Below are 72,089 nucleotides of genomic sequence, written 5' to 3' on the forward strand. Positions count from 1 at the left end.
CCTTTAGAAGGGATGGTGGACCAAAATGGCCGTGGAATTCCATTTACTGGTCCAACCACCCACAGAAAGTTTGTGAAACCAGCGATTAGATGGATTGGTTAACTGGAATTGGACGTCGAACAATAATAGCCCGTGTAGACCCGCTTATCCAAAAGGACGAAGACCCCAATCCTGCAACTAACATGTGGGATCTACGTTTGCTTTTGATCGAGAGGACAGGCGACATGTGATGTCGGTACCAACTTGTTTATTCGGTGCTACGTGCAACGATGCTGCCTTTGTGCAATTTACATCTCGATGCAAGATTTTTCTTAGCTATTACATTTGACATCCTTGTCTCTCGCATTGCAATGTACGAGTACCGGATGACAAATAGAGACGTGAGAGATGATACACGGTATCATCTAAATTCATTGAATGGAGAAGATTTTTCAGATGGTTTTTGGATCATATACCGGCAATCCCATACTCCATCATCTTTAGTAAGATCAGTGATGGATGTCAGATAGTTTGTTTTCTATTAAGGTTGTTCCCTATTAAGGTTGCACATACTTATAGAAAACTTGATGGTGCAGTTGACTGGACGGCATATTATATAGCAAACGGTATTGGATCTATATTATGAGATTATTTGATAAATATTTAGATTCAAATGTTAAATATTTTATTTTTTGATTATTACATATGCATCCGTATTTGAATGGTTTAAGGCATTCTAATAATCTCTCCCAAAAATAATCTTATTTGTTTTGGTATCTGCTTGCATCTCCAAAAAAATACTCAGAGCAGAGAAACTTGGCTATACATCGAAAAAAAATCAAAACCATTTACAATGGAGCATAAAAACAATGGTCTCTCCTCAGCGTATATGCACTCTCTTCAATTATTTATCCTTCTTCCATGGAACAAAATTTAAAGGACATTGATAGCTTAGCTAGAACACGATAAAATATTTGAAGATGACTGCCAACAAAATTGTTTTAATTTGAATAAAAGTAAAAAATATGATGTGCTTACTCAAATTATTTTTTCATTGTGTAAGAATAATATGATAGGCATCATAATGTTTCTTTTGTTTTTTGTTCTTTAATTTTTTTGAAACGGATAGCAGAGGTTGCTCTTGGTTCAGTCAATTTATTATCCTAATTTTTAATAACTATAGAAAAAAAAGTACATTAGCAAAATATAGTTCTCATCGTTATACGATAAAACATCGATCCAGTATGCATGCTCAAAATATAAAATTTAAATATTTTAATTTGATAAATAATGAATATAATAAATGATATATATATATATATATATATATATATATATATATATATATATATATATATATATATATATATATATATATATATATATATATATATATATATATATATATATATACACGCCCATGATCTAATCATCATTCGATAATAAAATTGACGAATGGCAATCTGCCACGTAGTTTTTATTAAAGAAGCCATCAATTTTTTTTAGAACTCTTTCAGACAACCCTTATAGTTTAGCCCACGAATGCATCTTCTGTGCATTTAGCAACTTGCATGATGTGTAGATGGTCGCCGAACAGTGAACATACATATCCTTCGTATTCAGTAATAAGCATTAATTTGCATGATGTATAGGTGATCGCCGAACAATTTTTTTACTGTTCTCTCAAATTTCTATTATTTTTTAAATTTTTTTTTTAATTTAAATATATAAATATTTTTTATTAGATAAAACCTGACAGCTCTCGATATTGTTTTATTTTTGCTTTCATGTTTGACTCTTAGCAAATCTCTTCATCTAAGTTCATCCGATCTTTTTAGCTCGGATTTGGTGACAACAGCAAGTATATCAAGCAATTGCTAATATATCAATGGTTCCTCTAAAAGAAATTATATATCACCCTCGTATGCAAGCTGCAACGGAATTACGGCAGTTATAAAGTTACATCGGGCATCGTTTCAAAATTCAAACCATGCCTTTTTTTTTTTCCCTCCCAACACTCAATCCGATGGGCGGTCGGCATCGATCCAGCGAGATCTCCTGATCGCCACCGCATGCCGACGTGTCGGCATCCACCGAGACAGCTCCCAGTTCGCCACCGACGCCCAAAAGTCTCCGCCCCGCGTCGCGGGATCGGAGCGGACGGTACAATGGGACCCGGCGATGGAACCATGGCCCAAAGCCCATCGTTGTTCTCGTTTTCTCCACTAGCTAGGAAAACTGGAATAAGCCACCGATGCGTCGGGGAATAGTTTAGTTTTTATTCCAGCTCTACTGGGAGTAGGTCATCGATGCCTCCAGGAATAGTTAAAAACTTTCTATTCCAACTCTAGTGGAATATATAGAACAGAGCGGAAGACTTTTTTGTCCTCCTTTTTTCTTTTTTGTCAGGTTTACTAGTCTGAACAACCTCGAAGGGTCGCAGTCGAGACACGTGGGTGACACGTCAAGAGGTCTCATTGATGCGTCGGTGCTGCGTAGGCTAACGAGGGTTGGAGAAGGACGAGTGCACGGAAGTTGCCGCCATTTCGCCATCCTTCGCGCCGCGCGTGGGAAACTTTTGTTTTGGTCGGGCGTTTTCAAGGGAACACCATAAGAAACAGGAAAAGAAGATAAAAAGGAGACGTGGACCGAGGGAGATGGGGGTGTGATTACATCAGTATGATGCTATTAAACGTCTAGGAAGAAGAAATTCGCGGGGTTTTCTCCCTGTTTATCCCGGAGATAATCCCCTCATACGATAAGCTGCTGGCGGGGATAAGCTCGTCCAGTTATCCGGTCAACGTCCTAGACTACTTAAACTAATACAATTTCTGACCCACGTGAGCCCTAATCTATCGATTAGATAAAGATTAAAATAAAAATAAAAATAAAAATAGTAGTAAAATCATGACTCAAAGCCATAATATAAAATATTTCAAAAAATAAGATATAATATTTTTTAAAAAAAAATAGAATAAAATATAATGAAATGAATGAAAAATAATTTTTTTGAATAATATGCATGATTTAAAATTTAGAAAGTAATAGAGCTAAATCTTCGTAGTAGGATATGTATGATTCTGGAATCTTGTGTAATCATCTATGATTCAAATCTTCGTAATAGAATATTTATGATTCTGTGTAATCTATTATTGATAGTAGAATCTTGTATAATCATTTATGATTCTGTGTAATCTTGTATAATTATTTATAATCAGTTTTGTATCACCTATCTTTCTATTTAAACACAGCAAACTCATCCTGATGAATAAAATGAGGTTTATAGAATTTTCTCTCTCTCAAATATTTTCATGGTATTAGAGCCAATCTGGACAATTTTTTCAAATTTTTTTCAAAATTTTTGAGTTTTTTTTTCATAGATCCTCAACACTCTAATTTTTCTTTCAATCATTGCCGATCTCTCAAACTCATCAAACACACAAATACTTTTCTCTATTATTCCCAACTTGCCTATCAAACTTGAGGGTCCAAACTACTATCTATGGAAGAATATGATGATTCCACTTCTTCGGACTTACAAGCTTCTTGAATATGTCGACGGCGCACTCAAAGCACCACCAGCAATGCTCACCGACAAGGATGGCACACCCAAACCAAATCCCAAATACGATATATGGTTAGTTCATGATCAATTTACTCTCACTATGTTCTTGCTCTCTATGGATTCCTTCATCGGATCCAATCTTATTGAACTGTCCTCTGCTCGTGCCACCTGGACTACTCTTGCCATTCTCTTTGATTCTCACACTATGGCTCAAGAGGACTTTATTGATTTGCAATGACGTAAACTGAGCAAGAATAACAAATCCATGATGGTTTATCTAAAAGAGATCGATGATGTTGCAAATCAATTTGTATAGATCGGCAAGCCTATGACGTCGATGCAGATTAATCGATGAATTACTTCGGGTCTGAACTTGGAATGGGAGCCACTTGTGCTCGCCCTTACTCCCACTCTTTCAATCATGTCCATCAATGATTTGCAGGCGCTACTTCTCTAGTAAGAGGCATGATGCAATTTTGCCACCGCATCGGAGCCATCGCCGTCCTTTACCAGTCTCTTGGGGCCAACTCCACAACCCATAGTGCACTGGGCAGATGGTCATGATGGCACTTCATATGACGGCGGTCGGAGCTCATGTGGCCGACGGGGTGGATGCGGTGGTCGTGGCCATCATGACGGAGGTAGAATTTACTTCTTCCCTTTTTTCAAGCTGATTCTTACACTGGTTCTAGGTGCAACAATAGCATGGGCTTCTCTCCGGCTAACTATTATGATCGAAGCAGGTCTGGCAATTCTTCTCAGCCTAACTTAGCTGCATCATGGTCTGGCCACTCTGGTCAGCCAATTGGGCATGCTCGTGACTTCTTTGGCCCAGCCAACCGAACTTGATCCACTTTCAATAATTCACACTATGGGCCCAACAAATTTTTCATGCCCAATAATCAAGTTATTTGTCAGATGTGCCCACAACACGGTCACATGGCCCCATTATGTTCTCCTCATATACAGATAGCCTGGGCTCATTCTTTATAACGATCAGTATCTGAGACTCATGATCTAGACTGGTATATTGACTTTGGTGTAATACATCATGTGATATCTGATCTCGCCAACCTCAGCATTAGAGATAATCAGTCAACTACAAATCATGCTTTTATCGGTAATGGTTTATGTTTGCCTGTCTTTGTCTCTGACTCTTCTACTTTACATACATCTTATTGTCTCTTACATATGAATAATATTTTATGTACACCCAAATTTTTCAGAAATTTGCTTTCTATATCCAAATTTGTTCACGATAATATATGACTTTTTTTAGCTTCATCCTGATTATTTTATTGTTAAGGACCTCCAAATGCATCAGGAGCTTCTACGAGGATCAATTAAAGATGGATTGTACTACCTTCGCACCAATGCTAGCTGTTCTTTGAACCTATAGGCTCTTCTATCTACCTCGGATTCAATTGTCTTGTGGCACCAACGTTTAGGTCATGCTTCATTTCCCATTGTTCAACGTAGTTTATCTTCTAGTGTTTCTTTAAATAAAGATCATACTACCCATGTATGTTCAGCATATCAGATGGATAAGACTGTAAACTGTTCTTTTCCATCTATCATGAATAAAAGTTTTATGTTATTTGAACTTGCGCATACAGACATTTGAGGTCTGGCACCTATTACTTCTCATTCTGATCATTTATATTATATTTATTTTTTTGATGATTATAGCAAATATTCTTGATTCTTTATCATAAAAAATCATTCTGATGTTACACGAATATTTCATGGCTTTTGCTCGTAAGTTGAGAATCTTTATTCCTATAAAATAAAGAATCTTCAATCTGATGGTGCTAAAAAAAAATTTTCCCATGATTTTCAAAATGAATTACAAAATAATGATATTTTTCATCATATATCATGTCCACACACACCTCAACAAAATGGTGCTGCTGAATGAAAAGATAGACACATTGTTGATATGGGTTTTATGCTTCTTACTTATTCTCATCTACCTCCAAAGTTTTGGGACTATGTGTTTGAAACATTTATTTTTCTTATGAGCCGTCTTCCCACTAAATCTCTCCATTTTCAGTCACCTTATCAACTTTTGTATGGACATACTCCAGATTATAATTTTCTTCATATCTTTGGATGTTTGTGTTTTCCCTATCTTCGATCCTACACATGATACAAACTTGAATCACATTTTCGACCCTATGTTTTTCTTGGATATCCTCGGCATTATCTTAGATATAAATATTTAGATCTTGTCACTAGTCGTATTTTTGTCTATCAATGATAGTGTTTAATGAATTTTCTTTTCCCTATGGATCCAAGACATTTACATCGGCCAGTTTCAGTACAACTCGTGCAGGCTCCATGAATGCTTCTGGTGCATCTTGCCCTCCCTCTGACTCTTATACCCTACCTATTCTACCATCTGGACCATCCACTGATAATTTGGTGACTGATCCTCTCTCTTCGACTGGCATAACTTCTGATGTCTCTGAGCCACCTAGTTCACCATCACGAACTCATCACATAGTGACTTGTTCTCGTGATGGCTCTCTTGCTCCACCTCGATTCATTATCTCCAGGCATCTAGTTGCTTTTTCTGTTTCTACTATTCTTCAAGAATTAAAATCTTTTACTATGGCCTAAAAAGATCTTAAGTAGATCCAGACAATGCAGAAGAAATATCAGGCTCTTATTCAAAATCACACATGGAATCTTGTTCCATTTTCTTCTATGCGAAATGTCATTGACTGTAAATGGATCTATAAGATCAAACAGCATGCTGATGGTACCATTGATCGTTATAAGACCCGTCTTGTGGCTAAAGTTTCAATCAATAGGAAGGGATTGACTATGAAGAGATGTCTAGCCATGTTTCAAATCAATTACTATTCGGAATGCCCTATCCATTGCAGTTTCTCTTAGTTGGCTTATCCGACAACTTGATGTTAAAAATATATTCTTACATAGGCACTTGAATGAAGAAGTATATATAAAACAACCGTCTGAATTCTTGGATATTTCTCATCCTCGTTTTGTTTGTCGGTTAAGGCAATCTCTATATAGTTTTAAACAGACCCCACGGGTATCGTTACAATGCCTGAGCAGCTTTCTTCAGCACTTTGACTTTTCTAGTTCTTAGACAGACTCTTCTTTATTTATACTACGATAGTCTTGTTATATGGTGCTTCTTTTGGTCTATGTTGATGATATTGTCCTCACTGACATACTTGGTGCTTCATTCACGTCTCTTCTTATTGATCTCAATAAAAAATTTATAGTGAAGGATTTGGGCCATCTTCATTATTTTCTTAGTATTGAGGCTGTTTCTAGTTTCTATGATCTTCATCTTACACAATCAAAGTATATTCATAATGTTCTAACCTGTTGTGCTATGCTTGACTGAAAATCTCTCTATACTCCTATTGCCGCGAGGTCTCATCTTTCCTTATTTGATGGTGATTTGTATGACAACCCCTCTCTCTGTCGAAGTGTAGTTGGCAGTCTCTAATATCTCACCCTCATGAGATCTGATATTGCTTATGCCGTTAATCAAGTCTGCCAATTTATGCATAGGCCTACCATGTCTTATTGAGCAACCGTTAAACGAATCCTTCGTTATTTGAAAGGTACCATTACTCATGGGCTCTTTCTTCGACATGGTTCTTTATCTTTTTTACATGATTATTTTGATGTTGATTGGGCTGGCAACCCTAACGATCGATGCTCAATTAGCGGATATGCCATTTTTTTGGGACTAAATTTCATCTTTTGATCCTTTAAGAAGCAATGAACTGTTGCTCGGTCAAGCACAAAGTCTGAATACAAAAGTTTAGCTAACACTACTGCTAAACTCATTTAGATATAGTCTTTGCTTTATGAACTTTGTCTACAACTTCGCTCTCCTCCAACTATGTGGTGGGATAATCTCTCTGCTATCTATCTCATGGCTAATCCAGTGTTTCATGCTTGCATCAAATATATTAAAATTGATTATCATTTTGTTCGGGAGCGTGTCTTTCAGAAGCAGTTATCCATTGGCTTTATTAATTCTAGTGATCAGCTTGCTGATGGGCTTACTAAGGGACTTGCTTCATCACGCTTTGTATTTCTACGGTCCAAGCTCAATGTACTTGACTCCCCATTACGCTTGTGGGGGGTAATAGAGCTAAATCTTCAGAGTAGGATATTTATGATTCTGGAATCTTGTGTAGTCATCTATGATTCAAATCTTCATTGTAGGATATTTATGATTCTGTGTAATCTTGTATTGATAGTAGAATCATGTATAATCATCTATGATTCTGTGTAATCTTGTATAATTATTTGTAACTAAATTTATATCACCTATCCCTCTATTTAAACACAGCGGACTCATCTCGATGAATAAGGTGAGATTTATATAATTTTCTCTCTCTTAAATATTTTTAGAAAAAAATAAATTGCATTGAAAAAGAAGAGGCCATAAAAAAAATATAATATTATAAATTAAAAATATAAATAATTTGTATGATAATGAATAATATTAAAAAGATATTATTTTTGAAATATCGATTATATTATATTGCTACAAGTTCAGTTTTGGAGCAAGATCGGTTACAAACTAAGCTGGATGTCGGTTTAGAGATAAGTTGGGAAGAATCGCTCCACTATTTATGATTAGAAGTCTACTTACCGAAGTTTGTTTGGCAGGTGATCTTTTGATGCTTAAGTTGTATGGAGCTTATAGAGAGAATGAAAGTAGGAGAGTTTTTTTATGCTTGGAGTAGAACTTATCTGAGGAATTATTTTTTTCTCATTATATAAAAGAGAGATAGTTGACCATTACCTAAGTTTTCATAATCCGCTCTGGGTATTCAGTAACAAAATTTAAAATGTATGCGTCCAATCATCTGGGATCGTTGGTGGTTATTATACATATGGACGAAAAAAATAGTCTAGATCTCATGGGATCCCATTTATTCATTCCCCTTTTTAAAAAAGTATGCTAATAAGGATGAAGTCATGGATATCGAATGATCTCGTCGTACTAAATCAAGGTGGCTCCTCAATTGAGGATTGAATTTGAGAAATGGAAAGACACCACAACAAATTATATAGAAACACAAATAAAATATATCAAATAAAAATAAAACTATAACATAATAAAAATAAAATGAAGAATGAAAATATAGAGAATAAGAATAAAAAAGGATTAAATGAGAAAGTATCAACTATTGCAATAACCATGAATATAGAAAGATGATACTGAGAGAGGGGAGTGAACAAGATGTGAGACAGTACTCCAACTTGTTAAGAATTTTAATTACTTTTTTTTTTTTTGTTATTTTGGTTCAAAAAATCTAATTTGCTTAAGATTGCTGGTTACTTTTTATGTGGATCTAATCTAATTAGAAAATGAAAGAGAGAGTGCACGTGTGATAGAAGCAGGAAAGTAAATAGAGACATACTTAATTTGTCAATGATATTGTTTTCCATATAATATATCTCTCTTTTGATTAAAAAATATATATAATATAATGTAATACTATATAATATCATAATATTGTCATATTACAGAATAAGAGTGATGGGAAGGGCAAATTTGTTGAATTTCATAAAAAAATATATTTTTTTTCATCCACCTATCCCCGACTAACATCCAAATAGCCTGCACATCTTTCTCCATCAGGCTCCAAAGACACACAGAATAATTGTAATTATTGCTCAATATAACGTTACGTTTCCGTAACAAAAATTAAGATTTACTACTGTTTACACCGGTATAGATTAATAGAATTTTTTTTGGTGAACTATAGACTAATAGATTCAATATAACTCTTCTCACGGTCCATCTATTTGTAATCGATGGAAAAGTGGAGTGCTCTGTGGGTGAGCAAACCACCGTATCTTCCAAGTCAAACAAACTTCCAAGGTTCTTCCATATTGCAACTGTGTAGATCACTTTAATTATTTGAGTTGGCTTGGCGGCACATACACCGCAGGTTGTGGTTGGCGGAGAGGAGTTTGGTCAGGACAAGAGCGTCTGTGCTCCTTGGACTCATCTGAATCACAAGTGTCTAAATTCATGCTACCATTGCAACGTTTAACAGCAACGTAGAAACAAAAAGAATCATGTGAGAATCTTGCATGTTACCCACATCTTCGTCGATGTCAAGATCACGGGATTTCGAGATTGGTTTGACATCTATGTATCACGCCGCCCATGATTTATGCCTTGGAGGCTTGGAATGTAGAGGAGAGGTGGATCAATTAAATCCCATGTGGCACGTGCCAATGCCATGCACCTGTCGTGCATCTTGTACGCCATGCACGTGTCGTGAGTGCACGACATGCAATTAGGATTGCATGGAGAAGAATCCGAGACATACGCCGGAGCTACGTGGCATTCAAATGATAGAAATTCTTTTCAAGTTAGAGTTTGGCAATTGTATGTTTGGAGATGGTCTTCTCGGAAGCAGAATATTTTGACCGATCGATAAGAATTCCACCCATGGATGATGAAGAGGCCATATCTTTTTCCACCTTTCCTTTCTATAGCTTGGCTTTGCATGTACCTTTTCCATTCTAGTGTCCAATATTGAATCACTCCCAGGTCCATGAAATTTTAGTAGGGTTTACATCGCTCAGTCTGAGGACTTTAAGCATGCCTAATTTCGTCCTGTTAACGCGTCATCAAGAACAACGGTCAATTGGTCATAGCAGGGTTTCCACGGTTTGCTCTGACCATGTTTTTTCCAAGAGCAAACAAAATTAGGTAGAGCACGGGGCTGCTACGTGATAGATAATGGTTGGAGTGGGGTAGTACAGTCAGTATTACGCATGCTAGTAAGAGGGTCTGCTGGAATAATATCAAAGCTATCCTTTGTCTTCATCTTCCTTTCTTACTTTCTTGTTAAAAGGGAACGTACAGTAACGTAGGAAGAATTCTAGCCCTCACTGTAGTTACATAGAATTTAGACTGATAACTTGGTATTAGTCTTCATCTTATCAGTGCATATATTTTAATATATTAGTCTTTCTGTCACATCCCAACCTCCTGGCACCAGTTGGATATGTAACAGACGGCCACACGGTCAATAGAGTTGGGACCTACAAGACATGTAAGACTTGCAAATAAATTCATATATTAAAAAAATTATTTTTTTTTCAAATAAAATTTGAGTATTGAAAAATTATTCAAACAAAATTTAAAAATTTATCTTTACATAATTTCAAATCATTAATAAAATTTATTCAAATTTTATTTAAACATAAACTGTAACCAGCCTTTAAATCTGGTCTCCAGTATGCAGCCCGGCCAAATTCTTGCTACACCTCCTAAAATAGAAAAAAAAAATGAACTAACAATCTAAAAAATTATATATACCTTTAGTTAGATTATGCAAATAAATATATAAATATTATGCGCGCACGCACACACATATATATATTTATATATATATATATATGTGTGTGTGTGTGTGTCTATATACAAACATACATAATGTTTAGATCACAACCAAATCATTATTTTGGTACTGGAATCAATTTGATAAATTTTCAAGAAAGAAATCCATTGCTGAACATAGATAATAAATAACTCAAAATTTCATCCTTTAAAGTGCTAGTATAAAATGTCCGATACAAGCTATTATAATTCGTCTTCTCTGAGCCTTGGCGGTACTATGACCCTGATTAGCTCGTAATAACTGAAAGAGAATATGTTTTGGTACTGAAATCAATTCAGTAAATTTTTTATTTATCAAAAAAAAAAAAGAGATGATGTTTTGAAAGTATGGTATATTTGAAAAGATTTTGCCTCTTGCCTTTGTAGAAAAGGGTTAGAGTTGACATGCCACCAACCAATAGTCTACTCCCACCCATCTGAATTGTTGGAAATTTCTACAGATTTCTTTTCGAGACGAATTACATCCCGGTTGAAGGGGCTTCGACAGACCTTGGGGGGCCATGACACCTGTCCCCGTGGAACATTATTCCAACTACTCCCGCTTTCAAACGAGCTGAAAGCTGGTGAATCACATATTCATTTATCCTTTGAATTATTCCAAGCTCAAAAGACAAGGACATAAGTTAATACTTGGCTTATCCCGAATCTTGCCCTATTCTATAATTTCTATTTCCATCAAAATGGATATCTTTTCTTGTGTGAAATCTCATGCTAAAATGCTTAGGTTTAAAGGATTGGTGCTTTGCAGAGCAATCTAGGGTCCACATATCACGAATTCCATTCCCAAGCGGCAGGGGCTTGATAATGATAGGCCCTTGTGGATGTCCAGCCTTATGGATCAAAATTTCACCATCAACAAGAGCTGGTGGTCATACTCCAGGTGAAGTGAACCTTAATCTCGAAATATATTGCAATCTCACGCAATCTTGGCGTATCCTTCTTTCAAGCCTTTCACCTGAGACAGCCCTAGTAACTGCCATACCTACCATCCCAAAGCATCAATGGTTGCCGTGCACTTCGCCAGCAAGACATGTGGATCGCGTTACTTTTTCTTATCCCTAACATGTCTTTGCTGGCTAGGCTACGTAGCCTACGTGTCTTGTATTCCATGAGCACGGATCACCTACTGTGTATGGTTTGCATTACAGAGTATTGTACACTGTTTTATAGTTGTCATCAGAAAATAGACGGCTATCAAACAAAATAACTTTTCAAATCATTCACGACATATAGCTATTGATCGCCATCAATATTCTGATGGCGGCTATTAAAAGATGTATAGTATTCTATGGTGCAAATCGGATATTGAAGAGGATCTAAAATCATATTCCACATGTATAAACCTAACTTACTACGTCATAGGGTTGTCAAAAAAATTGAAAGCTGAATATTTGTCTGTTGCTCTTTGCTCTACGATCTTTCAACGGATACTATAGTTTTTGGATAAGGGACGGCACCACACATAAAACATGGGCCGTTAGAGGGTCAGATTTGGAGGCTCATGTGCAGGAAGGTCTTGCATCTTCCCATCCCGGGGACCATGATATCACTAGCTTGGGATTCAAAGAGCCAAAAGGGACATACGTTTTTAATCTTAATTGGAGGCATCTAAAAAACTCAGTCACATACACCATGGACAAAGTTTGGATCGTTTTCATTACCTAAGCCAACGCAGACTAATACATTCTACTATACCAGTCTACAAATTGATATCAACAATCTGGTAGACATATTTCACTCTCTTGTCCATGTTCTAAACATGAGTTTCCGTTTCCAACTAATACAAGTCTCCTGATTCTACGATAGACTTGGGCTCAAATTCTCTTAGGCATACATTCAGAGGGCTATGAACCCACCACACCCCCCCCTACACACACACACACACACATATATATATATATATATATATATATATATATATATATATATCAAGATTCGCTGTATCGGTACCGAACAGCATACCAATATCGGATCGATATGGTACAGTACCGATACCATACCGTACCGACATACGATACGCCTAGGCATACCGATCTGGTACCGATACACAATATTTTTTTTTATTTTTAATTTTTTTTTAGATTTTTGAAGTTAATAATTGATAAATACAACCTCAATATGATATTATATTGCATATTATTGACATATTTGGGTTCAATTTGGAGTTAGATTGCGGTACAAAGACTTTTGATCCAAAATTTTAAACATATATTTATTTATTTTCTTCTATTTTTATTTTATCTCATTTTTATCCTATTTTTAACAAAAAAAAAATAAATAATTACTAACAAAATAACATATTATCTTATCTCCGACAAAAGATCAGCCTCTTCTCAAATCATTCCAATTTCACGAAATTTTGCCTTCTTTTCTAATTTTTTGGAGGTCTCAATAATTAAGTTGCCCACGGCCATGGATGTTCTCTGAGAACTCTCAAAGAACACTGAAGGCTTAGTGCTTATTAAAACACCAGGCCCTCCCCCTATGTGAAGTGGGCCATGCCCATTTCTCTCCCTCCTCCCTCCAACCACGTGAAAAAGCCCCCTCCTTCCCCCCTCCCCCCTCCCCCATGTGAATCCTTGGGCGGTACGATTCGATTCACCCCGAACCGACGGCGAATTGAGATATACCGCCCGATTTCGGGCGGTATGGGCTCGAACCGCATCGAACCGGACAGTTCGATGTGGTTCGAAATCGTTTTTCGAAAAACAGGCTCGAATCGGACCGATAAGGGACCGATCCGGTTCGGTACGCCCCGTACTGGACGGTTCGATCCGGTATGGCAAACCATGATATATATATATATATATATACTATGAAAGGGTATTGGAGTGATGCTAATTCAACTTCTCAAATAGATTTTGTTATGCCACTTAAAAAAAATATTTCTTTATATTAAATTATATTATTAATATATAATATTATTATATTTTTATAATTAAAATAGATAGTTCAGAATATGAAGTGATCATTGGACTTTGAATGAATATTATTTTATTATTTATATATATATATATATTTTAATTAAATTAAATTTTAAAAAAATTATTTTTGTATATTCGATTTCGCACAATGTGCAAATTTTTGATTAGTATTTAGATAAGATAACGAGAGCTATCCCGCTTCTCTGGTCCGTTCCCTAAATAGAAATATATTAATGTCTCACTGTTCTTATTTTGAAATATCTCATGGTTCTATATCCCAATCATTATTTATTGATGGAGATTTGGTGTATCCGAGTCATTATTTGCCGATGGAGATATTATGATATCTTGGAGGAGAAACCTCCAGCGTAGAACATAAGTGAGACAGAGAGGGGGAGAGAGAGATTCTCGTTGATGTGATGGGCCTTGTGGGCTTTCCTGCGGGAAAGGTAAGGTGCATGTGATCCCAGTGTGGCCAGATGGGTTATGCCCCCGACAGCACACGTGGCTCTGATCTGTAGTAGGACTTGATATGATATATCCTAGAGTCCCACCAAATGAACTCCTATTTTAAGCTCATGGTAAAAAAAAGCCCGGATCTCTTAACCAACCTTAAACCGTCGTGGGTGCGAGATGCGGTCAGCAAGATCTTGTAGCGTACGTACGCGACTGCATGTGTTGGGAGGTGGTGCCCCACGTTAGCAAACTTGACCATCTCTAAGTTTGTAGTGACACATGAGTTCATGAAAATAATACATAGATGGACACCAAGAGAGAAAAAAATATCGGTTGGATCATGCCCATCGATTTAATAATAAAGCAGTCCAATCATAAAACAACACATATATGTATACATTTATCGCTCTTTTTCTCATCTTCTTTTTTTTTTCTTCCATATTTGTGCTTGTTGGTTTGTAGCTGGACTGATTCATCATTGAGCTAGTGCCTGATAGATCTGATCAAACCAATAACCGAAAGAGAGAGGAGGGAGAGAGAGAGGACAATGGATATGGATTTTTTTTGTATTCTTATGCTGGGTTCAGGATTGTTGGGGGTTTGCCTACTAGCCATCCTACTAGCTAGATTTTGTCATCCACGTATATGATTGCTTCATAGGCCATTCGGAGGTATATTTGAGATCATATGTATTAAGATATCGCAAGTAATTCTTTCATAAGCCTCCTCTACGATGGTATAATATAATGTCTCATTAAGGTCAATTTGGTGGGGCATCCAAACAAGCATTTACATGTTAATTAGGAAACAATTTGTGAGGAGGTTGAGGGATGAGAAATATATGCTAGAAGAACTCCAAATCAAACAGCATGATCACCAATATAAAAGATGTTTGATGATATGATGGAGTTCCTAGCCTCAAATATAAAATGTCCTATGGATTTTCAAGCACATATGCTATTCCTGCAAAAGAGGAGGAGCATAAATCCTCTAGAGTACAAAGTTTGCACTATAGAATGTTGTACAATATTTGATAGCTACCATCGGAAGATAGACGGTATTTTATTTGATAACCATCCATTTTCTAAAAGTAACCATTGAGTGATGTACAATACTCTACAGTAGCACAAAAAGTGCACAAAGGAGCTTGGATCAAAGAGGAGGTCCCTTCGATGAGATCAACCAATGCCAGTCTATTTCATGACTCCACAATTGGATGATCACTTTGCATCTTAATTTCAAAAGCAATTGGACCTGCGTTGTAAGGTCGGTATTAACCTCAAAACAAAGATGGGCTTACTGGGCCTGATCCGATTGTTGAAGTTTGTTAGTTCCTAAGCTTTTATGTGCTTCTTCCCACTTCTGCTATTAAACCAATTCACTTCATTTATGTGCCCCAACCAAGTTTATCTCTTGGTAATTTCCAAGCCCCCTCTGTCTCTCTCTGACCCTATATTTGAATGAGAAAGAAAAGGAGTGCACCTTTTCAGAAAAAGGAGTTTTTTTGAATTAAGAGACAATACTTAAAAATTGATTAGATTAGAGAGTCACATATATACTGTCTTTCACGTACATGGCACGTGATAGATTCTAGACATAACATGCTGGTCATGTAAACTAGTACCTTGCTTGTGGGCCAAGGCAGAGTCAACGGGAAATATTTGAGTTGGGTCAAACTTAAATGCCGTTTGCTTTTGACTAGGGTGCATGTCTGGTCTCTCTCAAGCCGCTTTTATTGGTATGTGGTAGTTCGGCCTTTCAGCTGGCCTAGTTTCATCTTGGACCAATTGGACGTAAAACAGGCCTTGGACCAATTGGAGGTAAAACAGGCCTGCATTTTTTTTAACCGATGTTATTAAATCAATCTTGAGTAAATACATTCGACCTTTTCCTGTGCACACTATATCGTATTCGGCCCAGATTTACTTATCTCCGTTTTAGTGATATTTGAACCATAATTTTCTTTTCTCCGTCCCTCAATTTATGCGGGCAATTATGGTTCTAAACAATTGCTGAAGTCTAATGTTATGGCATGATCAATCAGACTCATAAGATTGGATCGGCTCTCGAAATACGTCCATAGCCACATGGGTGTAAGACGGCCCCACCCAGCATGTAAGATATTATCCACTTTGGGCGTACCCATATGATTTTATCTTTTGGGACCACGTTGTGTGAGCCAAAAAGTACCTCACAAGGGGCTGGAGCTTTTCGAAGTCTTATAAGGTAAGGTGATCTGACTGAACAATCGATGTGGTATAAGATAAGATGGTCTGACTGAACAACCGATGTTGAACTAAAATCCCGCTCTCTCCGTAACAGTGGCCCCCTCAATCAGAGGATCTTGCCTGTTGGGAGGAGACCTGCATGGGCTACTAGTGTTACGGTCCGATCAGTCAAGCTTATAAAGTCGAACCGGCTCCCGGAACACGTTCATAGCCATGTGGGCGTAAGGCGGCCCCACCCACCATGCGAGGTATTGTCCACTTGGGCGAATCCATATAGTTTTGTCCTTCGGGGCAGTATTGCATGGGCCAAAAGATGTCTCACAAAGGGCTGGAGGGTTTCGAAGCTTTATAAAATAAGATGGCCTGACTGAACAACCGATATGAGACTAAAGTTCCACTCTCTTCGCAACATCTAGCATTTAAATTAGCTCCCATTTTCTCAAACACTAGTTGAGTATGTTTTCTTTTTGATAAAAGCTAGTTGAGTATGTTGATTTGGTGTGCACTTAAATTTTAGCCCTACGAAGAGCACAAATCAAGCACACTCTATCGAATGTTCTTGGCAAATAGTTTTTTTCTTAAAAAAAAATAAAAGTAAAAGATAAAGATAAAAGCCGAACAAGTTATTAAGAATATGGGTTTCTAACCTAGTTTGTGCTTACCGGTAGAAAAAGAAAATGCTGCCTTTGCTAAGCAAAAAAAAGAAAAGAAAAGAAAAAAAAGGTTTCCTTCCACCTATCTAACAGCTCATTTTGGATGTTTCTCTTTTTCTGCTCTCTTGTGGTTACTCAAGATGTTAGTTATCTATTCCTTTTTGCATACATCAATGGAAATTTTTGATGAAATATAGCATTGAATCTATGATTGAAATTGGATCGGATTCCAGTATATCTATATCCATATTTGTTTGATCCAATGAATGCAAATATTGATACAGATATTATTTGGACGTAAAAACTTATATCGATGTTTGTTTTACATGGATACGGATATAATTTGGATACAAGAAATATAGCTATAATTATAAATATAAGTTGGATAATTAAATTTTATGATTGCAGAATCTAAGTTATTAATAAATAGATGATAAATCAAATTAATAGCATATTTTACATGATTATATATTTTTTTTAAAAATTGTTAAGTACAAATTATATAGGATTACAGATAGATTCGGACATCGAGATATGGATCGGATATTTATCTATCCATATTTATATCTTTTTTTTTATGGATATGAATATGGATATAAGTCAAATTCTCAAATTTCTGTCTATATCTGAATTTATTCGGATGTGAAAATAGATTCGAATGATTATTATCTAGACCATTTTTATCCTTAATTGAGTCTAGAGGTAAATATTTGTTTGGCTAGCAATCCCTGTCTAAATCTGAGACATGACCAAAGATTTAAAAAAGTATAAAATAATTACATTCTATAATAAATGGCATTTTTATGACTCCTATCTTTGTAGCCTCGTGTAAGTACTTGATTAGTTGAATTATCTCTAACCACATTAAGAGGGCAGAGTGTCAACCTTTATGGTTTTATACCCAAGTTCTTGCTCTTAGTTCGTCATAGCAATTACAAATCCCTCTCTCTCATATATATATATAATACATTAAAGTTGAAACCATTACGATTTCATGTGTCAAATAATTAGGGGGACAGATGGCATGTATATGGCATGCAGGAAAAAAAAGAAAAAAAAGAAAAGGATGTTCTGTTCAAAGGTCAGGTCAGGCTCAAGGTTAGAAAAGGATCAAGCAAGGGTCAAAGTTAGGTGAGAGATTAGGATTGTAGATTGGGTTCGTATTAGGGTTACGATTCATATTAGAGTTTGGGTTAAGGATATAGCTAAGGATAGGGTTAAGAATAGTATCAGGATTAGGTCAGGGTCAGGGTCACAGTTGCAAGTTAGGGTTAGGAGTTCAGCCGTGGGGGAGCTTGGATTAGAGAAAACAACTAGAAATAGAGAAAAAAAATGGTCAGGATCGACCTCAGGATTAGGGTTAGAACTAAGGCATCGCAATAGGATTATAAATCAAGGTTAGATTGATGGCATAGAGGCTCGTAGTGGAGAAGACGAATGAAAAATGAGAGGGGGGTGGAGTAGAGAGAAGAAGGATGACGGAAGAGGAAATAAAAAAAAAGAGAGTAATTGTTAATGAGGGAGTCGAGAAAAATAAAATTGAGAGGACGAAAAATACTTGGTTCTTACCTTGAAACAGGCCATTAGTGTCTCTATATTGGAGGAAGCAAAAAAAGGAGGAATCGAATCACTAAGGCAGCTTGCTGGATAATGCTCGTCTCTGAAACATTGGCTCCATCAATAGAGAGAGAAGAGAGGGGGTTGTGGAAGTGGAGGTCACGGGGTAGGTTGGGAAAAAGATGGTGGTTGGGAGAAAGTCAGAGAGGAGAGAGGGTTGGAGAAGAGACGATGGTGGGGTAAGCAAAAAAAAAGGTGACATTCGGAAGAGAGCCGAAGAGGAGAGGGATTAGGAGAGTGGTGCTGATAGGGTCAGTAGAGCAAAGGCCAGTGGTCAGGAGAGAGTCGGAGATGAGAGGAGGCTTGGGAAGCCATGGTGATGGGTAAATGAGTCAAGATATTAGGTTTAGAGTTTTTGAAAAGGCAGACGTTTAATGAAAGTATGCATATAGGATGCATAAAACTGACGAAATATAAAGAAATATGTAGATGGCCGCATAAAAAATATATGAAGGATTGATTTTAAATTATTTCTATGCAGGCATCTTAATAATTTTGGTATAAGTGATCTGTCATATTTTTTTTTCCTTTTTATATCTAATTTTGCATTGGATATTTATATATAATAGTCTAGAGGATATATATTATCAATAAATTTAAAAAAAATAATTAGGATAGTAGATGATTGTTTGGGTTTTGTGTTAGATATGTATTTATACACACATACATACATATGTATATAGATATGTACATATACACACACACACACACACATATATATATATATATATATATATATATATATATATATATATATATATATATATATAGGGTTTGATTGAATTTAATTGTGCAAGCATTTTTTTTAATTATTATTTATGATTTGTTTCATTTTATTTTCATAAAATTAGATGCAATATGCTATTATGACACTAATTTAATAATTTATTATAATTGCATAAATTAATTTAATTAAATTTCTCAGTATGAATTTTTTCAAAAAAATTATCTAATATTTTATTTTAAAAGAAGAAATACCAATAATTTTTATTATCCATATAGAGAGTCACCAACAATGCCGTCGGTGAAAAAGTTACATTCAAGATATTTTGTCATTATATTTTTTATTTTTTTGATAAAATCTTTATAATTTAATCATATTTTCAATAATTTTTTTTTATATCTATACAATTTGGATAAATATCCTGAAGGCACCGAAGATTGAGTATTTTTTTGACTTTACTTTTTATTTGTTAAGACCTACAGCATAGTGCAGATTTCATGCCAATAAAAATATAAAAATAGAGAAAGATTAGTTATTATCTTGCATTACCTGTTATATAAAAATTAGAACATTACAGGATATGTCTAGGACTAGAAAGCGTCTTCCGGCTGGGCTGGAATGAGGTTCATATATCCAAAAGGTCGGCCGACATTCGAAATGGGCCGTGCTAACGCGATGATATAAAGAAAGCGGGCTTGGTTTCGTGCCATCCACCGAACGATCAACCAACCCGGGGCAAGAAAAAGAAAGCCGAGAGTCCAACATCCCCTCCCCGCACACCGCCAACCTCCCCCCGGTCCCTTGGATCTAGCTGTTTCACTGCTTGACCCTCCTCGGAGCAACCTCCAACCTCCATTAATGGTGATTCTATTCTTTTTGGAGCACGGATCTTAGATCCCGAGATCTTCATCGCAGGTCTGTTTCGATCTTTTGATCTAGAGCGAGAGAGATCGGCGGAGAGGAGGAGGGGGAGAGAGATGCTTCGATTGAGGGCATTCCGTCCCTCGGCTGACAAGATCGTAAAGATCCAGCTTCACCCCACGCATCCATGGCTCGTCACCGCCGACGACTCCGATCACGTCTCCGTCTGGAATTGGGAGCACCGCCAGGTCCCGATCCCTCAAGATTCCACGCGTTTCTTGATTTTTTTTTTTTTCGTTTTCCTGATGATTTATGATTTCTTGATGCCTTCAATGCCTTATTGTTCTTGTTTCTTGAACTTTTTAGGTGATTTATGAGTTGAAAGCTGGTGGCGTTGACGAGAGGCGGTTGGTAGGGGCGAAGCTGGAAAAGCTCGCGGAAGGAGACTCTGGTACGCAAGAAGATTTCCTTTCCATTTCCTGCCTTAAATTTTGAATAATCGAACTATTGTGGCTAGGGACACATTCTGTTTCATGTTACAAGATTATTGTACATTGTATGCTATAGTTGGAAAAATGATACTCTGTCGAGAAATAAACCATAAACCGAGAGGACTACTCACCTTATATCAGGGGCGGCTCAACATATTTGGAGGCCTAAAGCTAAAAACTAAAATATAATTATTTAATTAAAATTTATATAATTTTTTTATTAAAATTTTATTTTTTTAATTTTTTGAGATGCAAAATTTTTAATCAAATTTTTATAATCAAGTTCTCCTAATATTTCTTTTTCAATTGATAATATAGCCAATCCATTTAATCTTTCTTGAGACATTGTTGATCTTAAATAAGATTTTATTAATTTTAATTTTGAAAAACTTCTTTCTGCCGAAGCAACACTTACTGGAATTGTTAATATTATTCTAAAAGTAATATATGCATTTGAAAAAGAGTCGAGTCGTCTTATATGATTGAGTATATTCATTGGACTGTATAATTTCTTTTAAAATTTTTAGCTCTGAAAATAAATCTAAACCATCAATATCAGAGTAGTTATTATATTTTAAAGAACACTCAAGATTAAGACAATATTCTTTCAAACTATCATTATCTAATGACTTCAATTTTTTACCACTAAATAGAAAACCAAAAATATTTTCATATATATTAAATTGTTCAAATCTATTTTGGAGTAAAAAAATTGCTTGATCTACTATATATAAGAAATAATCAATTCTAAATGATTCTTCAAGAGATTTTGTTATTTCATTGTCAACATTCTCATCAAATTATTTTTTTCTGCGAATGATACGCTTATCATGAAATTTAGGTTCTATTTTCATTTCAGATGCAATTTTTTTAGAAGAAATTATAGCGGATGCAAATCCATCTTCTCTATATTTTTCAAAAAAAGAAAGAAGACCTTTTAATTGTTTTATAGCAACATTAATATGCATATCTGTTGATTGTAAACTTTTGCTAACTGAATTAACAGCAAATAATATATCATACCAAATAGTCATGCATAATAAAAACTCAAAATTTTCAAGCTCATATGTTGCTAAGCAATTAGCTTCGCTTTTAGTTTTAGGATCTTCACTAACTTCTGCTAATTCCAATAAAGCATCTCTTATTTGTGGAGCTTGAAATCTTATTGCTTTAATACTTTCAATACGACTTTCTCAACGTGTTTGTGATAATGATTTAAGAGTTAGACCAGAAATATTATCTTGCAAAATTTTTCATCGTTTAGTAGAAGAAGAAAATAGTGAATAGATACGTGTACCACTCCAAAAAATGATATAGCTTTAGTACAAGAACTAGCCATATCACAAAGTACTAAATTTAAACTATGACAACCACATGGTGTATAAAAGGATCTAGGATTTATATCTAAAAGTCTTTTTTGCACTCCTTGCTGTTTGCCCTTCATATTAGATCCATTATCATATCCTTGTCCTCTTAAATTATTAATATCAAGTCCAATATATTTTATTTCATCCATAATGACATCAAAAAGACCTTTTCCAGTTGTATCATCTACTTTTAAGAATTCAAAAAAATATTCCATAATTTTGATTGGACTTGATGAAATATCTACACATCGCAATATAAAAGACATTTGCTCTTGATGACTTGTATCTGGAGTGCAATCAAGTATTATTGAAAAATATTTTGCTTCTAAATTTTTTTTAATAATTTTATTTTTAATTTCATTTGCTAACAAATTTATCAATTCATTTTGTACATTATGTCCAAGATAATGGGTATGAATTTTATCATCTTTAATACGTCGAATATGTTCTTGCATTATCGGATCGAATTCTGCAATCATTTCAATTAGACTTAAAAAATTTTCATTATTTGTTTGATAGATCTTTTCATTTTTTCCACGAAAAGCTAAATTATTTTTACCAAGAGTTTTTACTACAGCAAAAATTCTTAATAAGACTTTTTTCCAATATTTTTCATCTTTATTTATTTGTTCTTGAATACTTTTATCAATTATTTTATTTTTCAATAGTCTCATTTCTAAATCAATCCATGAACACATATTAATAACATGCTCATTACTCATCTCATGACTCTTAAGTTTAGCACTAAGATTTCTCCAATCTCTACTACCAACATTAGCTAGTTTATTTATACTAGAAGCAGAATTAAATAATTTGCAACAAAAATAAAATATTCTGTCTAAGTCTTTTGAATAAACTAGCCATCTTCTTTCATGCTTCTCTCCGTTTGTCAACTTTTGAATATAGTATGTAGTAGAAAAATGTCTTGAAAATTCATCTTTAGGAAAATCTATATCATCAATTCTAATTGGACCTTTTTCTACTAATAAATCTCTCAATTTTGTATCAATATTTGTCTATTGACTTGGATCATAAATATTTTTAGGAATGCAATTATTTAAATTAACCGATTGATTTTCTTCACTATGACTTTGAAGATTATCTTGAATCTCTTCGCTGACTTTTTCTTGTTCTAATATTTCATTATCATTTAATTCTAAAGAATTATTAACTTGTTCATTTAAAGAACATTCATCAATATTTTCTAATTTATTATTTTTATTACTTGTAAAGAATTTATCAAGAGCTCCTTTTTGAGATTGTATTAAACTTTCAATTTTTCTTTTTTTTTGAAGCTTTGAATAACCAGATTCATATTTTCGAGTTGACATATTTAAATTCTTATTATGAATTATCAAAAAGATATAACTATTATAATTATTTTATATTTCTTAAATAGCCAATACAAGATCAACAATCAAAATTTTTAATTCAATGAATCAAATATTAAATAAAATAAAGATAATATATAATAATATAATATAAATTTTAAATTAAATAAAAAATAGATAAAGATTAGAATAATAGTACCCGATTGTTCAATGCTGATTGCAAATGAGAATAATAGCACCCGATTGTTGAATGCTGTGTAAAATATGGAGCATCCACTGCAATACTATTCCACAATATTTTTATCAATTATCTAAATATAACAATATAAAAGAAAAAGAAGCAATTCAGGTTAGTTTTATAAAAAAAAAAGTGACCATTGAAATTTTACCGTTGAAGTGGTTGGATCGTATTAATTACCGCTGTAACGCTTGCAAGCCGCCCGCCGCCCCTTTTTTTTTTCTTTCTCCCACGCTCTCCCACCATCCCACGCAGCCACGCTACCTGCCCATCAGCCACCGGCCACGTGTTTTGATTTTTGAAAAAAAAAAAAACTGATGCCACAGTAGCACAGCCCTTTCATCTTCCGTGGCTGTGACCGATCACCGACCGATCGGTCGTCGGCGAGCCGCGACAGGCGACCTCACCCTCGGGGGGACTTGGGGGCTGCGCAGGCCGCCAGGGAGGGGCCTTCTTTCGGGCTTTGGCTTTCGAGAAACGAAGGCGGACGGCGGCCCGCCGGCCCGACACACCAAGCGGGGCGGAGGGGGAGTGCCGAAAAACAAAAAAAAGAAGAAACTTACCGGTGGTGGTCCTGGACGGCTGGACCTGGACGGCTGTGCCGCTCAGGGGCGGCTGAAGGGCAAGGCCACCGAAGGCGGGGAGGCCTTGCCGGTCGGGGAGACCTTGCCGGGCCGGGGAGGCTCCTGGTTCCTGGTGGTCTTGCTCTTGCCTTGCTGGTCGGGGAGGTCTTGCCGGGCCAGAGAGACCGGGACTGGTGGAGCCGTGGAGCGTGGACTTGGAGGCAGGGCGGGACTGGGACGTCGGAGGCGGAGCCGCGGAGACATGGAGGCGGAGCGCCGGAGGCGGGATTGGGACGCTGGGATGCGCCGATCGGCCGATGCGGTCACAGTCACTGATGGAGCGTGGAGGCGGGACGCCGGACGGCCGGAGGTGGAGGCGTGGAGGAGGAGGCTGGACCGCGACTGGACTTGGAGGCGGGACCGGGACGGCGGGACGCCGGAGACGGGATCGGGACGCCGGGATGCGGTCACTGATGGCGCGTGGAGGGCCTGGAGGCGGCTCAGGCGGGACCAGGACGCCGGAGGTGGAGGCTGGACGCCTGGACCGGGATGCCGCCCGGAGGTGGAGGCTGGACCGCGATGCCGGGCAGCCGGATGCGAGCGAGCGCCGAGCGGGGGGCCTCCTGGGGGCGGGGGCGTAAGGCAAGGGCTTCGGTGGCCTTGCCCTTCAGCCGCCCCTGACTTATATAATGATAGTTCTTTTCTCAAAAGATTACTAGGACAACTCCATGAGTAACTGAAGCAAAGCCCCTCATGCCACTTTTGCACTTGACCCCTCAGCATACGGCTTATCAGTGCCATCTTGGAAGGATCGCAACTTTTGCATTTATCTTTTTTTTTGGAAATTTCATCCTTAGATTTGGTGTCACAACCTTTTAATGAACTCTCTTTTCAAGATATTGCAGCATTCTTTTTTTTTGATCCATAGGTCCCTGGTTTTCAAGTTTATCGTTTTGATGTTCCTGACATCAAGTTTTGTGTTCATGCCTTATAGTCGGGATGGCAATACTTTTGGGTGATTTTAAACATCTTGATTGTTGGCCTCAAGTGTCCAGGTTTGGCTATAATGCTCATGATACAAGTAGGAAAATGAATTCCATAAGGTCAATAGTCATATATTCATTTTCTTCTAGACATTAAGAATCTAAACCAATTTATTGATGATGTTATTTTGGTCAATTGTTGTCTTAGACTGTGACAGGTTTGAAGTTTTTCATAATAGTCCATGACAAAGTCATGTTAAAGTTTTGCTTTTTGATACGCTTCTTTGCAACCATTATATTTCATTTTAAAATTTCGATATAACTAGCAACTTGTTTAAAAAGAGGATTAAGCTCAAGAGGTTATTCGAAGTATCCTTAAACAAAAGCAATATGTAAAAGCTTGAAATAACATGAGAGGTAGCCCTATATAGAAATACTCACAAATAGTGATCCATAAAGCTGATCCCAAATAGTTCCAATAAGGTGTAATGTCTGCCAAGCAATCTAACATTCAGGATTGCTGTCACTAGCACTTGGTTCGAGAGTGCTAGTTGCTTGAGAATTGGAGGCCCACATATTATATATCTAGATATGAGTAAATTTTTGAAATAGACCAAGGAACCTTGATAGACATAAAAAAATCTTGCCATAGAAAGTGTGTCCAGTAGTTGGATCGTTGAAATTTGAAATTGCTTGGAGAATTTATGTCTTTGAGGTTGCTAATCAAAAGAGTAAGTGAAGGATTAATTTTGATCGAGTAATTTCAGCCCATTGATTGACCTTTTGATTAAGAATGAATAGCCTAAGGTCTTTTATTTGGTACGATCAATGGCCAAGATCAAAGTTAGAAAGCTAATGGGTGTCTCTTGTTGAAAAATCCAGCAATATGAAGTTATCTTTTGAGAAAATTTTCCAGCTAAAAACTCAACTCTCAAGGATGGGCAGTCTTTTAAAGATTTTCTCCTTTATGATGGAGTCTTAATTATAGACAGGAAAGGAGAAGTGGGTGGCCGGTTAAATTTCTCATCTCAATCTTCACTAACCACTTCACAGTCTCCTTATTTTTGTGGGAGTGATGCAAGTAGTGGTGCAAGCTTTTTGTGAAGATTCATCTATTTCTAGCAAGGCTCATTATGCAGCAAGAACTAAAAAGCAAAGTAATGTAGCATAAAAGTTAAAATGAAGGTAAAGTAGTTAGGAAATCTGGAACTTTAAGGCTTGAGATGATGCTTAGAAATCATGGAACCTTCTTTCCTATCAACCTTTGGTGTCTTGCTATTGGGCTTCTCAAGGCTTTAGTTGAAGTGGTTAGGCCACCAAGTTCATCAATCGAGTTGCAGTGTTGTACCATGTTCTTGTGGGGTGTCACTACTAAGGGTGAAATTGAGCTGAGTCAAATAGCTAGAAGTTCGAGTTTGACTCGATTCAAAATACTTGGGTTTGAAACTCGATTCAAGATCGATTGAGCTTTAACATCCCAAGCTCAAGCTCGATTTGATGAAAAAAGGTAATACTTAAAATTGACTTGACTCAAATATTAATTAAGTCATACGTGAACTTGAGTTGGAGCTTGAATGCGAGTCTTAGCCTACTAATATATACATATTATATATAAAATATTATTATTAAAAAATATATATAAACTTGAATAGGCTTGTGAGCTTTCGAGCCGAGTATCTTGTTACTCAAGCTCGATTTGAAAAACTATTTAAGTTATTCGAGCTCGATAATAATCGAGTTGAGCTTGGACTCGAGCAGCTCATGGGCAACTCGACTCGTTTGCACCCTTAGTCACCACATAGTTGAGGAAGCTAATTAAATATTATTGATGAGCTATGAAGAGTAGATTGAAGTGGCCATGGTCTAAGGCGACGTTAATTGGCTTAAATTCGAAAGGTAGTCAGACAGCTGATAGATTGGTTACTACCCAAGTAGGCAATGGATCCTAAAAACTTGAATCAAGCTGTTAAATTTTTGTCTTGACTTGCAATTGCTGCTGATCATGTGCTAATATCATCCACCATCAATGCAACCTGATGATGACTGAGAGGCCCGTCAAAGAAATCAGTGCCAGTCAAAAAAGTGAAAGAAAAATAAGATTTCTAGAGTCGAAATAGCAAAAGGACTCTTGACAAGTAAGTGTCATCTTTAAAATCACTAAAACATTCCCAATGCAAAGGAGCAAAAAAGATCCGGCATCTTCTATTTCATTCATTTATATTTTTTTAAGTTATGAGAAGTCCTTGTGTTGTCAGTAGGACTTCATTGTATAGAAAATTAGTGACTGGACGTCTTTTACGAAATCTTATCATCGTTTGATCTCTGGTTATTATGCAAGATGTCCAAGAGGATTGTGGGCTGCATCATTATTGATATGCTAATGGATGAGCTCCATGTCAGATGCTATATGGCACAAATAGTAATGACAGATGTTCATTTCTGTATAAAGAACTTTGTTTTTGCCCAAAATGGATGCACACTCACGATGTGCATATGCGTGTGCATGTGAAAAGATCTGGCTGCTTCTATTTCATTTATTTCTACTTTTTTTGGTTGTGAGAAGCCCTTGTGCTGTCAATAGGACTACATTGTATAGAAAATTAGTGAGTGGCACATCCTTTAGGAAAACTTGTCGTCATTTGATCTCTGGTTATCATGCAAGTTGTTTGAGTCCACTGTCAACTATGTCATTATTGATGTGCTGATTGATGAGCCCCATGTCCAATGCAACATGTCACAAATAATGACAGAGGTTTTTATCTGTATAAAGAACTTTGATGTTGTTATCTGAAATGGGTACACACTCACAATACGTATATATGCACATAGTCATATGATGCTAGCAGAAGTCGAAGAAACTGTAGATTGACAGTAACATGACAATTATCTGTAGATTTTGTATCCCTTAAATGGTCAATGTTTAGTGATATTACTCAAAAACAAAAAAAGGAATATATCATAGTGTGAAATAATCCTCACTGTAGGGCCTAAAACATTGGGATGTATAGAGATTTTTTTTCTTAGACCAAGTATGGAACAACAGAGTTTTCTGTATACAATAAAAAGATGAAATAACTTGAGTTGACAGCGGTTCTGTTCTTCTTAGAATTGAATGGCAAGAAATTCAAAATAATTAAACTAGCACTAAAAAGTTGTGATTATTTTTGTCAATTATGACTATGTTTTTTGTGTTAACTTTTAATGATGGTGTGGATAAACTGAAGACTATATAACTAGGTTGTTGTCAAAAACAATCATCCCCTTCCTCCAGACAAATTGATCAGATCATCATGCACTATAGTTGCTTATGAGTTATTTATTATCCCATTCAGCCAACTTCTTTTAATTATGTAAAACTTATCTAGCCAAATAGATGGGCTAATTGCTAAATCTGTGCTTGTATTGCTTATAGAGCCCAAAGGAAAACCCACGGAGGCCATCCGCGGAGGAAGGTAAGGAAACTGATTGCTTTATGCCTTCTTCAATTTCCTGGTCTTTTGATAGCTTTACTAAACCCCATGATGGGTGAAATATGGATGTTGAAGTGTGAAGCAGGTTAGCTTCTATGATGATGATGTGCGGTTCTGGCAACACTGGTGTAACCGCTCTGCAGCTGCTGAGGCTCCAACTGCAGTCAATCAGCATTCCTCTGCTTTTAGTTCTCCTGCCCCATCCACTAGAGGAAGGCATTTTCTTGTCATTTGCTGTGAGAACAAAGCCATATTTTTGGATCTGGTGACTATGCGTGGGCGTGATGTTCCTAAGCAGGAGCTTGATAATAAGTCTCTTCTTTGGTATGCAGTTTCATGCTTTTGCTTCTTCTCTTTTAATAAATGCTTGAAAACTTGCATTTCTCTATTCAATGTCAATCCAAGTTTTTTTCGAAGTAACATATTTAGTTGTGGTACACACTGCTTTATAAGTGTGTCTTACATATTGAAAAATTTAATTAATGGATGGTTTCATTACATAATAGCACTGCTTTCTATTTTTTATATGAAAAATATTGCAGTTAATGTATTGTCCTTCACCACTAAGAAAAATCTTTTTCTCTCTATATTCAACAATCAATTTATGCTTTTTTTTTTTGTATCTACATTAGAAAGGAAAAAAGAGGGAAGCAAATGCTTATTTGTTTATAATTTTACTGGCTTATGATCAACTGAAAGTGACGCAATAGTTTCACTAATTATGTCATGTCCCTGTCCAGTGAAATGGGCTTGAACATGTTAGGTTTTTAAACCACCAACTTGGCAAGAGTCCTCTAGAGTTTTGGGGTGTAGGGATCAATCAGATATTCAACACTTTTCACCTGAAGGATGGACATGTAACCCCACATCTGGGATAATTTTGCCTAAATAGTAGGACCTTGCTTGACCTAATTTTTGGGTGCCCAAGCAAAAACAGATTTGTAATCCCAAGGCATGAGATTATGAGAACTTAGGAAAACAACTTCTCTCATGAAAAATAAAGAGATAAAATAAAGGAAGATCGAAAGAGATAACCTTATCTAAGGACGCTGGTAAAAGAAAAGTTTGTGAGAAAGAGAAAGAGGAAGATGGCCCTTGTATTTTGCAGTTCTATTTTCACCACTCCTTGTCTATAAGTTTTGGGGCAATGAGATCCAGTTTTTTGGACCTTCTTGTGTTTTGATTTCCTTTGACGGTGAATTATTTGTTATGAGGCTTTTTTTTTAATTAGAAGGATAATGCCATTTTTATCACTCAGGTGATATCCTGCTAGGAAAGTTTTACAACATGTTCTTTGACATCGTTTCATTCTTCTAACAAAGTTAATGTATTATTGTCATCTGGTAGATCAGTTAGTTGGCTACATCTATTACTGGGTCCCAATTCTGGTTGGTTGGTGTCATATATGAGAGGTGGAAAGAAATTTTAGGGGGGATAAACTTGCTTCTTGTTCAATGTTGTCCTCTGCTGCGATGTAGATTTAACATTGTGTGCCTGTGCAACTTGCTGTCTGGTCACATTTTGAACACCATAAGCCACTTTATTGTACCTAAACCTTTTTCTACCAGATTGGCTCTGCTGGTTGATTTAGAGGTGCTTATTTAATTCCTATTTGGTGCATTACTTCGGTGCTATTGGTTGTAGGTTGCTGGGATTGCAGTTTTCTTGACGTGGTTTTAGAATTTCGATCATGTTTTGGCCAATTTTAACTCCAAACATCTTGGGACATGATCCCATTTACACATGATTTTAACTTTGCTGCTCCAAGGTTTTTGGTTTGATGTTGCTGAATGTTTTCTGCCCACTGTTTTTTGAGTTGCATGTCATACTTTCTTCTTTGCTTTGGTTGCTTATTTCTTTTAACTTATTTTATTGCTTCTCTCTTTCCATTCTTCCTCACTACATGTTTTTTGAGTTGAGGATCTAATGAAAAAATAATTTGTTTATCAGGTTTACTGTACATTTTGCCTTTTTAGTTTCATTTTAGCTTCTTCTAGCATCTGGTCACTTTTCATATCTTCCTTTGTGCTTTGATATTACTCATGAAATTTTATTTTATTGCTGGTTTGGTAGTTTATTACTGATATTTCTCTGAACTTGTATCGAGATTGCAGTATGGAATTCCTTTCTAGATCTGCTTCTGGTGATGGCCCTCTTGTTGCATTTGGTGGATCTGATGGTGTAATAAGGGTTCTTTCCATGTTAACATGGAAGGTTTGGTCATGTTCCATTTTCCATTTCAATTTTTGTATGTTTAAGTATATGAGTTTCTCATTCTGAATTGTTCATTGCAGCTCGTCCGAAGGTATACTGGTGGTCATAAAGGATCAATATCATGCTTGATGACATTCATGGCATCTACTGGTGAGGTAAGTTTATTATGCACTGGATGGCAGTTTATTATTTACTGTGATAAACCGTTGTAGTCTATGATTTGACCTCTTGATTTATTTATTTATCTATAGGATTAAATGATGTGATGCTCTTAACATCGTAGTACACGGTTACCAGGTTGACCATCCGTTTTGGTCCGTATCATGCCGTGCCGACCACAAATCAGGATGATTCTGTCTCAGTATGAAATGGGGCCCCAAACTACTTGGTTCCGGTCCTTAATGGGCCGAACCAGTTGGAACCGAAAGTTCAGCCCAGTGAGGGACTGATTAACCCCTGCCCCTCTATAATTAATGGTGGTTCAGCCCAGTATGGGTCGGTACGGTACCGGTAGGTACTATACTTATTAGCCACTAGTATGCAGTCTGGTACCGAGATTGTGAGCCTTGCTTCTTATTAATGCTGTTCATTTAAGATTATATCGATTGCCTATGACTTGTGCTTTTTTTTTTTTGTTTTTTTGTGATAAGACAGGTCAATCAACCCCTTCTAATATAAATATAACCATAATAATTAGACATCAAAATATCCCGAGGAGGATTGGGGGTCACTCACACATTGGTCTGAAGACACGATCCAAAGTGCTTCGTGATAAATGTAGCCACCTAGTTAGCTGCGGTGTAGTTAAAGTTGTGAGAACAAGCTTGGTTTAGGAAGATTTATGAGGGCTTGCAGCAAGGAGGGATGCATTCCTAAAGGAATCTATGAAGATAAAACCAAATAGATGAAACAAGGTCAGTCAGTTACACTTAGAGTTACAACTGTTGGCCGAGCAAATGGGCTGATAACTTGATGAGAAAAAAAAAAAGGAACACAGGCTCAGTTTTTAGGCCATAAAGCTTGACTAGGCCAGGCCTAGGCTTGGACTTCAGTATAAAATGAATGCTACCTGGATTTGGCCTGGCCCAACCTGAGAAAAATACCCCAAATTTAGGTGCGCTTGGCCTGGTTTCCTTGGACTTCGTTTGCACCAGCCTGTGCTGATTCAGGCCCTGGACACTACTTAGAGTTCGTTGTATGAAGGATTTAACAGTTTTGAACCTGCGTGTTGTTGCTTAAGGGATCTGGTAAGCAGTGAGCCTGTGAAAGTTAAGTAAAATGTAGAAAGATAAATATTTTCTCTCTCTCTTATAGCGGCTGCATTCCTGGAAAAAGCACTGTGATGCATTTGATGGCAAAGCTTATAAAATTGTGAAATTTCTTAGATTACACTGTTGTTTAGAATCCTGAATTCATTATCTGAGTAATCAGGTTTTAATTGTTTTTTCCTTGATTTTCGAAGCATTGTTTATATAAACATTGTTGGTTTTTTCTTTTTTCTTTTTGTTTCTTGAAAAAATATCTTTGTTGTAAATGTGCGCTTTCAGGCATTCTTAGTGTCTGGTGCTAGTGATGGCTTGCTTATATTATGGAGCGCAGATCACATCCATGATTCAAGGGAACTTGTACCCAAGCTTAGTTTGAAGGTAATGACATACTTCCCTACCCCTTTCTCTCTTTATATCAAGAACACTTGACTTAACATTTTGTTGCCTTGATTTGATTTTGTTACAGTTTATTCATGGAAATTATTTTGACATCTTTCTACTAAAGGAATACATTTGTACATTATATTCGATGCATTGTAGAGTCTGAACTTAACACCTTTATGTGATGCTTTTTCCCAAGGCACATGATGGTGGGGTTGTGGCTGTTGAACTTTCAAGAGTGATGGGAAGTGCTCCGCATCTCATTACTATTGGTGCTGATAAAACTTTGGCTATCTGGGACACCATCTCTTTCAAGGTATCTCACTCATATTTCATATTTTTGTCAGTTCTGTTCTTGTTGTGGTTGTTTTAAGCTAATACTCTATAGTTTCTTACTTAGGAATTGAGGCGTATAAAACCAGTTCCAAAACTTGCCTGCCATAGCGTGGCATCTTGGTGCCATCCCCGGGCTCCAAACCTTGATATTCTTACTTGTGTTAAGGATTCTCATATATGGTATGAATACCTTTCACTCTTCCAAATTTTCTTCATAAAGCTTATGACATAATCTGAGAAAATTTTATAATTCAAGGCTGTGCTTCTAAGGGCTTATTAGTACTTTTTTCGGAATTCTAACAGGGCTATTGAACATCCGACGTATTCAGCTTTAACAAGACCATTGTGCGAATTGTCATCACTTGTTCCTCCACAAGTTCTAGCAGCTACCAAGAAACTTAGAGTATGTCGTTACTTTGCATTTAATGGTTAGAATTTGGGTATATATTTTGAGGTGTGGAAATTTTGAAAATAGGGTTGTTAGTTAACTTTAATAACTGGAGTTTGGAGAATCAACTGATGATTCACATGAACATATTAATATGACATATTCCTGTCACTTTCTCTGTCTTTGCAATTAAAACACATGCTATCTTCCTGCCTCACAAATAGACATTCAATCATACAAAGTACCCGAAAGTTGATGTGTCAGAGGAAAAACTGTTGTTTCTTAGCCCTTTCTGATCGAAATCCTTAACTCATGAAGTTAGATGCTTGAGTCCCAACCCTTGCATGGAAATTTTGCCAAAAAGTTCTAAGAAAACTTGCATTGCATGCACTTGTACTCATGAGTCATGGATCAATTTGTGCATTGGCCATTTTCTATCAGTACACTTAGTGTGCTACCATCTTCATGAATCTCTTTTGATTTGAACTTCATGCACAACAAAAGGTGCACATTCAATGTGATTAGGATTTGGAGATAGGTCAGGTTGCTTGGCTTTGGGCTGATTGTGGACTAGCCTTATTCTGGACCCTTGTGTGACTTGATCATAGCTAGTTGTGGTTTTGATTGGTTGGGTATGAGTATATTGGATCAACTCACAACTCTATTGCAAATATGACCCTACGGCATATGCTCATAATGGACATGCTTAAGCATTAGGATTATAGGATATGCATTGGCAAGCATAAACAGATTGTGAATGCAAGTTCTTGTGCAATGTTTTTCCTTCCAACAAGAACTAATGCTTCTGTAAGCTGGTGATGTTAAGTGATGATGAGCTTTGAAGCATGAATATGATTGTTTTTTTAGATGAGTTGAGATGTTTTATATGTGGGACTAATAAGCTACTTGGACTTAAACCATATATAGGTTGGCCACTCTATCAAGAACATTTACTTATCTTTTGGTAAAAAAAGAAGGGCTATTTCATTGATTTCCACTTCTTGCTTGCTTTTAGCTCTTCTTTACTTAGCTCCTTCACAAGTTGAACTGCAATCCCGGAAAGTAGGAAAAAAGGAATCAAGTGGATGAAGGAACTGGTTTTTTGCTGGATTAATGAAAAAGTGGAGATGGAGAAAGGGATTTAAAAGGCATCACAATGGCTCAAGAAATGCCCAAGTTGAGCCTAAGATGAGAACCTCTTAGACCATTAAATGATTAAACATGGGATGGAAGTTTGAGAGTTGGCAAGGTTAATGCGAGGATTTTTGTAATTGTTTGATGAAAAAGAAGCTAGCCTTGGTGCAACAGTAATGTTGCTCCATTTTGACCTAGATGTCATAGGTTTGAAATATGTAAATGGCCTTTCAATATACGGGTTCAGGTTGTGTACATTTGACCCTCCTCACACCTTGTATTGGCAAGTGCCTCTTGCACTGGGATGTTGTTTTCCTTAATATTTTAGTGAAAAACATCCAATTATGATTTGCTAATTGAAGCTCGGGTAGGTCAATTGGAAGGCATTGATGAATTCTTCTTAATAAAACAAGTCTAAGTTCTATATGATGGTTGACTAACAAAAAGCTCGGATGTTGGAGGTGCTCAAGGGAAAGAATTACGTGAGGTCTTTAAGCTGTGACACATATGATGGAGGAGATCGATGATCAAATCTTATATAGTTCCTCTCTCAAGCTTTCATAATAGTTTGGGAAGTCCATTTAAGTCATTTTAAAGAAATAACTGCTGGAAAGTTGTGGTAAGGCAACAAACAACCAAAGGCATGTTTGGATATGTCTATAGGACTGGGCAAAAAGTCCCGTAGGATTCATGGATTAGGCTGTCCATTTAAACATGCCCTTGTATCAACCAAATACCACTTAGCTCAAATCCTATGCTAAGAAAAGAAAGACTTCCCAGGTCCTTTTTTACTTTCTGCAGCCCAAAGGCTAGGATATGGAATGGGTTTGGACAGGCTCTTAGAAAATGCAAGATTGATGGGCCAACAAGCCCGATTCGTGCAGAATTTTTAGCCCAATCTAATAGGAATATCCAAATAGACCCTGAGTGTATTATTTAGATTAAGGTTTTAAATCCCCTGGCATAAGGCTGTCCCTGTTTTTCTATGGAACAAGACACTCTACTGCTGGTACGGGGGATGTCTTGGGATGTGCCAATGATGATGCTGGATGATGATAGGATGGTCTCATCCTGCCACTTGGGATGGCACCCCATCCCAAAGCATCATGTGGGATGTCTACTGGGATATGAAATCCTAGGAAGCACAAATACGATACAAGACATGGATACGGTACGATACGCATACGGAGATATGAAAAATTCTTAAAAATATAAGATACAGTACAACTGGGATATGATATATTAAAAAATATGAAATTAATATAATATTAATATAGAAGCATAAATACTCGAGATAAATTTAACATATAAACACAAATTATAACTTAAGAGCACCTATGTTTGAAAAGTAAGCATCATTAATGCATAATCATTATAAGCAAAAATCCTAAAAGATTAACATAAAAACACTAATATTTCAGTACCCAGTCGTTTCCTAACCGTACCCAGCCGTATCCGATGCCGGAAAAACCAAAAAAGAGAGGAAAAACAGCGGAAGTGCTGGGTACGTATCGCACTGTGTCCCCAGCATTTCCGTATTGGAAACATCTCTGGCACAGGTACGGCAGCCATTTTGCCGTATCCGTGCTTCCTAGATGAAACCATGATTTAGATATGCAACTTAACATATGAATGCAATAAATGATTATAATATGTGTGAGCACACAAGTGAACTATGTCTAAACCTGTAAACAGCAAAAATCTGAATACATTGATTGTCGATCTTCCTTTACTTCTCAAATTGATCCTATATACATGCAACAGATTAGGATCATTTTGGATGTCTATGTGCTCATAGTTGTCTGTTGAAGTAACAATAAAAGTTATATATATCAATATACAAGGTATCGGTACATTGGTTTTTCTGAAGGCTGTCAGTTCCGAACAACCTCGTATCTTATTGTAGGTCTACTGCATGGTTGCACATCCATTACAACCACATCTTGTTGCAACTGGAACCAATATTGGTGTTATTTTAAGTGAGTTTGACGCAAGGGCTCTTCCAGCTGTGGCTCCTCTACCAACACCACCAGGTAGCAGGGAACATTCTGCGGTGTACATTGTGGAAAGGGAGCTTAAGTTACTAAATTTTCAGCTATCAAGCACGGCCAATCCATCTCTGGGAAGCACTGGCAGCATATCTGAAACAGGAAGATCTAGAGCAGAGTCGGCAGAACAGTTGCTGGTTAAGCAGACTAAGAAGCACTTCAACACACCTGCTCCACATGATTCATATTCAATTCTCTCTGTGAGCAGTTCTGGAAAGTGAGTTTCTATTTCTTTGCATGCTGACCATGTATGTCTACCTATCTTAGATGGCGACCACCTTAAAATTCTGTTATGTGGTTTTTGGTTTGAAGGTCTTTGCATATTTTGTTTGTGTTTTATAGCTAAACATTTTACTAGATATCTTGTTTATATGAATTTATCTTCAAAATATGGAATTATAGATACTTGTGTAGGTAGATTGTGATATAGTTTTCTTTTTCTTGATTTTTCATTCTTTTGGTTACTGGATTCATATCTGGTCATCTTTATGAATGACTAATGACATGATCTCTCTCTCTCTCTCTCTCTCTCTCTCTCTCTCTCTCACACACACACACACACACACAATCTTGGGAGTACCAACTTTGTTGGAGACCAACATTTTCAGACAGGATTCCACTTGAAAAATTTGCTGATATTTGTGACCCAACATTTCCTTAATTTTCAAATTCTTGATTCTCAATAGAAAACAGTAGGGCCTGATGTTGTCAGGCTTTTATTGCATCAGAACCTAAAATAAATGATTTTTATGAAGAACCCTTTTTTATGAGAAAAAAATGTTTTTGAAGGACTGAGTGGCAAAATCACATTATTTGATTATTTGGTTCAATATATCTTACAGACAACCTAATAGCCCCTAGGCCTTTATGTGCTATCTTTTACTGTTTATTTCATTCACACAACTGTGGAACTTTCACATGTAAAAGCTTCTTTCAAGCAAGTTATTTTATGTTAAATTGTTAAAGAATTTGGTCATATAATCATGATTGTCTCATGTAGAAGGTAAGCAGTTCCTTTTATTAGTTATAAACATTTGCTCTGCAATTGATCCTTCTTTGTCTAATATTTGCAGGTATGTTGCTATTGTATGGCCTGATATTCCTTCATTTGCAGTGTACAAGGCCAGTGATTGGTCAGTTGTTGATTCAGGGACTGGAAGGCTTTTTGCTTGGGACACATGTCGTGACAGATTTGCTTTGGTTGAGACTGCATTACCTCCAAGAATACCACTTGTTGTTAAAGGTGGTTCATCTAAAAAGGCAAAAGAAGCTGCTGCAGCAGCAGCTCAAGCAGCTGCTGCTGCCGCCAGTGCAGCTTCTGCAGCAACAGTGCAAGTGCGGATTTTACTGGATGATGGGGCTTCACATGTTTTGACAAGGTCCATTGAAGGTCGTAGTGAACCAGTACGTAGCTTGACTTGTCTTTGTGTACATATTTTTCTTCTTTTAGTGGAAACTGACATTTTTATGATTCTCTCGATTATGCTTATGCACATGATGATTGATTTTAAGATTTAGTGCCTCAGTTTAGTTTCTGGCTCTATACTTCTTCAACATTATGATGCATTATGCCAAAATTGAGATATTAGTAAAGTCAATGCTATGTTAATTATTCACTCTGTTTAAACCAGCATATCAAATGCTCTAATTTGCTGAATCCCCCTTTCAGTCACTTTTTTGCCCCTGCTTTTTAATTGGTAAATTAGTTTTTGATTCTATTTATTGAAACATCTGCTTGAAGGTTATTGGTTTGCATGGTGGTGCATTGCTTGGTGTAGCATATCGAACATCACGAAGGATCAGCCCTGTAGCTGCAACTGCTATATCAACAATTCAATCAATGCCATTATCAGGTTTTGGCAATAGTGGATTTGCAGCAGCTGATGATCCCTTTTCTTCGAAACAGTCTGAAGCAGTGCCTCAAAATTTCCAGCTATACAGGTATTAGAGAATGAGACAGCCTGCCTGTTGTTCTATTTAAGTAATGATTTTCATTGCTTTGCTCATTGAAGCAACTGAAACTTCTCAAAATTATGTTGATCTTACATATATTATTTATTAACTGCTTAAAATTGATGTCATAAATTCAGCTGTATTCTCAAAATTGTTAAGTATATTCTTGATAGCCTATATATTGATCCATAACAAACAGTTATCTTGGCTACTGGTTCATCTTTATCTAGATATCTTATTTCAAACCCTAATTTGATGAACATTATGATATGCAGTTGGGAAACTTTCCAACCTGTAAGCGGTCTTCTCTCTCAGCCAGAGTGGACAGCATGGGACCAAACGGTTGAGTATTGTGCTTTTGCCTACCATCAGTACATTGTCATATCTTCATTGCGCCCTCAGTATAGGTATCTTGGAGATGTGGCAATTCCCTTTGCTACTGGTGCTGTTTGGCATCGCAGGCAGCTGTTCGTTGCCACTCCGACTACCATTGAGTAAGATATTACTGATCACTTCCCACCTTAGTTTTTGCTCCACCAGAACACAGTTTGTTTCTTGATTCATTTTTTGCACAAATGCACATTTACGTGGTGACTGTGGATCAAAACAAATTTGCATGTTCATTTTTACACCAATATATTATTTCATTAGCTGTCATATTAAAGTTGTTATATTATCTTGATATTGCTCTTTCATGTAATTCTTTGTAGTTGCTGCTATTGTTACCTTTTTGATCATTCTTATATGTTTCTAGTTGTGTATCGTTTAGTAATGGCATGTAGACCTAAGCATCTATTGGCCGAGCTATTTCCTACCAAGCCTAAACACAATTGCAGTGGCTCAAATCTAGGCCCAAGCTTTGCTTGCCTGGACTCAGACTTAAAATTTCAAGCTCAAACCCAGCTCAACATTTTAAGATACAAGCCCATGCCTGGCTTGACTCGATCTAGGGCATCGTCCATCCTGTGTTAGCTGGGATTTGGCGGAGAGGGAGAGATCAGCAATGCTTGCCATTGGTGGGAGGGAGGGGGAGAGAGGATGCAGTGTGCTAGTGGTGGAGAGTGAGGGCATGGTCCATCCCATACTGACTGGGATTTGGGGAGAAGGAAAGATTAGAAAACGACGATCGACGGTGGGGAGGGAGAGACTTAATGTTTCTCTCTCATCTTTTTTTATATTTTAATTTTCAATTTTTGTTTAACATATAGATAATATGATATAAAAATAATGGACTGTTGGATCTGGTTGGGGGCTGGGCTAAAAATAGCAAGCTCAAGCTTGGCACAATTTTTGTTGGGCCTAAAAAATTTGAGGCCTGGTCCTGCCCATCGGGCCAAAAACCTCAGTGTAAGCCTTGCAAAGATCAGGTCAGCCAGGGTTTGGCGAACCGAGCTGGCTTTGCACATGTCTATGCATGACTATATTTTTGTGTACATGCGTGCATGTGTATGAATGGATGTATGAGCATACATATTGTACTATGCTATATGGTATTGTGATGTATTGCCCATATTTGCATGCATCTGTGTATACACACAACCATATCATTATCATCTCTTGTATATAATCAAAGCTAGTTACTACAACAATGTGTCATCATTTCTTCTATATAAATTTTTATTGAGTTCATGTTGCCTTTAATGATCTCAAAGTTAATTCTTTTTGATTTTTCTGTCCTTTTTGCATCTTTATCTATTGCATTATGGGCCAAATATTTTAATTTATGTATTCAGTGCTCTACCTTGTAGTGGGTGATGTGATAGGGGTGGATTCAAGGGGGGACAGGAGGAGGTCACAAGTCACAACCTTCCACGGGGATCCAAAAATCCTCTTATAGTGTCAATTTAAGCCCCCCTCGTATTCCTAACTCCTAAGCCTATATATATGCTGCCCCAACTCCAGCCTGCGTTCGGTTATACATGCTAATTTAGATACAATGAACCTCAAACCTAGTATGATTAGAATTTATTAGAAATATATTTCTACAAATTCATTAGTGCTGTGATTTGAATATTAGAATCCTTTTTCTGGTAGAATTTAGAATACCTTCCTTGGTGATTAGATATTCCGACATCCTTATCCATCTGAATAAGAAAACTATGCCAATGTGGTATCATTTTCTTTCCAAATCTATTGCCCTAAGCAAGGTCTATGATAATAAAGATAACTTGCTATTAGTTTCCATTTGGTTTTGAAAAGTGAGAAAATTCACCAAAGAGAGGGTTTTGGGGGGGGGGGGGAGGGCAGTGTCATGAGAAGGAAAAAGAACAAAGAAAGAAAAAGGAACCTGTGGCATGAACAATGAGGAGGTTTGTTTCTTTTCCGTCTATTTTGGATTCTTTTTTGACATCTTTTTGATCCAAGAACTATGTCATATGTTAATTTGTTCTCTTAGCTTTGGACTATGAATCGTTAGATGATTCTGTATTGATATATGCAAGACCTTAGTTACAAACCATATTTTATTGTTTAGGTTTTTGAATAATATTTGTAACTTTTCCTCTTCCTAACCCATTTTATATGCTACATTTTATTTTTGTAGTAGCATAGCTGCCTTTTTCTCTCTATTATCTCACTATGTAAATATTTTTATGGGAAAATTATAGAGACACCTCTTCAAGTTTGAGTAAGAAATACTTCGATCCCAAATTTTTAAAAAGTTTCAATCAGACACCACAAGTTATCTTTTGTGTTGCAATGTGGCCCAGCTGTCCATCTGGGTCTTGATATCGTACGGAGTGAATAAAAAGACTAAAATACCCTCACTCTTCTAGATCAAAAGATAAATAAAGGGGAGAAGCATTTAGATGATCATGAAAGATTGGAAAAAAATAGAAGAAAGACAAAAAATAAGCGATGCCCTATTGGATTACCCACTGGTCGCTTTGAGATCCATGCAGGTGAATGAATGATGGAACTCGGAACACTTTTGAGATCTGTGCTATGGGTGATCTTGGCCTTGTCAGTGGGTTTGAACAATCGGACAAGGAGGGTGAGGATCGAGGGAGGCTGGAGCTAGGCTGATGGGAGGTGGGTCCTTCTTGGCAGTCGAAGCTTAGCCGTGAGGCCACCATCTTTGTCGCTCCCTCACCCATCACACCCTCGTAGAGCATGGAGGCCACATTGTCCACCTCCTATTCCCCTTCCTGCCATCCATTATCTTATCTCTTTTGTCACTTCCAACCCCCTCTTGCACCTTTTGTGCTGCAACCTCATCTCCTAGATCACACCCCTCCTACGTCTAGCTCTATGCTGACAGCCACTCCTGGGTCCTCGGCATCCTCATCCACCACCTCCATTCCCAAGCCCATTCCGACTTTGATAACATCATCATCGCCATGGAGAGTTTTTGGTTTGCCATGTTCTGTTTGCTGGTCCTTATGTATGCCTTGGTGAGAAATTAGACATGGCTATCAAGCACATTGAGGTTGCATAGAGAAGCCTCCTACCATATGGCGATGATCTCAGCTTCCTTGCCTTCATTCCAAGAATCTCAAAGTATATCTTCTGAAATCAATTAAAGACAGTCACATTAAAAATGCAACAAAAACAGGAAGAGCTATTCGTCCCATTAATCAAAGCTCAAAAAGAATTCAAGAAATAACTGCAACAGCAGAAAAGAGAAGAAACAAGAAAGGTTTGTTTACGTAGACTTCCTCCTTGACATGGGACTTCCAGAAGGAGGAAAGAGGCTAACTGCAAGGGAGCTGCTGATCCTGTGCTCTGAGTTTCTGAACATAGGCACCAACACCACCTTGACCGTGTTGCAATCATGCTGCCATTTAAGGGAAAAATGGCTCTAGCAATCATGCTAGCCATGCAGTTCTCATCCTGCCAACAGAAATACTCGGTCACAGAGAAAAGCGGGAGGATCCATATACCATGCCAATCTCATGCCTGTCTTTAAAGCAGCATAAAAATTAGATCATGTTCTGCTATTGCAATTGCAAGATTATCCCAAAAGTTACAGGCTGTATCATCAATCTCCTGTAGAATTGTAGGCAGAAAGCTCGCAGTTGAAGAATTTGTTTCTCGGGTTCCCCATAGTTTTGCAGTAAACACAGGATTTTTTTTGTATATTTCAATGCTTGGAATGTGCAAACTTGTTCCTTCATAATGTGCTGGTTATTAAGTATTAATTTTTGCATGTTGCCAGTTTTGTCATTGGCTTACAATGCAGATGATAGACCTTAAACCAAATCCGTTGTTTTGCAAGCATAGTTTGGTCTGGAATGAAGCAATTCATTTTTTTTGGATAATGACCTGAACAAATTGAGCAGGATAAAAAAATGAAGGTTCAGCTTCTGTTACTGGGGAAAAAAGGTTGAGCTATGTGACCAAGCAATGGAGAGGAGATATCAAGAATCCTGACCAGACTATCTAAACGAAACTAAAAAGAATTCTGGACTATGCAATCATATGCCTTTCTGAATAGTCCGATGATGCTGTATAGTTGCAGTGCGGTAGTGGTCACTCAGTTTGTCTAGTTGATAGTCTTGTTGTTGGTCAAATCCTCGGCGGTCAGTGCACCCCCCCCATCTTTTGACCCTTTTTTCTTATGTACCTTTCTTCCACTGTGAAATAATAACAAGGGGGCCAGAGATGCTCTTCCATCCTCGCCCCATCAATGTTGTTCTGTTTTCACTTATCCTTTGTCTCTCTCTTTACTCCTCTTCTCCTGATTACTCCATTTTATTTGCTCAAGAAAGTAATATTCCTTTGCCCCTTGGTTGTCTGGTTATGCTTGGTGACAGAGGAGGGGAGCCATAGCGCTGGCAGTCCACCCTTGGCTAGCTTCCCATGCCCCCGATTCTTCCACTACTGTCGAATGAGGCTCTCACCTTCTTCCCTCTAGACCACCTTTCCTTATTTCTAGCTAGGCATGCCTGTATAAGGAGGGGCAGATGGAAGATAGAGATCGAGCACCACCACGACACATGGCTCCACTTCTACGATTGACCGCCACCACCATGTGCTACTCCCACCTAAAGAGCCTTCGCCAGAGATAGGACAAGTGGGCTGGAACAGTGAGGAAGTCGCCTTCTCCACCACATCCCCTCCTTTTCCTCTCATTTACTTTCTACCAAAACTAAAGCCCCCTTACTAGTTTAGTAGGAAGGGCATTTTTGAAATTTCAGAATTATTTTATTCAAGATTTTAAATTTCGTGGAATAAAGGTGTACAGGTTTCTCCATGGAACAGGACGTCCCACTGTCTCATTTTGTCCCGCCTTGGTATTAGTTTCGATTATGCATCCTGTTAGATATCCTTCGTCTCTTTCCCTTTCTTCTTTCCTTTCTTTCTTTTTTTTTTCTTTTAATATTTTTCTTCTTTTCTTTTTGCTTCCTTTCTTACCTTTTTTTTCTTCTCTCTTCCTTTGTTTTTTTTCTTTTTCTTCTTCTTTTCTTCCATTTTTTCATTTTCTTTATCTTTCCTTTTTTTTTACTTTTTCTCTCCCGGCATAGATAGGTTTTAGAGTCCCGAACCTGTCCTGATTCATTGTTCTCATAGGAACGAGACGGGATGGTTGGATTGCCTCTCATCTCATCAGGACGTAAAATTTTGTTTTGTTATCACATGGTGATCATATGATAATGAGTCCTAACAGAGATAGATGATCGGACTACATTGCGACGAAAAAATAAATTATAGGGTCTAATTGAAACTTTTTAAAAATCTAGGGTTGAAGTGTTTCTTGACCAAACTTGAAGAAGTGTCTTTATAATTTTTTCTATTTTTATTCTTTTATTAAGAAAAAGAAGCATGGTGGAGTTTCTTATCTCCTCGTAGATAAATTAAAAAGTTCTAGTCAAGGTTTGGTCAGTAATGGTGGAGTTTCTTATCTCCTTTCATAAATAAATTAAAAACTTCTAGTCAAGGTTTGGTGTACTGACCCCACTGTACCACTAATAAGGTATTAAGGTTTTGTTTAGCATATGAACCGAACCAGACCATGCTAGTTCAAACTGAGCAGAACCATCTCATATCATTTAGTATCAACCTGTACAGGCTGATTTCAGGTGATACCATGGCGAGGAGTGAGAAAAAGGTGTTGAAAGCTTGTCTCAGTGCAAGGTGTATATTATATTATACTGAATGGTAATGTACTGGTATTGGTATGGTCCTAGTACTAGTTTTGCAGATCTTGGTTCTAGCTACATTAATTATAACAGAATTGGTTTTTGTTTTAGCTTTTTAAAAGATATCAAAGTGCATATAAAAATATGGATACGCGTGTAAAACAAAGATTAATAAGTTTGTTGGTCCAATATTTGATACTGGCTCCCCAACATAAAATTCCTAGCTCCTCTCCTGGATGCGATGTTTATTCATGTGGTCAATATGCTCTTATTCCAGCAGAAAAATATGTAATTGCAGCTACAGAATTGTGTTAATATTGTTGGTTTTCATATCAGAAATCAATATACGAGTGTGCTGTTTGCTGTTAAGCAAGATTTCAAGTGCTAGTATTGGTGGATGTGCTGGCTCGTGATTGGCACAGCACATGTGCCATGCCATTGCCCAAAAGAAGAAAGTGGCACAAGAAGAATGATTTTTTTGCTCGATATCAAGCAATATCGAGCCCTATCAACCCATGCCAGCATGGGGCACCAAACTACCATGGTTGAACCAGCATGGTTGATATGCTAGCAGTAGATACGTGTGCTAAGTGTAGGAATCAACCCAGCACATTCAGCACAGACCAGCACTTGAATCCTTGCCATTAATGTTGATCTTTTAGGGTCATCTATGGGCAGGTCAACCTTTGTTCTTGTTTCTAAGTTAATGCATGTCTCTCTCTGTCTCTCTTTTCTCTCTCTCTCTCACTCAGAGGAAATTCTGAAAGTTATTGTAGGTGTATTTTGAAATCTCCATTGTGGATGGTTGTCTCACTTGTCAGTGTATGGTTTTGTTGACTAAGTCCCCTAATTTGATCAGAGATTATATATCATTTGGTATGTTAAGGTTATTTATATTTTACCAAAAAATGTTATTTATATGTTTAGTTTCTTACTGTTGGATTCTTTACCTCTGGTGTTGTATTTGCATTCAAATCTTCCTCTTGCTCTTGCACTTGATTCATTACCAAAGCTCTCATTCTCTCTTCAATTTTGCATCTTTTATTGTAGCCAGTGTTTCAAAAGGCTCTAGTGTTATGTGGGTGGTAAAGAGACCACATACCATGTATGTGGTTAGTATCTTATTGGTAAAGTACATGAAATACAATAATAACAAAGAGTAGCAACAATAATATCAATAATAATAAGTATTAACCTTTAGTATTTAATACCTAATAGTAATATCAATAACATTATTAACAGAAGCCACATCTGACTGGTCCAATATCCACATCTGGCCTGACGACCCACCTGAAACTCTTGGCTGCACAAGCCCAGATACAAGCACGCTGCATAGGCCCCATTGCATACAGTATAAAATATATAAAATGTGATGCAATCAGGGACTACATCCAAATATGCAGCCGTACGCAACAATTTTTGAAAACACTGATTGTGGCCATATATTGTCAAAATCAAGCACAACTAAATGAAAATTGATGTTTTGTTCTTTTCGTGTGTCCCAATAACCTATAATTAATTTAGATGCGGCAACCATGCAACTAGCTAATAATATGCCCTGTCTCCTCATATTGGACAGTTCCTTCTGAATCTTAAATTTTATTTTGGAATTTGTTTTGCCACACTTGTACCTGCTCAAGATTCAAATGCACTCTGCGGTGCTACTTATTTAATTTAACCAATTCCCAGTTTATTTTCTTCACCTAATAATTAGGAAAATGGGAAGGAAAAATGCTTGCCAAGCACATGCAGGCTTAAATGATGTCTTATTTGGTTTTATTATTTTTTTCCCTTTACTGGAAGTAAGCAATTTCATGACTATACATACATACATGCATGCATGCATTATGCATGCATCCATCCATCCATCCATCCATACATCTACTATCTATGTATGCATGCATGCATATATCTATCTATCTATCTATCTATGCATGCATGCATGCATATATATATATATATGGATTTTTATTGGTCTATGTAGATGCTAACTGCATTACACCTTTCTAGGTGTGTTTTTGTAGATGCTGGAGTTGCACCTATTGACCTTGAAACCAAAAGGAGAAAGGAAGAAATTAAAATCAAAGAAGCTCAAAGCAGAGCTGTTGCTGAGCATGGGGAGTTAGCACTTGTCACAGTAGATAGCCCACAAGTTGCCACAAATGAAAGGATCTCATTAAGGCCTCCAATGCTGCAGGTAACCAGTTTCGAGAAGTCCTGTGATAGTTGTGTTGTTTGTTGAATTTTACTAGGTTCAAAATATTGGTGGTCTGGATGTTGTGGCAAGGTTTAGCACTTTGATGTAGTTGCTGGAAACCTGTAGGTAACTTAGATATATACTAATATGAGTTAGGAATATTGGCAAATAATTTGATGCCTACATATATACCATATTTTGTAATGCTAACGTCTACTTGCATAATGTATAATGTATCTGTAGTATTACACTGATTATATATAATGTCACTCATGATAGCTTATTTATCATAACTTAAAGACATATTTCTATGTATGTTATTATTTAGTTGAATATTTGTAATAGCTTTTCCTGGATTATTTATATAAATCAACATATCATAACTGAGGATGGTTAAAATTTTTATCCAGCATAACCTGTAATAGTTACCAACCATTTTGATATATTACCGCTAACAAAAAAAGTTTAACTGTTATTATGGCTATTATTATCCCTTATAATGGCAAATGATGGGCAACAACTGTAGAATAAAGGTGTTGATTTAACATCATTGTTGGTAGAATAAAATTTTTTGAACTAACACATACATATCATTTCAATTTTATGGACAATGAAAAATGACAAATAACAGCTGTTGCTTGCTATACATATACCTTAATTAGAAGCATTTGAAGATATTATGATGGCTGTTATTATGTAACAAGTGCCATTATTTTAAACCATGGTAACAAAAGCTAAGGAATCCAAGATGGGATCTCATCTGTATTTGCTAACTTTACCTTATCAAGGAAGATGGATGCTAAATGCACGTGATTAAAAAGGTCTTCCCCAAGAAGTTCAGCTTTACCACCCATATTGACAATAGGCCCATGTATTGTGGTACTTAATTTGTCCTGCACCCTGAGACTCACATTGGAAATCCGAGTTTTTCAATATAATTTTGAGTAGATCCTTCCTAGTGAAAACCTCCAGTGCTGGGATTGCAATTGCTGAATGCATTTGAGAAGTAGACAGCTTTTCACAAATTATTATCTGAACTCTGAAGATGATCTTTTTAATGGGAGTCAAAGAGGAGCTAAGTATCAGTCCTCTATGACTTGGTGTTGGATTCCTTGCCAAGGAAACATGAAGAGAGAAGCTTGCCATGACATGTGAAAGGCCAGTTGAGGAGTAGTGAAACTTGTCTCATCGGTTACCCTGGTAAGGGTGCATGTGACCAAAGAGGGTTGTATAGAGTTGGAAGAATGTTATCGAACAGGGAACAAGGCAATGTCTATATAAAGAAACTGCAAATTATGAGCCAGAGGGCAAGGATTGTAAATACAATCCCTTAGGGAAAAAACAGATCGATAAAGTTCAATTTGCAGCAATTATGTAGTGTGTTTAGCCTCAGAGCCTGAATCATGTGCTTCAAGATGTAATAACATTCAAAATTCAAGGAAAAGGAAAAACCACAAGGTAGAGATTTCTAAGTGAGCTAAGTCTGTTCACCAAAAAAGGGTGTTAATTGTAAGTTTGTTGTCCAAAAATATCAGATATAAGCTTTTCTGCCCCATGGTAGAGATTACTAAATACTAACAACAATCAAAGGGAATAGTAGTGCTAACTTGTAATTAATAAAGATAGATAACCTTCTAAGAGTATAGGACACGTTATGAAACTAACATTAATTATGAATCTCATTTAGGGGAAATTTAGAGGGCCAGTCTTGGTGCAACAGTAAAGTTGCTCCATTATGACCTCTTGGGTGTCATAGCTACAAAACATGGAAGCCACCTCTTTGCATGTGTGCTAGTGCTGCATACATCTGACCCTTCCTAAACACCATAATGGCAGGAGCTCGTGCATTAGGACACACTTTAGAGGCAATTGGTATCATCTAGAAAGGTCTCGTGTTTCGTACATATATGTTGTGATCAATAAGATTTATGTGCTTTTGCTCGCATGTTTTAGAAATTATGGGCCTAAACCAAGTGTAATGGAGGAAAAGGATTTGTGTAGTTCGACCCAACTAATAGCAAAAACGCTTAGTTGAATTAAGCTGTAAATTATGTGCTTCCCTGATCCTTGTACTTATTTTTTATTTAAATACTTGAAATTTATCATTGCTGAATTTTTATTATTGGACACTCATAGACATGCAAACATATAGTGTCCTAGGGGTATATGGTCCATACCAAAATTCAAGTAAATTAGAATCTTGTCAGCTAAGTTAAATAATAAACAAATAAATGGCTTGAAGCCATGACAATGTCTCATTGCTTGTTATCCGTGGCCAATTGAGATACTATCATCCAACAAAATACTTGCAACTGGCCATTCCAAGGTGAGGCCTTTTTTTCGAATCCTTTTGATTTTGCTTCTTAACAATTATTTGTGCAAGTTTATATAGGATTAAAACTTTACCTATTTTACCTATGTTTGTTCTGCAGTTTCAGTAAAGATCATGGATGAGCCTGCGTACTATCTAATCTATCTATCAATCTATTGATCAATTAATTGATCTATTGATCTATCTATGATCTATCAATCTCTCTATTGGTCCATCTATTGATCTATTGATCAATCGATCTGGTCCATCCGTCCTCCAGTCCATCTAGGATCCATCCATTCATCGATCCATTGATCCATCCATCCATCACCATCCTATCTGTGTGAGTGAGATTAGCTGATCAAATACCTGCATGAAATCATCCATGCACCTTCATGTGTGTATATCCATCCATCCATCCATCACCACCCTATCTGTATGTGTGAGTTTTGTGATCAAATGCCTGAATGAAATCATCCATTCACCATCCTGTCTCTGTGTCTGTATCCATCCATCCATTCATCCATCCATCATGATCCTATCTGTGTATGTGAGTTTATATGATCAGATACCAGAATGACATCATCCATCTGCCATCCTATCTGTGTGTGTGAGTTTATATGATCAAATACCTGAATGAAATCATAGGGAACTGTGTTGTGTAAATTACTTTCTTGTTTATTTTATTAATTAGCTTTGTTTCACTTGATTGATATAACTTCTGTATATTGGAGTTGCATTTGTAGAATTTAACCTTGACCTGCTATTATGTTTGGAAATTTGGCTATTGTTGTTATATATTATATCTGTCATCTAATGTTCTGATTTGTGTTGCCTGATAGGATACTGTCCATACTCTTATCGAATATGAGAATTGCATCAATGCTTGTAGCAAATTTTAGTTTTATTCTAAAAATATCAGGCTCAAGCTTTTACCCTTGCATTTTCCTTTCTTTCAGGTAGTTCGATTAGCCTCCTTTCAGCATGCTCCTTCTATACCGCCATTCATAGCATTGCCAAAACAGTCCAAAGTAGACGGGGAAGATACAGGTATGCAGAAAGAGGTTGAAGAAAGAAAAGCTAATGAAGTTGCTGTTGCTGGAGGAGGAGTATCTGTGGCAGTCACTCGTTTTCCTCCAGAGCAGAAACGCCCTATAGGACCTCTTGTTGTGGTAGGTGTGAGAGATGGGGTCCTTTGGCTCATTGACAGGTAATAAATTTTCCTTGTCGTTAGAATCTGAAAATTCTGTTCCAAACCATGATTCCATGATATGTTATGTTTTTGATACCTCCTCATGGCACATAGAAAGCCAGCAATCATTTGATGATGCCCCTTCAAGTTTTATTTTTATGAATCCTAGTGCAAAGTTAGTGATATACTAGTTGCTGATGCCGGTGTGCACATTTGCAAATGCTGAAGATTGGTAAGATCATGGAGATGGATGCATGCTTTCATGTGCTTTTTGTATGTTTTACACTTTAAATTATGTGATGTGACATGCATTTATTAAGCTTACATGTATGACAGGCATATGTGGAACAATGGCCATGACTCATTTTTGTAGTTCTCATCAGCTAGCCAGTGTTTGTTTCTTCTCTGATAAGTTAAAAAGAGGTATACGTGGATGATGCTGTTCGTGTAACCTAGCTAGGACAGAGTTTGATGGTTGTGTCTCATGCTCTCTGATTGTATTAGCTACTTTTTGTTCCACTAGAACTACCATCTTAATGTGTTGTTTGGGTTTCAAAAATTTTTCTTATTGATATGGTCAGGGTATCTAAATATCAGTGTCATTAAATTGTAGTAAGCAGCTAGGATGCAAATGATGGCTTTGAGATAAAATACTTCAAAGTTAGAAAAAAGAATGTTGGTTGTTAGGAACTGGTCATGATCCACCACTTTCCTCATTTATGATAAATATGAGTTGTAGCATCCCAAAATGTATTGTTGCATAGGAATGGGAACAAAGGCCAGTGGACTGGAGGGTATAACCTTACCTTTATAGACAATGCATGACTCTGTGAACTTATCTTTGCCTGCACTTAAATTTTTCATGAAAATATTGATTGAGACTTGTTCTGGTTTGTTTCATTCTTTCATATCAGCTGGGCTGTATAATATTTATTTGGGTTTTTTGCATGTATACCCTCCTAAACATTCAAATTTGCATGAATATCCTTTCAAAATTAATATTTATATGTATATCCTTATAAAATTCTTGTTTTACATGTATATTCTTTTTTTTCTTATTTTTTTGCATATGTACCCACATCATTTAATGCCATTAAAAAAATTAATAGTTTAAAATTTAAATGACTAAAATATCTTTATGGGTAGATGTACAAAAAAAAAATTTATAAGGGTATATATATAAATAGCAATTTTATGAGGGTATTCATGCAAATTTGAATGTTTTGAAGGATATACACGCCAAAAATTTTAATTTAACTTTTATCTATTTTATCTAGATGGATTCAGGCCCTCTTACTCTACAATATAGTAACATATTACATAATATAACAACACGATGACGATATTATATAATATTTTATGTATTAGAATATTATATTATATTTTATTTTTATGCAAGATGGGATGATTATGCCCACTTATAACAATATGATATACCTTATACACTTCATAAAGATATTTTCAATAAAAATTTTTAAAATAAAATATAATATGATTATAAATTCTTATTGTTACATAATGTCCAAATCTACAACTATGTCCATTCTATGCAAATGTACAAGCTATCCATCTGATATTAAATTTTAGATACTTTTCGTAGAAGCATATTATTATATATTAGAGGAAACATGGATGGTCATGATCTGTCTATTTTCTAGATAAAATAATTTTGATCTAGCATTGGATAAAAAGATCATTTTATCTATGTAAATTAACAAATTAAGTAAATTTATTATTTTAGTTGTATATGTTAATTTTTCTTCATTAGAATAAGGAAAGAATTAACAAACCAAGAGAGGTATATTTATATTAAGGATTTTTTGCGTGTATACCCTTCTAAATATTCGAATTTATGTGAATACCCTCATAAAATTGCTATTTGCATATATATCTTTATAAATTTTTCTTTTTGTACATCTATCTATAAGGATATTTTAGTCATTTTAATTTTAAACTACTAATTTTTAACGGTGTTAGATGATATGGGTACATATGCAAAGAAAGATATTTTATGAGGGTATACATACAGATATCAATTTTGAAAGGATATTTATGTAAATTTGAATGTTACAGAGGGTATACATGTAAAAAAATCTTATTTATTTTTGTTGGTGACATTCTTTTGGAGTTTTCTTGAAGGATGCCAGATATTTTTAAGCATGGACACTATTCATTCCTATTCATGTTGTAGTTTGGATTGATGCTTTCACTTTAACCTGCTTCCACCATCATATATAATTAGAAAATCTGGAAGCAATAAACTACACATGCTTCTCATTCGAGAATGGCTCTAACTTTGCCTGCTCATCTCATATTTCCCCACCTTCTCCCTCCCCCCGCCCCTGCCCCTGCCCCTGCCCCCCGACCCCCACCCCTTTTTTTCCCTGTTTTCAATGATATATTTATTGCTGCTTGTGGATCTTTGGCTAGCCTTTTTTAGTTACTCAAGTAGGTTACATTCAAGAGAATGCTTCAAGAGTATGCACAGGTGCTATCACAGTTTGACCGATAGTGCTAACCATTTTAATAATAATAAATGCCCTACTAACAGGAAGATGACAGCATAATGTTTGTTTGGAAGAAAATTATTTCGTTGTTCTCATGTATTTTATGTATACCACAAAAGAAGTTGGAACGTTTTCTTCCTATATTTGTTTTCTTTTGTTCTCTGTTAAGGTTTATTTGGATCGGTACATTTTATTTTCTTCTCTTTGACAACTTCTGTGCTTTTAACTAGTATCTTTTTGTTCAATTGAAAGATTGTTTTATTTCCAATTTGCCTATTAATGCTTTTTCCCGTTTTATAGAGTAATCATCCTGCATCTTGTTAGGTAAAATACTTATTAAAACATATCCTGAGCCTAGCCTGTGATACCGTCTGGTTACTTATACAGTCAGCAATTATCTGATGATTGAACTATGCCTTTCAGGTATATGTGTGCGCATGCCTTGGCCCTCAGCCATCCAGGTATTCGTTGCCGGTGTCTTGCTGCCTATGGAGATGCAGTTAGTGCAGTAAAATGGTATTGCGACCGAAGATTTTATACTGTGATTGCTTCTTGAAGAACATGTAATGAATTTTACAATACTTCCGCAGGGCAAGTAGACTTGGTCGGGAACACCATGATGATTTGGCTCAATTCATGCTTGGGATGGGATATGCAACTGAAGCTCTTCATTTACCTGGAATATCTAAAAGGTTCGAAGTGAAGGCATAATATCTTCAATTTTAATTGTGTAGAACTGTTAGATAGCTTCTTCGTTGTTTCCTTTTTGCTAACCTAGCAAGACCTTCTGTTCTTGGCGCTACTTGGCTTTGGTCGTGATCAGCCATGGACGGTGGTAACCATTTAGAGTTCAGGGGTCAGTTCATGGTATTAAAATTATGCTGATGTTCCCCAGGTTAGAGTTTGACTTGGCCATGCAGAGCAATGACTTGAAGAGAGCTCTTCAGTGCTTGTTGACAATGAGTAATAGTAGGGACATTGGGCAGGAAACTGCAAGCACTGATGTGGCTGAGATACTCAACTTAACAGCTGCTAAGCAGGAGAACCTTGTGGATGCTGTCCAGGGAATCTCCAAGTTTGCCAAGGAGTTTATGGACCTAATTGATGCTGCAGATGCTACGGGACAGGCTGATATTGCCCGCGAAGCACTCAAGAGACTAGCCGCTGCAGGATCTGTGAAAGGTGCTTTGCAAGTAAAAGTTTTGAGAGGAGTCGCCCTGCGACTTGCAAATCATGGGGAGCTGACTAGGCTTTCGGTATGTAATTATCTCTAAATACTTGTTTTTGAGTCTCTGCATAAAGGTATTGTACACCCAACAGCACAAGCATCCGCATAAACAAGAAAGTAAGTCCTGCATTGAGTTTTTGTCTATCTTGCTGGACCATAAAGCAAGGTTCAACCTTGATGGAGAGTCTTCTTATTTCCCTTACAAAATTTTCCAAAATTATGCCCAAGTTTCAGGTTTTTTTTTGTTAAATCTTTTCAGTGACTTCTTTCTATATGTACATGGGACGTGTTAAAACTTGACGTAAACTCATGAATTTGGTCAATTATTTTACTCAAGGAGATGCTTTGTGTTCGCTGGTGCGTGTGTTTGTACATCATTTTTAAACTAGGCTTAGTAAGTTATATTTGAAAGTCAAAATTCTAGTGATGTTGAAGATTTTTTTTTGACATATTATTCATTTGATATGAATTCTTGAGTGGTAAATATCTCCATTGCTAGAGCTTGCATGAGATGGTAACTGTTGCTGCCATCCTGAACCATCTCCACTACAATTCCTTCCCCAACCTCCGCATGTAAGCATCTTATCAATGCAGCCTCCATCTATTCTCATCTGCATCCTGCGCCCAAACCCCTTGCACCATTGCTCCCTTGCTGCTCCACGTGGCTACTCTTTGCACCTGCAAAGGTTCAGCAGGTTCTTCTAGCTAAAGTATCTGGGGAGTTGTAGTATCCTTTTTACAGAATGTAAACATTGGAATGATCTGACAAATATTTGTCACTAGCAATATTGTTTTGTTTGTTATAGAAAATTGGACCCCTAGGGTCTTATAAAATTTTTCCTCATGGCTTCCTTGTTTTCAAACTTTTTGCGGCGATATTTTTTATGTATCTTCTTACAACAGTTTTTGTAAGGGATATTTGTGGTTCTTTTAGCTGTAATATATTGTGAGTGTTTGATACATGTGCCTTTTTAACGATTTCTTCATTAAATATGATGAGAAAGCCAACCTGCTGAGTTTAAGTCATTACTACTACTTTGATGCCTGCAAGTGTCATGGCACATGCAGGAATGACAATGCTCAGAGTTCTAAAGAATGGATTTAAATGATAACTCTTGTATATCTTCCAGGCATTGGTCACGAATTTGATTACAGCTGGCCATGGACGTGAGGCAGCATTTGCTGCTGCAGTTTTGGGAGATAATGCATTGATGGAGAAGGCATGGCAGGACACAGGGATGCTTGCGGAAGCCGTGCTTCATGCTCATGTAAGCATTCTTCTCCACATTCACCCACAGGAATGCCCACACTTCACTTTCCTAGAACTCCATGGATTTTAGTCTCCTTCATGCTTGTAATTAAATGGTCCTTGGTTTCAGAAACACGATAATTATCAGAAAATGCATGCCAGCCATCGTGCTTATGATGTTGTTTGTGGTAACGGGTGATCTTTTTTATCAGTTGCACAAGAATAGTTGCAATTTATAATGGTTCCTCCTATCTTCCCTGATAGTCACAAGTGGCAGCTCATTCGAATTGGCCACATCATCTACTTGTAAGCATAATATCTGTATGATCATTGGTTTCTAGCCCTTGGTGTCATATAATTTGGTCTATCGAACAGAGTATTAACCTATTAGGTTCTTTATAAGGGCTGATACAACTATGAACAAATGAATATACTTGACTAATTTTTGTGATGCTCTAAGGCTATGGCATGGTGCTACTTATTTTGGTGTGCGCTTTATAGTGCAATGATACTCAAAAGGATGAAAGGCCTTGACTGTTATCTAGGATCATAGTTTTTTTTTTTTTTTTTTTGTCTTTTTTGTCAATAAAATGGTAATAGTTGGAAAGCTTGCATTGTTCCTTTATAAAGTCTAAATAGGGCCATGTTGTGTGATTGCCAGGCCTCTGATATTCTTTTATTTCTTTTAGGCCCATGGACGCCCAACACTGAAGAACCTGGTCCAAGCATGGAATAAGATGCTACAAAAGGAGCTTGAGCATACACCTTCTGTAAAAACTGATGCTGCTGCTGCTTTTTTGGCTTCGCTTGAGGACACAAAGCTTACGAGCTTAGGCGAAGCTGGAAAGAAGCCTCCCATAGAGATCCTTCCCCCAGGGATGGCATCTCTTTCAGCTCCTCCTATTACAATTAAAAAGCCTCCAACTTCTGCAACACAGACCGCTATTCCCACTTCGGGGCAAAGCACTGCTCCCGCTATGGCACAGAGCAATCATCCTGCCACCCAGGGCAATTCACAGGCAGAGCCAGATAAACCATTAATGTTGGAGGCACCACCACCTGCGGAAAAAATAGATAGCAATCCTCCAGTCTCTGAGCCTCCGAGCAGCCCGGCTGCTTCCACAGAGGGTGCTCAAGTTCCACCTGTCACAGAGGCCTCACCTGTCGCAGAGGCACCACCTATCGCAGAGGCACCACCTCCCACAGTGACTGCTGCCGAATCTCTTTATTTTCCTTAATTTTTTGAATTTTTTTATCCACTCCATTCGTTTTTTGGTATTCTTTTTTGTTTATTTGCTGTTCTGTTGCATCTCATATTGATGCTAGTTTTTTTCCCTTCTAGCTTAGCTTTCACCAATGGAGCTAGTGAGTGGTAAACCGCTTTCTTCTGTCTGCTGTTTAGCGTCACCAAGCATTTTACAGCATATGATAGTTCTGTGATTTATGGTAGATTTTTTTTTTTTTTTTTTGGGAATGAACTGAAGAGTAAGAACCTTGGTGAGTGATATATGGAGACATTCTTCCTACTTGTGAGTTATAGCTTGTTGGATTAGGAGTGAGTTTGTCAGAGGTGACCCTGTCTTGATAATAGCAGATCAGACCAAGCTGCACTGCAGGTGTTGCGTGCAGCCAGATAGTTGTTCTCATAATGCAGTTACTATCATATTTCGTGATTGCCAGATTTCGAAAGTCCACGCTGCCATGCGAAGCAAATTCGATGCCTGACGAACAGGCAAAGCTAGAACCATGAGTGTGAAGGCTGGAGAGGACTTGCCTTCGCTGTCCTGCATAGCCAGTTTGTAACTTGCTATTTTGTGATTCTTATTGGGTTTAAAATCGTCAGAAGGTGAATTGACTGCCGGCGAATGAAAGCTGCAGGAATTTGGCTATTTTCAAAAGTTGGAGATGCATGTAAAGAATTTACTTGTGAAAACATTCAACAATAATTAATTTTAGTTTGACGGGCTAGGTAATAGCGCAGCTGCGTTCAGAGGAAAACTGGTTTTGATAGAGAATCCCATATTTTACTCAAATTGACCAGGCTTGTTTGTTCGGGTTTCGGTGGGGTTCGGATTTGCTGGTTGTATTTGAATTTCCATGACGCATTGTGTATGAAAACTAAAATCTACTTCATATATTCATTTTTCAAAGTTGGAATGGGGAGAAAGTGGCCGAGGGCCCTATCATGGCCATCGGTGGTCGGAGGAGGTCCCCACGGTCTGTTGGGTCACCCAGGACCCTACGACGGCGCATGCCGTGTTGCTTCGGTCACGTTTGGTAAGTCCATTGGATTGGTGGTACGATTTCGATGGGTCGCCTGACGGGCAAGTTTCTGGGACGGTGACCGTCGCTGGAGTTGATGTCCCGCGACTTTAAGCTCAACCGGAACCGCGAACATGACTTTCTTCTGCTGGTTGCGCCGGAGGAAGTGCCTGCGCGAACAAGAAATGCTAAAACGTTGATTGTGGAACCGCAAGCGACCTATGGATTAAATAATTTAAACCATTTTTTTCCATACAAAAGATCGATAGCATAAAAATAAAATAAACCGTGTCGAGTTTTTCTGACCAAGTAAATTACTTTAAAAACGAGCAAGGAAGATCTATCTCCATGCGGCGGGAGCGACCCTTTCCAATACCTCGCAGTGCGTCCTGCATTGGATCCATGTGACACCTACATTATAATAAGGAAGCGTATAGCTGACTCTCGTTGGTAAAACCTGTCTAGACACTTGGAAACATGATCAATTAAAACAATAAAAAAAAAAAAAAAAACCTGCCTACATATGCACTTGAAAACATGGGAAAAAAGAGAGTAAAAACTATAAATAAAAATATGTTAAATCAATATTTATGTAGTTATCTTTCCGTGACTGACTTGATTAGCGGTGCTATTAGGAAATTTCAACGCCTGCCGCATTTCGCCCTACCTTCACCAACAAGTCGATAAAAAGGGTTTGTAGCCGTGAGGCACCCGTCGTTTATTTTTTGTGAGACCTAACGCGTTTTAATTTTGAAACGAATCACGAGCACGCTTTATACGGAGCACCCAGTTCAAACCCCCGCAACCTCGTGACAAGTTCCTGCTGTCGCTACGGGGAGGCCTTTATCAGATCTGGACTCCGCTTTGAAATTTTTGTACTGACGAGACTGCTTTGCGAATGTGAAACGCAGAACTTACCTGAGGAAGGCTCTCCAGTCTCCACCTCAGGCTTTAACTACCGTACCAAATTCTTAATATAAATTTAAGTACATAATTTAGATGCATAACCTGAAAAGGAATCCAAGCTCTTTTTTTTTTTTTTTTTTGGGTAGAAAATCCAAGCTCTCTCTGATAAACGTTTGCACAGATTTGAACGGGATAACTCTACCACTCTATCTGCATGCGACACGAATTAGTCTAGCCATTGACTTACCAAAGCTTTTTTCCAAGTTTTCTGCCCATCTTTCACTCTTCCTTGGCTCAAGGCAGGACCATGTTGGTCTGTTAATTTGATGTTAAATTAATTTATATATTAGAAACAAAGATCTAAGAAAAAATTATCTCGCCACATAATTTTAACCCTACAGTTCTATGGACAATCATATTTATTTTTTTTCTCACCTATCGATAAACGATATGGAACACTCCAACTTAGCCTTTTCTTCCAAGCAATCATTGCTTTTTCTACTCCATATAACATGTGGCTAAGTTCATTGACTTTTATTTCACACATCTTAACATATAACATAATATCCCTTTGTTTTGTATCATGCAGGAGCTCTTATATACTTTTTTTTTTTTTTTTGCCTTTTTATCTCAAACATGCTGCAAAGTTTTAGAGAAGAGGTTCTCTTATTTGTAATATATCTTTTTTTTTACCACTAGAATTTTTAATTTAAGTTTATAAAAAAAATCATATGAACAAATAGTAAATTTATTATTTAATTGAATCATATATTTTCAATTTTGTGCCAATGTAGTTTCATGATACTCTCCTACGATGATTATACATCAACATAGATTGTAATGATCCTTTTTAAGGTATTCTTGTCGGATAATTATATCTCTTCTAACATGAAGATATAATATACATGAATTGTAATTGTACTAAAAAAAATATTTTTTATAAAGATCTTCTTATTGAATACACTCTTATTCGATGCTATTCTTTTTTATTTTAACTATTTTTACGTGTACCTGTGAGTTGTAACGGCATTACAAATTGTTCGGGATTTGTAATAATAAGGAGATGGTGCTAATTCCATCCCGTAGAGTGACGTCATTTTGACGTCATTGTCCTCCGGCTCCCTCGAGCGATCTTGAAGAAGACCAACAAGTGGCAAACCATGTGGCACGTTTCAAAAAAAGAAAAAAAAAAAAGAAAAAAGAAAAAGTGCCCTTGGTGGGTGGAACCATCAACGAAAGAACCGGTCTCGCGAAGGTTAAAAAAAAAAAAAACCGCGTGACCGCCGACAGCGTCCCTCGCGTCCGCGAACAAAGCTACTAAATTTTTACGTACGAGATCATTTAACCTTTTATGCGGGGACTGCATCTGCCGTAGGTTTCGGCGTCCGTCATTTTTTATTCAGCGCGACCGCCGCAGGACGCGCATAGAAAATTCTGTGGGCGCGTCCCGAGAGAAGGCTGTCGAAGAGGAATCAATGCTTTATCAGTGGAAGTGGTGGGTGACAAGCATCACTCTTTCCTTCTTGCGCGCGTTTGATTCCACTCCTTTTTCTCGCTTTTTAAAGTAAGAATAACTAATGATTATTGAACATTACGTGGAACGAGTTTCTTTTTTAATGCAATTGTTATTAAGATACATGTGTTGATGCTCTTATTTTTGGAGCTTTGTGTTTCATTAATGTCATGTTTCTTTGCTTTCTTCCAAGCGATGTAAGTGGTGTTATTGGATGCACGGCCAAAGAGAATATGCTTCATTACTTCATTTTTTTAAGTTAATAATTGAGTTTGCAAATATCAAGGACTTATTCGGGAATAATCTACCAATTTCGACATGATTCGCTTATAGGGCTGGAGAAAGAAAATAAATGTGGAAGTAAAAAGAAGAATTGGAGAAGAAAAATCAAGAGAGCAACACCAAATGGAAAAAGAGATCATATGGGTTCGATCAATATGGGATGAAGAAAGTTCTCTAGAGATCTTTATTCTTTTAGCCTGTTGGGATTGAGCGACGTGATTGCCATCGATTGTTGTTTTTTTTTTTTGATTATCTTTTTTTTTTAAATTTTTTCTCTCTATTCAACCCACCCCGTTGGAAGGGGCAAAATTTTTCCAAATAGGTCTTAAAACAAAATTATTAAAAAGCCTGGTTTAAACTTTAACATATAGTGGTTCATTATTTTGTATTTGAGTTTTATAATTCATATCACATTATTTGCTAAGATGGAACAGTTAGGTATATAGCGTGCATGGGACCTACGAGGCAGAATATATGCTTGGAATATGGAACACTCCAAAGCCTAAGAAAGATAGAAATTTATCATCCTGACAATTAAATTCAACTAGTCTTGCAAAACATACTTAGCTAGGGTTGGTGCCAGATCTTCATATATTTGCATATTGTACACCAATAAGCGAAAGTAGATTTAGCCAAGAATTGTTATAAAATAACCCTAGATGACAACCAATATCACACTATAACAGAAAATCCATTTCAACACACACACACACACACACACATATATATTTGTGTTATATGTACTATTTATGTGGTGTAATATCTGCTAATAAAGATTATAAATTTTCATATTGTATTATTTCGTGTAATGGTAACAACAATACAGATACATGTTTAGCGTTCGGAGATAAAAAAACTAGTTGAATTCTTGAAAAGGAACCAGACCCAATTAAAAGTAGAGTTGGTCATTACGGAATGCCATTGCAAGGGTCATGAAGCAAGCAAAACTGGTTGTTAAATATGCATAAATCAATTAAAACCAAACTTTTACGTCTTAACAATTGATCAATAATTTCAGCAAGACACTTAATATAACCCGGACTCAGTGATGCAGCTGAGTGAAAAAAATGTGATAGAATGCTCCTGCCATCACAGGTGCACATGCTACTAAAACATGTAGTGAAAGAATGCTCTCCCATCCTTGTCTTGTTTAATGTTTGATTGTGACATTTACTGTTGAGCGTTCAACGCGCATCAGCCCATCACTTTACATTATTTTTACCTCCTTCCACCCCGTAATAATGCTATCGGCCACTTATTCATACATCTTGGCTCAAATCATAGATTTTTCATTTTCTAAGAGAAACTTCCCAGAATTCTTTCATACTCCTCTTATATATGCCAGCTGCGATCGCCACAATTATAGACTTCTATATCTCACTCCCTTCAGTAGCACTAGAAATTATTAGGTGGATCAGATTTATTATGGATGTAGGATAAAATGAATCCATCTAAAAATTTCATCTTGAGATGAAATAAATTCATCGGGGATGATATTATCTTAGCTTCATGATGATCCTGTCCATCCAATAATTGTTTCAGTGACACCTATGGGCTATGGCCCAAGGACTGGTACATGTGCTTAAATGGCAAATCAAATACAATCAGGCGATATCATTTTTATGAAAAGAAGAAAATTTAACATTAATTAAAGGTACATAAACAACTAAAGCGTCACAATGATCTCCCACTCACCAACACCTTTCTCTTCTTTTCCCCGCTCTCATATATGCAGTCACACGTTCCCTCTCTCCACCGTAACTCTCTCTTCTAGCTATCCTCTAATGGCGTTCCGACCCAAAGATAAGCACTCTCTTCTCTTATTCTCCTACTCCAAGGACAAGGCTTCTAATTCCATCCTTGTTAAAGCCAAGTACTTGCTCTACATCTTCCTCTTCTTCTCCCTCTGGCTCTTCCTCCTCTTCCTCTGCTTCCCACCTTCCCCCGACCTCCCAACCCCCTCTGCCATCGCCGGCGGTGCCGGTGGAGAAGAAGACGATGTTCCCCGCCCGCCGGAGAAGTGCGACCCGGACATCGCCCCCTTCTATATCTACGACCTCCCCACCCGCTTCAACCTCGCCCTCCTCCGCCGCTGCCGCTCCCTCAACATTTACACCGACATGTGCCCCCACGTCGCCCACCGCGGCCTCGGCCAGCCCGTCCCTCACCCTCTCTCCTCCTCCGGCGGCGCCGCCGACAGCCCCTCCTGGTACGCCACCCATCAGTTCATCGCCGAGATGATCTTCCACGCCCGAGCCGAGCGCCACCCCTGCCGCACCCTCGACCCCTCCTCCGCCCTCCTCTTCTACGTCCCCTTCTACGCCGGCCTCTACACTTCCTCTGTTTTCCGCGTATCTGATCATGCTCTCCGCGACGCCCTCGCCGTCGATTTGGTCGCCCACATCTCCTCCCACGCCGCCTTCCGCCGCCGCCGCGGCCGCGACCACTTCCTCGCCATCGGCCGCACCGCTTGGGACCTCATGCGCTCCGACGCAGCCTCCTCGCCGGACTTCGGCGCCAACCGCCTCCTCCTTCTCCCCGAAGTCCTCAACATGTCCATCCTCACCGTGGAACGCCACCCCTGGAAGGGCGACAACCAATTCGGCATCCCCTACCCCTCCTACTTCCACCCCTTCTCCGCCGCCGAGGTGGCCGCGTGGCAGGCCGAGGTCCGGCGGTCCAAAAGGAGCCACCTTTTTATGTTCGTCGGTGGGCCGAGAAACGCCACCGACAAGGCCGCCGTCCGAGCGGAGATCCTCCGCCAGTGTGGTGCCTCGGACCGATGCCTCCGGGTCGAGTGCAAACCGGGCTCGCCCAAGTGCCACGATCCGGAACGGGTTCTCGCGGTGATGAAGCAGGCCGAGTTTTGCCTCCAGCCGCCTGGCGACTCGTTCACGCGGCGGTCCGTGTTCGACTCGGTTCTGGCAGGGTGCGTGCCGGTTTTCTTCTCGGAGCACACGGCGTACACGCAGTACCGGTGGTACCTGCCGGGCCGGGCCGAGGACTGGTCTGTTCTCCTGGGACCCGACCGGTCGAGCCGGATCGAGGAGGAGTTGAGCCGGATCCCGAAAGAAGAGGTGGAGAGGATGAGGGAGACGGTGATCGAGATGATCCCCAAGGTGACGTACGCGCACCCGAACGCGAGCCGGTCCGCTCTCGGGTTCAGGGACGCGGTCGACGTGGCTCTGGTCGAGCTCACCAAGCACGTGCGGTCCACGCTCCACGAGGCGTAGAAGTAGTGCGGACGGGGACAGGTGGAGGGAGCTCATGCATTATGGTCAGCACGCAAGGGACCCACTAGAGTAATTATTTTATTTGTCTGTAATTATAAGAATAATGTGGGGTCCGTTAGAAACATTCATTGTACTTATCATATGTTATATTATGTTAAGGTATAAATTATTTTTTGAAGGGTAATTCCTTGCAAGGATGATGGAAGGAAGATAATGACTATTTAACTTACCTGCATATTCTGGGTAATTGTTTAAGACCAAGTAAGCGGACGCGCAAGGAAGAACAGGGTATTCAATTGAGGTGGCCCCCACCCACAAGGAAAGTTTGTCGTTTACCTGAGAGTGACGTCATACGTAGGGGATCGTGGATTTTCTTTGTATTGCGATTGGCTCACACTTTGAAGGCCGTGTCAAATTCTGTAACATTAGTCTTTTTACCGTGGGTGGCAATTATTCTGGATTTGTTTGAATGCGGCTGGTTGAGTAATGAAAACGGTAAAAAACTTGGGGACTTGGTCGACCTTGCAGGTACCGTGGTGTCTGCCACATGGGTGGTGGAACTGAATCGAATGGTCTTTCGCCAGTCGCCTTGTGTTTTTTCTTTTCTTTTTTTTTTTTTCCTCTGCAGTGTTTGTCTGGTTGCAACGTGTCATACATGGGTTGCATGATTTACGGACGCTGATGGTCCCCTCCGAATCCGATTACTCGTTCGCTCCGGTAGGTGATAGTTGACCTTAGTTGAGCTCTCACTCAATGAAGCCATCAATGAAATACGAGGTCTCTCAGCTTCAATGAAGCCTTCAATAGGCACGATAGTTGCCCTTAGTTGAGCATAATCTATAAAATATTTTGTTGGAAGGAGTTAGACTTTGAAATGATAATAAAAATAAATGGCTCCTATTCTAACAAGTTGGCTAAGGGATCTTCATTTTCATTCCAATTCCAAGAGAGAATACGAAGATGCTTTAATCTATTAAAATTCAATCTCTATATTCTTATATAGTATTCAAAGCTCTTTTCGATTACAATCACGGGCCAAATATGTTGGAGGATATAGCCATTCCGATTTCTAGTTCAATCTATTTTGATTTTAATTCTGATTTCAATTGCAAACCAAATGCTTTTCTTTTGGAGTTGGCTTGATCTTTTTACCTAGGAGCACGTATGGACCGAACAACTTTATCTCATGCTAGATGGTTATGGCACGTCCTTGGCTCATACGCTTCTCAGAACATTCTAGATTTTGATTATAAGGAGATCCAAGGACCCTCCATGAAAGGTCATCGAAAACCAAAAAAAAAAATATAGCTAAACATACTTTCTTTCTCTTATTTTTCTCCTTCCTCTTCGTCCCCTACCAAAGAAACTGCTCTTAGTTTAGTACCGGAGGATTTGGATACAGCCAATCCGATGGGCATTTTGATCTTCATTGATCGTCTTGTAGATCTATAGAAATATCCCACATCATTGGTCCAGGATGGGCGGCAACATTAGCCCACCTATGGAATGCTCTCTCTCTCTCTCTCTCTCTCTCTCTCTCTTCTTTTATTTTGGAATCGTACCTTCCGTCCAGGTCCTAATGTGCTATTATTCTCCTAGATTGAATGGTTCAAGAGCTAGACTTCGCGTTGTTTAATCTGCTAATAATATGGTGAAGCAGGAGCACTAAATATCCGGGTCCTGTTTTCTGTCTCTCTTGGAGTCCTGTCAGCTCGTGGCTGGCGTGACAAATGGGGCGGCAGTGAACCAGACCATGACACCATATCAAGTGATTGGTTTAGAATCTAGTCATGTCTCCGGAGAAGGCAACATAACATTGTGTACCATGCAAGGCCGATAAATCCTTGAAATCGGCCTTGTGGTAAGGTACAACATTATGAACAATGAAAGCTTACTTACTGGTTGTTACTGGTTGCGGTCCTGCTTTGTCTCAGAGAAACATTAATGCGACTGCCTTGGCTCAGGCCTTTCTACCGCAAATAAAAATAATGAAAGCTGGAAGAACCATAATGCGTCCAAGATGGTGGTTGAAATGTCCAGCTAAAGTTGGTTCCATTTTTTATGCCAGTCAAATGAAGTTGGTTCAGTGAAAATGAGGGAATTGCGGTTCTATTTTTACTTGGTTAGTTGAAGTTCACATTTGTATCCTGCCGCGATATAAAAATTCCTGATGGTTTGCTCTTGCTACCGGACATTTAGCCACAACATGATCCACAAGTGAACGTCGTCACACCGCTTACTAATTAAACTGGATCTTCCTTGTAGGCAATTGGCATGATCCACAACATGTGAACATCATCTTATTGGTTCTCATTTGGCGCTCACTAATTAAACTGGGCCTTGATGTTTCAATCATCAGCATTACATTCGCCCCGAAAACTTGTTTATACCCTAATCTTGTTTCCTAGGTCATGCCTCTAATCTCATTCAGCTTTCAAATATTTTCACTATAAGCTCATCTACAATATGCGACAGATTTTGAGATTATCTAGGTGCTTCGTGATGATATCTTTTCCATCTGCGCATGTGACAGTTGATGTTTCTAAAAGTTTGCTATATAATGCAATTAGACCATGCCAAATACCGAGAATATTGATGCTAGAATTTGTGCAAGACTTTTGTTATTTTTTGTTTTTATTTTTTCTAAAAGCAATAAATACTTACTATCAAGAACTTTAAATGATTTATCTATAATTCCAAGAAAGAGAACATGTGATAATCGACATTTTCGGATGTTGGATCTAAATGACCACTTTTAACCTTGGGATGCTTATATCATCATTTGAAGTAGAAGTAGTTCGGAAAAATAATTGATGCAGCCACTTTTGGACTACTCTTGCCCACAAATCTGGCGTGCCAGTAAAATGGTATGGATATGTGCAGCATTTTTCTTGACGAGAGGTTATCAGGCATATGCGATGGTTTATAGTGAGTTTGAGGTCTGCCAGGCATGGCTTATTATTGTTCTCTTGCTTCGTTGCCAATTTATCCCTATGTTCTTTTGCTGTTATACGCCATTCCATTGTGTACTGAATTCCAAATCTATTTAAATCTGGCATCTGGATGCACATATTGTTGAGATATAATTAAATTATTTTGTGTTGTTATTTTACACTACATTCCATTGTGCATTGGATTCCAAGTTTTTTGAAATTTGGCATTTCATGCCGATGTTGTCAAGACATGAATGAATTAAGTTGTAAATTATGTATTCATCGTATGCCCGCTTTCGTGAAATAATAAAATTATATAATTTATTTAAAATATTATATGAACTATTATATTTTAATAATCACGAAGAGTGCTAAAAGATTTGAAGCCATCTTTAATCAACATAGATATCTCTTAAATTCCAATCTCTTGCATACATATATATAGAAAATTCTTTAATCATTGTGAGTCTTTTCAAATATTAAGACATCATATTTCATTATAGCTTTTGAATTTTTTTTTTCATTTTTGTGTTTTTTTTCAAAAAATTGAAATGTTTCTTTTACCACTGGTTCATAGGGCATGTTGCTAATTCATGTTATATTTTTCATCCAATCAAGATGCAAGAATATTGTGAGGAGTGGAATCAATAGCTAGACCACGTTGCATTATTATTTCTAATAACAAGTATATATAGAATGTACATGATCACAAAATTGCAATGGTAGAGATATTCTGTTTCGTAGTTACAACTGTAGAGTTATTTTATTCCCAAGAGACGGGAACATTCTGGTCGTGCATTTGCAACTATAGAACAGTCGAGAGGTATTTTATTCCAATCCAATGATTGCTATCCGGAGGTTTGGTTGCAATCGTGGTAATGTGGGTGTTGTGTGGTACGTAGATGTAGGATGGGATGTGGGATTTGAAATGAAGAAAGAGGAGGGTGGAATCCAACAAGAAGAGAGAAGGGTAGAGATGACAATTGATTCTCCTATTTTGGCACTAAATGGAGAGTGGAATCAATAGCTCAAATGCATCACGTTATTATTTCCAATAACAAATATATAGAGAGTAGACAAGATCACATAGTTGCACTGCAGAGGCGTTCTCTTGTGTAGTTACAATTGTAGAGACATTCCATTCCTAAGAAAGGGGGTCATCTGGATCATGTGGTTACAATTGTAAAATAATCAATAGATATTCTGTTATGATATAGTGGTTATAATCGAGAGGTATTCTGTTCTTATCTATTAATTAAAATGATGAATGGCTTCATAGCAGTGGCAAGATATCCATAAAAGATCACAAGTTATATCCATAAAACCAATAAACTTGAATATGCCACTAGATTTCATTGTATCGAATAAAATATCAAACTTGCTTCTCATGCATAAAATGTGGAGATGTTGAGAGTGTACACACATATACACACAAGTGTGTGTATAAAGAATTTAGGTGAGCACATCAATTGAAAATTAGTGTAATATGCCTGAAAGAATATGAGACAAGAAGTATATGGAAGAGTTGGATTGATACTACGAGAATGCATTTTGAAGGAATTTCATATAATAAAAACCTAACCATGCATTGGAATGAAAATTCTAACCTAACAATATGTTAAATGCATTGAGAAAAATAGCATTCATATAATTACTTGGCTATGGCCAAACATGTCATAATTGCAATGCTTGGTGTACAACACTACTCTCCTTTTTTTTTTGTAAAAAGATAAACCTTTCATTTAAAGCAAGAAATGTGGCAATACAGGTACAAAAGAGGCCTGCAATACATGAACCAAAGTATAGGCTGAAGAAACCAGTGATGAATTATATGATGGAATGTAAAAAGGAGGTGTTTAGAAACAGTTTTGACTAAAACCTATACAGAACAGCAAGTATGGCACTATAATAAAGGAGAGAAGCTGTGTAGATGTGTGAACAGAAGAAATCTTCATCCAAAATGCAAAACACAACTGAAATGAAGCAATCTCATCTCCAAGAAACTCAAAAATCCATTGCTGTGTAGAACAAGAGTTGCTCAATTCTTGAAGCTTTGTATTACGGCAGAGCAACTATTGCAGAGCATAGAGTAGCATATCAAAATCAAGCAAACAAACCCACTGAGTGAAAAACCATATGATCTTAAAAGTTGTCAGCAGGCTCTTGGAGAAATAAATGGAACTCCTCATTGATAATGGCAGAAGAGAGAACAACCAGTCCAAAGATACTGACAAGTTGATTAAGGACAATAACTGAAGTAGTGCGATGCAACCATTGAATAGGCCAATAAATACATAAGACATTAAGTGCAAAGCTAGCATCATGGCAATTAGATAGCATGAAACAAAAGAGATCCACAATGTCATAGTATGAGGCATTAGTAGCATCTTGCTACGGTCGTATGATACCATTGGAATGATAACTCCTGATAAGATATAAGGATCAGCAGAACCCCTCTGCATCATAACACCAGTACTCGAACAGACATCGCTAATACTAGAAGCCAACTTGTGATGATGGAACAGCAAAGCCTGAACAGTAAAAAAAAATTGTTAGGAATACAGAGAAATAATTGTTTGATGAGTCAGGCCCCGCAACAATGTTCTGAGTTGAGATCGGCAACAGATATGAAAGAACCAATATATGAAGGGAACAAATAATGCCAATGGTAGCTGGATTTAAACACGATATAGTCACCATTCTACATAGAAAACCAAATTGTAAGAATAGAAATGACTTATTGATACACCGAACGGTTTCTCCAAATGGACACTAATTCTTCCCATTATAGTGTTTTCCTCTCATTTCATTTCCACAGTATACAATGTTCCTGTTGAGTTTCTCAGTTTCTTTCCTTTGTTCAAGTTGTAATATATCAGCTTTGAGGATCATTAAATTCCTCCATAATAAGAAATGTGAACTGAGAAATGATCGGTGGAGGCTTTACATCCTCAGGATGGAACAATAGCATTGATTCTTTGCAAAAACTGATTTGAGAGTACATGATGTTGTTGCAAGCACTAAAAATAAAAGTTTTAATCTGACTCAACTTATTACATAGAATAGGGTGAGATCAGATGTCGAATCCTCAGGGATCAATGAGCTAAGTTGTGTTTAAACTTGAAAATACAGTGAAGGAATAAAAATTTTAGGATTTACAAAAGATAAAAGAAACAAATTTGATAGAGATGAAGTTTTAGAAAAATTAGATAAAAAAAGTACTTCAGGATTTTCGAATTCATCCTTGATCACAGATTAGTATTCAAGCAATCAAGATCACTAAAAACTACAAGTCTTACTGATGATGTGAGAACCGATCTCGTTGGACCCAGTTCACCCTGAAGTGGGCACTTCTTGCCGACTTCATCGGGACTGAAGACAAAAAAAACAAAGAAGGAGATGCAGGGAGGGAAGGAACGAAGCCGTATTCGAGTGAAACAAGGGAACATCTCCTTTGCTAATCCATGGCCGTGGGAGAGGTTGAGGCTACGAGAGCGATCGGATGAAAGATGTGTGCCAGTGAAGGATGGCCAATGGGCATTTAAATGGATTATGCCAGCCTTATCCATGGATCCATCCAGCTTATCTTCTTCCATTCTACTTCTTTTTTAAACCCCACCTCTCCTCTCTATCCACCACTGAAAACCATCCCTCTCCTTCTTCCTAACCTCCGGCAGCCATCGATTTGCTGCGATCAAGCCGCCGTCACCCACAAACCCTCTTCCTCCCAAATCTTCTCTATCTCTTTAGTTCCGAAAAGATACCCTGCCGGAATCAGCCCTGCCAGCCACCTCCTGTTGCCGTTGATAAGCCTACTCCTTTCCCTTCTCTTCTTCTTGGCCCTAAGTGTCGGTTCCATGGCAATAAGGGAGAGTACCCCTCTTCTCTTTTCTCTCGGCTTCCCCATGTGCAACCAAGCCGCCGGCCGCCCTGGCCATGCCTCCATCGCCCGACCACTCCAACCACACCATCACCGTCGGCCACCATCGATCGCACCCCCCTCCTCCACTCCCTCTCTCTCCCATGAAGGGTTCGACTGAGGAAGAAAGAAAGAGAGAGAGAAACGGAGAAAGAAAAACAAGAGAGAGAGAGGAAGAGAGAGAGGAAGGGAGACAAAAAGAAAGAGGGACTCGATTTTATTTTTAAGTAAACCCAACCCCAATCCAATTATGTTTAAGTCAAATCAAATTATATAAATTTGGCTTTTAAATTAACCCAATTCTGATCTAGATTGGGGCCAGACTGGCCCTCTTCTTCTTTCATCTAATTTTTTTAATTAAAAATTAATAATTTTGATTATTTATTTGATCAGTGCCCCCTCGTCCGAAGAACATCAAATTTGAGGATTAGATAATGTGTCGAAAATCATGACTTCTAGATTGGAATGATAATAAAATTTTTTTTATTTCTGAATTTATTTTCATACATATTTACATATTTAAAAATTAAATTTTATATATAAAATATTTAAAAATCATTAAAATTTAAAATTATATATTTATTTATGAAAAATAATTTAAAAAAGTTGGATCAAGCATAATGCCACTTTTACATGATGTAAATTTTTAGAAAAAAATATTTTTTTTATAATAATATTACGTGATCTTTGAAAAGAAAATTATATATGTTCATCGATGTATGAAATCTCGAATAAGAATTATTTTACTGCTCTTTTGGATGATATGAAAATTAAGTTAATACTGTTATATAAATAAGTATCATTATTTATAGAAAATTAGTTGCGGTAAAATCATAAAAAAAATTCTCTAGTTAGACTATGATCTTGATCCAGCTAATGAAACTCATCGTTGGCCATACATCAGAAACGCATTTTTTCTGGACCTAGCCAGTCAGAGCTGATCACTGGCAGAGTTAGTCCTTCTGAACCTAGTCAGTCAGAGCTGATCGCTGGTAGAGTTAGTCCTTTTGGACCTATCCAGTCGGGACTGATCATTGGCATATATTGATATGTTCGCGTGTTTATTTTTAGAGCTAATCTCTTTGCCTTGTCACAGGGCTAACGTGGCCATATGAATCAGAACTAGTTCTCTTCTGAGTCTAGCCAGTGAGACTGATCACTGGTACACACCCTTGTCAAGAGGCTAATCGTGGCTGTAGTCAACAAAGACTAAGAGAGGATTTTTGATTTTTACTAATGTGCATGATATATTTTTAAAAAAAATTATGTTGTTACATATTATTGATAAATTATTATATTTTAAAAAATAATTATGCTTGATCACTTAAAGATATTGATAATTTACTGAGCCCATAAATTTCACTCTCTCTTTTTTTTTTTAGATCTATAAAATTCTATGGGGCTTGGGATCAAATAATGAGCAGCATAAGATTGTATATTGATAAAAAAATAGATCTTGCATATTCTTTAGGATCTTGCCTTAAAGAGTGTGTGGCCATCATGTATCTGATTCTGATACTGGATTCGAGATATGATTGATGATTAAAAAGATAAATCATGATTTAGTTTTCAATATAGTTTATCTCGCTGAGCACGAATCGTATCTTCAGATCATGACTTGTCTTCACATAGTCATAAACTATTCAAAAATAACTATCATAAAATAAGAAATACTGCTA

The 72,089-nt window shown here is 37.4% G+C and overlaps 2 protein-coding genes and 1 long non-coding RNA gene across 3 annotated transcripts; 2 read left to right on the forward strand and 1 right to left on the reverse strand.

Annotated features, from left to right (window-relative positions):
- Positions 1-20,278: 20,278 nt before the first annotated feature.
- Positions 20,279-56,811, forward strand: LOC105039060 (uncharacterized). Its single transcript, XM_010915042.3, has 21 exons — positions 20,279-20,681; positions 20,800-20,884; positions 28,819-28,858; positions 28,952-29,200; positions 30,991-31,090; positions 31,171-31,245; positions 32,638-32,736; positions 32,939-33,055; positions 33,140-33,255; positions 33,379-33,478; positions 36,504-36,862; positions 37,719-38,049; positions 38,387-38,586; positions 38,874-39,092; positions 46,689-46,875; positions 50,146-50,396; positions 53,309-53,401; positions 53,476-53,577; positions 53,781-54,141; positions 55,244-55,381; positions 56,052-56,811. The coding sequence occupies exons 1-21, from the start codon at positions 20,550-20,552 to the stop codon at positions 56,598-56,600; spliced, it is 3,903 nt and encodes a 1,300-aa protein (XP_010913344.1). The 5' UTR covers positions 20,279-20,549; the 3' UTR covers positions 56,601-56,811.
- Positions 56,812-62,013: 5,202 nt separating this feature from the next.
- On the forward strand, positions 62,014-63,742 carry LOC105039051 (probable xyloglucan galactosyltransferase GT17). The gene has a single exon (XM_010915031.4). It carries the CDS (start codon positions 62,110-62,112, stop codon positions 63,556-63,558), a length of 1,449 nt encoding a protein of 482 aa, XP_010913333.3. The 5' UTR covers positions 62,014-62,109; the 3' UTR covers positions 63,559-63,742.
- Positions 63,743-68,663: 4,921 nt separating this feature from the next.
- LOC105039043 (uncharacterized) lies at positions 68,664-70,643 on the reverse strand. Its single transcript, XR_012139278.1, has 2 exons — positions 69,791-70,643; positions 68,664-69,022 (listed from the first exon to the last, which is right to left on the reverse strand). It is a non-coding gene; the product is annotated as an uncharacterized lncRNA (long non-coding RNA).
- Positions 70,644-72,089: the final 1,446 nt, after the last annotated feature.

The sequence above is a fragment of the Elaeis guineensis genome, chromosome 2 (assembly GCF_000442705.2).
Source record: "Elaeis guineensis isolate ETL-2024a chromosome 2, EG11, whole genome shotgun sequence".
Classification (NCBI taxonomy): domain Eukaryota; kingdom Viridiplantae; phylum Streptophyta; class Magnoliopsida; order Arecales; family Arecaceae; genus Elaeis; species Elaeis guineensis.

What these genes read in the sequence shown, in the direction of transcription:
- LOC105039060 (XM_010915042.3), top strand. Translation starts at nt 20,550, where the DNA reads ATGCTTCGATTGAGGGCATTCCGTCCCTCGGCTGACAAGATCGTAAAG. An exon ending in GGAATTGGGAGCACCGCCAG is followed by an intron (nt 20,682 to 20,799) that starts GTCCCGATCCCT and finishes TGAACTTTTTAG; the next exon opens with GTGATTTATGAGTTGAAAGC. An exon ending in GTTAAGGATTCTCATATATG is followed by an intron (nt 33,256 to 33,378) that starts GTATGAATACCT and finishes GAATTCTAACAG; the next exon opens with GGCTATTGAACATCCGACGT.
- LOC105039051 (XM_010915031.4), top strand. Translation starts at nt 62,110, where the DNA reads ATGGCGTTCCGACCCAAAGATAAGCACTCTCTTCTCTTATTCTCCTAC.